Source organism: Solanum stenotomum, chromosome 9, assembly GCF_019186545.1.
Source record: "Solanum stenotomum isolate F172 chromosome 9, ASM1918654v1, whole genome shotgun sequence".
Taxonomy (NCBI): Eukaryota; Viridiplantae; Streptophyta; class Magnoliopsida; order Solanales; family Solanaceae; genus Solanum; species Solanum stenotomum.
The window spans coordinates 51,257,376-51,329,464 of NC_064290.1; the positions used below are offsets into that span (position 1 = coordinate 51,257,376).

At 32.0% G+C, this 72,089-nt stretch overlaps 7 protein-coding genes across 9 annotated transcripts in view; 2 read left to right on the forward strand and 5 right to left on the reverse strand.

Annotated features, from left to right (window-relative positions):
* The window catches only part of LOC125875919 (translocase of chloroplast 90, chloroplastic), a 7,854-nt gene extending 5,396 nt beyond the window's left edge, over positions 1-2,458 (reverse strand). Inside the window, exons 1-3 of one of the 2 annotated variants that reach the window (XM_049556984.1) lie at positions 2,327-2,458; positions 1,685-1,722; positions 537-668 (exon numbers count right to left, since the gene is read on the reverse strand). In XM_049556984.1, coding sequence (XP_049412941.1) covers positions 537-663 — 127 coding nt within the window. In that variant the 5' untranslated portion in view covers positions 664-668; positions 1,685-1,722; positions 2,327-2,458. Of the gene's footprint in view, positions 1-536; positions 669-1,684; positions 1,731-2,326 lie in introns of both variants that reach the window. The other variant, XM_049556985.1, reaches the window with a different exon arrangement.
* Positions 2,459-3,285: 827 nt separating this feature from the next.
* On the reverse strand, positions 3,286-8,005 carry LOC125875922 (ubiquitin C-terminal hydrolase 22-like). The gene is made up of 3 exons (XM_049556988.1): positions 6,825-8,005; positions 6,166-6,290; positions 3,286-4,456 (listed from the first exon to the last, which is right to left on the reverse strand). The coding sequence occupies exons 1-3, from the start codon at positions 7,757-7,759 to the stop codon at positions 3,684-3,686; spliced, it is 1,833 nt and encodes a 610-aa protein (XP_049412945.1). The 5' UTR covers positions 7,760-8,005; the 3' UTR covers positions 3,286-3,683.
* A 4,649-nt stretch (positions 8,006-12,654) lies between these two features.
* LOC125875931 (actin-related protein 2/3 complex subunit 3) lies at positions 12,655-17,856 on the reverse strand. Its single transcript, XM_049556999.1, has 5 exons — positions 17,711-17,856; positions 16,781-16,860; positions 15,294-15,402; positions 14,949-15,218; positions 12,655-13,105 (listed from the first exon to the last, which is right to left on the reverse strand). Exons 2-5 carry the CDS (start codon positions 16,781-16,783, stop codon positions 12,963-12,965), a joined length of 525 nt encoding a protein of 174 aa, XP_049412956.1. The 5' UTR covers positions 16,784-16,860; positions 17,711-17,856; the 3' UTR covers positions 12,655-12,962.
* Positions 17,857-21,441: 3,585 nt separating this feature from the next.
* LOC125875926 (monogalactosyldiacylglycerol synthase 2, chloroplastic-like) lies at positions 21,442-25,904 on the reverse strand. The gene is made up of 9 exons (XM_049556993.1): positions 24,953-25,904; positions 24,559-24,866; positions 23,447-23,619; positions 22,902-23,063; positions 22,681-22,822; positions 22,328-22,552; positions 22,113-22,175; positions 21,953-22,027; positions 21,442-21,866 (listed from the first exon to the last, which is right to left on the reverse strand). The coding sequence occupies exons 2-9, from the start codon at positions 24,823-24,825 to the stop codon at positions 21,606-21,608; spliced, it is 1,368 nt and encodes a 455-aa protein (XP_049412950.1). The 5' UTR covers positions 24,826-24,866; positions 24,953-25,904; the 3' UTR covers positions 21,442-21,605.
* A 5,390-nt stretch (positions 25,905-31,294) lies between these two features.
* Positions 31,295-35,219, reverse strand: LOC125875930 (uncharacterized). The gene is made up of 4 exons (XM_049556998.1): positions 34,896-35,219; positions 32,748-32,791; positions 32,060-32,360; positions 31,295-31,734 (listed from the first exon to the last, which is right to left on the reverse strand). The coding sequence occupies exons 1-4, from the start codon at positions 34,945-34,947 to the stop codon at positions 31,421-31,423; spliced, it is 711 nt and encodes a 236-aa protein (XP_049412955.1). The 5' UTR covers positions 34,948-35,219; the 3' UTR covers positions 31,295-31,420.
* Positions 35,220-54,141: 18,922 nt separating this feature from the next.
* Positions 54,142-59,003, forward strand: LOC125875921 (pyrophosphate-energized vacuolar membrane proton pump). Of its 2 annotated transcripts, XR_007447468.1 has the most exons (9): positions 54,142-54,495; positions 55,833-56,407; positions 56,519-56,898; positions 57,177-57,263; positions 57,358-57,688; positions 57,795-58,205; positions 58,296-58,355; positions 58,436-58,701; positions 58,732-59,003. XR_007447468.1 is itself a non-coding variant. In XM_049556987.1 (8 exons), exons 1-8 carry the CDS (start codon positions 54,249-54,251, stop codon positions 58,640-58,642), a joined length of 2,298 nt encoding a protein of 765 aa, XP_049412944.1. In that variant the 5' UTR covers positions 54,142-54,248; the 3' UTR covers positions 58,643-59,003. The 2 variants fall into 2 exon arrangements, 1 of the variants encoding a protein (XP_049412944.1); XM_049556987.1 differs by having other exon boundaries at positions 58,436-59,003.
* Positions 59,004-67,042: 8,039 nt separating this feature from the next.
* LOC125875929 (arogenate dehydrogenase 2, chloroplastic-like) lies at positions 67,043-68,711 on the forward strand. The gene has a single exon (XM_049556997.1). It carries the CDS (start codon positions 67,158-67,160, stop codon positions 68,289-68,291), a length of 1,134 nt encoding a protein of 377 aa, XP_049412954.1. The 5' UTR covers positions 67,043-67,157; the 3' UTR covers positions 68,292-68,711.
* Positions 68,712-72,089: the final 3,378 nt, after the last annotated feature.

The following is a 72,089-nucleotide window of genomic DNA, read 5'->3' on the forward strand; positions in this document are numbered from 1 at the left end:
CACGCCCAAGGGTACTGAACACTATAAATATACCTCATATTTTTCAAATCAACATGCTATTACTTTTTGAAAACCCAACATGAATAGATAAACAAAAAGAGCTACCCACACTCTGAACTTGTCAGAGTACCTAAAGCTGATATATTGGTCAAAAACTTGATTCAACCACCAAAAAATTTGTTTCACCTGTTAATAGAAACTATAAAAGAAAACCAAATATCAGGTCAGCTCTCACTTGATAGCACAAAAACACTACTTCTTGTGTAAAACTTCAGAAGATCTCTGTTTAAGAACATAAAGCAACTTCAGCTGGAAAGTCTACATCAAGCTCCATCAAACAAATTAGACATGCTTTAACTACTGTGTATACCCAAGAATGCAAAGCAAAAACCAACAACAAAAAATTAACAACAGAAATGTTGAAGCTATAAGACAATCAAAAACACCATTGCCAGGCAAACATGCAGCCATTATTCCAATGAAATAAAAAGAAATTACAGGTGAATTATTAATCATAGTGCATGAAGGACAATTACCTGGGCGGTCAAACCCTTGATCAGGATGTTCCTCTGATAAAAAGTTATCTGATGCTAAAAGTGGTCTTGACGAGGCAACTGACTTGGTTATCAACTGTGACAGGACCCAGTCCTTGAAGCTCATCATGTTTCCTGCACACAAAAGGACAAGGACTATCACAATTAATTCAGCTTGCTCCTTGTAGTATAAGACTTTAGGTGGCAACACCAACTGAAGATGTTCATACAATTGCATCATAGAAAGAATGCAATAGCATGCACCAATAAATAGACTACAGAGAAATTCTTATATTAAAATCATGATTGTGATTGGACCTATCTGGTAAAGAGAATAATCTAAACAACAACATACCCAGTGTAGGAGGGTGTAGATATACCTGACCTTACCACTAAGACAATGTTCAATTGGAATGTGAATATGTGATTTAGTTAGTCCTAATTACTTTTCGGGGTGAAGTGGAGCTCTCAAACTGCTTGAATAAGAACACTACCTCAAGATGATTCCAGGATATTTCAACCAAATTACTGGACCAAATATGGAACAAAAAATATGGTGATTCACCATCTATTGATCCTATTGATCAGTTTACTTCACACTATCAGTATCGTAGTTTCACTCTAATGTTTCACAGTTGCAGAAATGCCAAGTAAGGCTATGTACAGTACGCTCAATGTGCTCCATCCCTCCCCTGGACCCCGCACATAGAGGGAGTTTAATGCACCAAGCTTCCTTTTTAATATTTCAAACTTGTCATTTATTTGATGAGTGATATTTCCTACATAAACCATATCTACGTGGAAATTTGCGAAACATCAACCAAGAAAAAAATAAGAATACCTAGTTTTAACTTAAGATGCAAAAAATAAAATAAAATAATCTACAGTCCTTATTTATGCCTTTTCCTTAATCAAGCAAGATATGCAACACCACCAAGTGAACTATGCTTTCTAGATCAAGGCAGCTTTCTGAAATAAACTTACAAATCAACAAATACAACAACAATAACTATATCTCAATCCTAAACTAGTTGAGCCTAGCTTTATGAATCTTTAAATCTTTAAAAATTCATAAAAATCATCAATTTCCTTCTGCATGTCAACATCCAGGAAAACAGGAAAGAGTTAAGAACACGTGGTCAAATACATACCTGGTTAACACTTACTTCCCATCAGCATTGAAGAAGAGCTTCAAAACTACAAAAATGAGCCAAAAATTAGCAAAGTATACATGAAACCCAAATCACAGACCAAGAATCTTCCTTTTTATGGTTTATCTGCTGAATTAAGCAAAACCAATTTCAAAAAATCAAAGATAAAACAAATCCCAGATGCTAAAACTGGCAAAATCTCCAATTCCAATTCAAAATAACAAAACCCAGATGCTAAAAACTGGCAAAAACTCAAATTGCAATTCAAAATAACCAAACCCAGATGCTAAAAACTGGAAAGAACTCAACTTTCAATCCAAACTAACAGAACCCAGATGCTGAAAACTAGCAAAAACTCAAACTCAACTTTCAATTCAAAATAACAAAACCCGGATGCTAAAAACATGCAAAAACTCAAATTTCAATTCAAAAAACAAAACCCAGATGCTAAAAACTGGCAAAAACTCAAATTTCAATTCAAAAAGCAAAACCCAGATGCTAAAAACTAGCAAACACTGACAAAACCCAGATGCTAATAACTGGCAAGAACTCAAATTCCAATTCAAAATGCTACAAAATTAAAAACAAATTGAGTATATTCATGACAAAACAGAGAATATAGAAAAAGGGAGTTTTTTATACCAAACTTATGATAGAGTTCAAGAATTGGGTTCTCGTGGATCGAAATTGATTGTGAAGAGACCAAGTTTTTTTTGGTTTATGAGATAAGACACATGATTTTGTTGTAGTGATTCTCCGCCCTAAAATATAATAATTCCCACATAAGGTTTTTGTCTTTTGTTTTTCATTTTTTTTCCCTTTTTTCCACCTTGAAGAAAAAATAAATAATAAAAAAGGAAAAAGTTTAAATTTGTTTTTGAACTATGATAAATTATTCAAATTTATGTTTTGGTAACAGTGATATTGGAAGTAGATTTTAAAATTTTATCTTTAAAGGTTTGTTAGTCGAGGGTTGTTTTGCTTTTCGAGGATTTAGGTTTTGCTTATGTTTATCTTTGTACTAGTTGTATTATTGTAGCTTCTTGAATTTGATATATGTTATTGTATGTTGTTTACTGTGTTTCGATTATTGCATTATTTTGTTGTTTCTTGTTTTTTTTTTCTTGTAGGTTTTGGACGGGTTCCTTTGTTAGTTAATATGTTCTCTCGTTTTTTTTTCCTGGTAGGTTTTGGATAGGTTCCTTTGTTAGTTAATATGTTCTCTCGTTTTTTTTTTCTGATAGGTTTTGGATGGGTTCCTTTGTTAGTTAATATGTTCTCTACATTGTCTGCTTCTTCTTTGTAATTGGATTTGCAACTCTTGAATTGAGTATCTTTCGAAAACAGTGTTTTTATAGGTACTGTTAGGTTTGCTTACGCTCTATTCTTTCCAAACCCCACTTGTAGATTTCACTTTTAAATAAGAGTTCGAAGTGGTGCTATGAAGGTGAGATGTTGTATGTTGGATGGTGGTGATTGCTAGTTATGAAACTTGTTTTCTCTATTCCTATCGGGAAGATTATTTTTCTCATTTTTGAAAAACTTCTTTTAAAACCAAACATAAAAAAATTGAAAAGCGACCAAACACACACAAAGACATCTATCCAAAAACATTGAAACTTGAATATCCAAGAAAAAAGACATGAAAGAAGAAACATGTTCCTTCTCATTTGAAGTTGCTATTACTATTATTTATCTATGGTTAGCCACAAAAAAATAGAAAGGTTACACTAATTATCTCTTTTGCAAGGGATAATATTTTTTGTTGCCAAAATTTCCTGAATGTAGGAGAGTATGTGTGCCTTTTTAAAATTCAGGCTAAGATTACACTCCAAGTGAGAATTGAAAACTCAAAGCAGCAGCAGCAGCAGCAGCAGCAGCAGCCGCCCCACCACCACCACTACCACTGTGGAGCAAAAAATGTCTACATATCGCGAGCTTACGGGTGATTTCAATCTGGCGTTGCTGCATTGGTACTTCGCGAGTAGTGAGTTTCCTTCTAGCTAACCTGTTTTTCACTAGCCTTGTAGTAAAGCATTTTCTGCACATAGAACATCATGTATCCTTGTGCAGCTCTAACGATGTTCTCACTCACCTGAGTGATCCAAGCATCATCGCATTTGTACCATTGATTACTTAACCTCAGATATGTTACGTAATGACCAGCATCAAGTTTACCGGTATGGGTGATGACAGCAAACAACTCAAATTCCGAGGATGATTCACAGGATGTGTCTTGCTCGTCCCCTTCAAAGGAGAAGATTCTATTTCCAAATCGACTCCTCAAGATAGACGAAGAGAGGTAAGGCGACATGTCCAATGAAAAAGGAAACTGTAGGTAGTGATCAACCTTCCTTGACATTTTCTTAATCACAGAATGCTCAAACCTTTTGATATGGAAGCAAGAAACCAGAGGCAGTTTTCTTATGGACATCTGTTTAAGAGATTCCTGTCTCACTTGACAATGTTGGCAGAAGAACTTTTGATCAGAACCCAATTTCTCAGGTCTTGTAAAGTGATCTAAACATCCCATCAACGTAGAAAGTCGACCATTTTGGCTAGACTTTCCGGGTTCTGCTTCTTTTTTCTTGTGAGATTTATGAGACTTCTTTGATGTTACCTTTGCTGAAGTCCCCTGGCTCAGTTCCAAGTCCAAGGAGATGTCGATGCATGGATCATATGTAGTAGATGTGAAGCCACAAGCTGTACACATGACATCAGACCGCAAGATTCCAGAAAATACTCTGTGAGCAATGCAACAGTCTCCGCTGCCTGTGCCAAAGAGAGAGATTCGGTAAATAAGATGAAAGATCGCAGATGGACAAAAGGAAATGAGTGCTCCAAACAAGTTACGTACAGTAACACATACTTCAATATACACTGTTTTAAATGTTCAAAACACTTCATAAAAAGCAAAAAGGCCCTAGTCACGTCATAACGTTTTATGAACTATTGCTAACAAAACAACAAGGGTCCTATGAGGAAAAGCAATCAACACAAAGAGTAGCTTAAAATTAACATGGTCTTGCAAGGCACAATTTTTGTCTTGAAAGCTCTAATATTTAGAACTATAGGTTATAGCTCCTTGTACACATTATCTAAATGCTAAATAATGTGAAGTGTGGACAATCTATTACCTCAATTCTAGCCCGTAGCCTCGTACTAATCTTAATTCTCTAATTTAGAGGAACGAGTGTAGGTCTGGATGCTTTTTAATCATAGTGCAGGTGACTTAATTGAAATTAAAGTACAACATTACGATATCACAAATGAATTGCTGCTAAAGAGTTACCCTCTAATGATTGCTCTTCAAAAGAAATGCAAGGAACCAACAGATTAGACCCACAAGAACAATATGACATGGGGGCTAAAGACAATGACAAAGCTTTCTTGAAGGTTTACCCTAAAACATGGTAAAAGTGCAAGTTAATACGAGAATTATTTAGTAAAAGATAACTCCTATTCTGAAATAAAAAAGACTAACCAAACTGAGACTTACTCGGGAGAGTAGGAGGAAATCTTTTCGCTTTTGTGAAACATCTCTAAGCCTGATAGCAAATATCAACTGGTATATTGCCTATGGCAAAGAAAGGACCTAAACCACAACCTGCAGTCAAATGTTACTATCCTTTTTCAGTGACGAAGGAAGTATGGATCGCCGTGAGAGAAGAGATTCTAGAACAACAAAGATAAGCCTATCAAGTAGATCCTAAGTGCCTACCAAGATGCTTGAATACATTAATCTACTTCCGACAGAAATTGCCACTTCCACCCCCTCCTCCTACTCCCAAGAAAATTTCAACAATTTCACCTACTTAGGTACCTTGACTTTTGCTGTAACTAATCCATTTAGTTATTTGAGGTTTTTAGGTTTATGTTATTATACTTTATTACATTACATATTACAACAACATACCTAGTGCAATACCACAAGTGGTTAATTCAGGTCAATTTAAAACAATGATAATTTATAAAATATAGAAACTTCGCAGCTAACAAAGGTTATGAAATATAAGGCTTGAAAACCCAAAGCAACTTTTCACTATGTCATCAATTATCATGACCAAGATTGAAGACTTCTCATATTTAACTCTATTATTCAAGCATAATACAGTAAGAAATTTCTTAGTGAAAAACGAGAAAATTTGCAAACAGTGTTCTTACGGTGGCTACACCAAGGCCTGAAGGACCATACAAATAATTGATCAGGTACTTTATCTCTTTTATAAATATTAAAATATTAGGTATTAGGGGTTATGTTTCTCCAATAGATAATTTTTTTTAAAAGAACCTTTTACATTGCTTATCACAAATTTAAAATAGCCTGATAAGCATCATGTACAAGCAAGAACTCATGTCAAGGTCAAATATGCATACAACAGAATAGGCTACAAAAATGCAAGAGTCGAAAAATAGGGATTTTGGGTGATGGGGGAGAAAAGATTGAAACTAACAGACTCTACCGCAACAAATAAATTTACCTGGACTTGGGCCCTTCCCCTTATCATTCTGCATTGTTTCATGAATCCCATCAAGCACGGAAATGAAAAACTCATGAGCATCCTGCTGTTCATAACTTGCAAGATTTGATGCATGCTTCCACCAGCTGTTCGGGAGAAAATTTTACATCCATCAAAATCAGATTTAGTATAGGGCTGCAACTACATACTCAACAAAAAATCTACATCCAATTAAACAAAATACATCTACATTATATCACAACCAAGCTACACACCACTGGCTAAATCTCACTTTTACGAAGGGAAAAGGGTGAGACATACAACTCCAACAATATGAATTTGATCTTGTCCCAATATCATTAGTAATGAAGAGTACAACCAAGCTAAATTAATGAACCATTTGAAGTCAGAGGTGGACCCAAAACTTGGAGCCAATGAATTCACAGTAGGTGTAGTCTATTATATACAGTTAACAACATATTACGCTGACCTTACTCTTACCTAACAAAAAAAAATAGATTGTTCATGATAGGCCTTTTAGCTCAAAACAGATGAAAAAGACAGACAGCAGCAACAAGCAGGCTATCAAATATACATTATTCTATGCAACCATACCATAGTTTCTACAACAAAGCCAAACACAATATCAATAAACCAACAAAAGACAACTAAATGCAAACCTGTAGAGGAACTTTGCTGGACTAATAGGGGTCTGATTGCCAGAGAAAACCGCAGAAAACACTGCATCCAAATCACAAGCCAAACACAACACAGGGTTCTTGTTTGTATTATCACTACTTCTTGTTACGATAGTACTATTCTTTAGTTGGCAAAAATATCTATTATGTTTATCACTTAGAAAGTAATTCCTCAATGGTGGTGTATGAAGCAATGCTTGAAGTACTGAGTTCATAAAACAAGTGTTTCCAAGATTGTTAAGTCCCCTCAAACCCCATTGTACTTCTGGGGTTGTTGAATCATTGTTCATTTGACTTGGAAATGGATTCGAATTCCCAACAATCAAAACTTGTTCATTCACATCAGGGGTCCATGGCTTATACTCCACCCGCCGCCTCTTTCTGGTACTCTCCACCGGCAGCAATGGAGTTTCTTGCATTGATCCAATCACAGCAGCCTCCGTTTGCGCCAGTACCACCGCGGCATCGAAATCGCGGTCGTACACCTGGTCCCTACACCCACAGCAGAATAGCTCAGCACGGTCGATATCCACAGCAATGTAATGCAGTGAACGATCAGAATCATCCACATCCACAACCGCAGGATGCGACGCCACGTGCAAGTGACAGAACACTGCGGCGCACGTGACGCAAGTATAAAGACGGTGCGGCGCTTGTCGACACACGCCGCACCGAACCAACGCCTGGGGCGGATCCCTCCGAATAGAGGCCCGCCCCAATGGACGGACCTTCACACAGTCCGGGAAGTTACGAAACGGGTTTGACCCGACTCTGGATCGGAGCTCCGATAAATGCTCGCACGATGCCCCACCGCCAGTTGTAGCGGTGTAAACATCCGGTGACCCGTTTTCCGGCGCCTGATTATCGATCTGAGGATTTTCGGATTCGGGTTGGATCAAATGATTGTTCTTAGACATTGCAGCTGGAAATGAAGGGCAAAATGGGAAAAAACAGAGCAATCAAAGATTGAAGCTTGTAATCTATGTTAATAGAAAACTTCATGGATCAAAGTAAACAACCCAACTGAAAAAAAGAAATCTATGGAGTTATCATTTTAGTATAAAGTTCAGATCTGCAACAATTTTCAGCCATTGATAGAAACAAAAATGGAGGAGAAGGTTGGGGTGGAGTGGGGGAGGGGGGTTGTGGGGTGGGGTAGGGAGTTGGAAGTGTTGATTTTCTTGGTGCTATTTGTGAAGAGTTTTGATCCAAAAAGTAAGGAAAATGTTTGGGGCAAACAAACATTTTATTTCAAGAATTGGATCTAGACAATTTCACTTTTTTTTTTATTGGCAAATGATTAAGTCAAGGGTCTATCAGAAATAATTTAAGGTAGATGTAAAATTTCGTAGAATTTAATAACCGACAAATTTTATAGATTAACAATAAAATTCGTCGCAAATCTTATTTAGCAATGAATTTGTGTTAGCTACTAACAGATATCGATGGATTAGTAACGGAGTTCGTAGAACTCACTTCATAGAATTATGTTAGGTATGTTGTTAAGGAGTGTGTGGTGGAGTTTAGAAGAATCAATGATAGCATAATGACGATTGTGCTAGTTGTTGACGTGCTTAGTTTGAACGTTTCAAGTGGGTCTGGACGAGGAGGCCAAAAAGCTCTTTTGGAGGATTTGGATGAGGCAATGAGGGATATATTGAACACCGAGAAGATTTTCATTGGTGGGGATTTTAATGGTCATATCGGTGTAACTTCTAGTGGCTTTGATAATATTCAAGAAGCCTTTGATTATGGAGAGAGGAATAGAGGTGGAGTGTCGCTTCCGAATTTTGCTGAAGTCTTTGAGTTGGTAATTGCTAACTTGTGCTTTCCAAAGAAGGAGAACTATTTGGTTATCTTTCGTAACACGATAGCTAAGACACAAATAAATTACTTACTGCTTAGGAAGGGGATAAAGGCCTTGGTAAGGATTGCAAGGTTAATCCGAATGAGAATCTTACTATCCAACATAAGCTTTTGGTGATGGACTTAGAGATTAAGAGAGATAAGAGGAAGTAGACTATTTATGATCGACCGATGATTAGATGGGGTGGTTTGACCCTTGCCCTTTCTCGGGAAATGGGAGAGAAGTTGATTAGGATGAAGGGATGAAGTAATAGCGAGGAAGTGAACAACATGCGAGATAAGACTACCAATTACATTAGGGAAACAACTGTAGAGGTTTTAAGAGAATCGAGAGGGAACTTTGGTGGTCATCAAGCAGTTTGGTGGTGGAACGGTGAAGTTCAAGACAAATTAGAAGAAAAAAATGTGGGTTATACTAAGTGGGTGGAGTGCGTGGACTGAACGCTTAAGGAAGCCTATAAGACAGCGAAGACGAAAGCAATATTGGCGGTTACAGTTCCTAAGATGATAGTTTTTGAACGCTTGTATGTCGAGCTAGGACATAAAAGTGGGGATAAGAAATTGTATAGGCTCGTGAAAGCAAGAGAGAAAGGCTCGCGACTTGGATCAAGTGAAGTGCATCAAGGATGAAGAAGACAATGTGTTGGTGGAAGAGACATCCATTAAGCAAAGGTGGCAAACATACTTCCACAAACTCTTAAATGAATAAGAGGATAAAGACATTGTGTTGGGTGAATTGGTATATTCTGAAGACTGCGGGACTTTAGGCGATGTAGATGTTTTAGGGTTGAGGAGGTTACACTTGTTATTAGTAGGATGAGCAGGGGAAGAGCGACTGGACCCGATGAGATTTCGATTGATTTTTAGAAGAGCACGATCAAGGCGCGTATGGAGTGGTTTACTAGGTTGTTCAATGTTATTTTCAATACGGTCAAAATGTCAACTAATGGAGGTGGAGTACTACGGTTTCATTGTGAAAAAATAAGGGTGATATCCAAAACTGTAACAATTATAGGGTATCAAGTTGCTCAGACATATTGTGAAGGTTTGGGAGATACTGGTGGAGAAAAGGGTGAGGAGAAGGATATCAATTTCAAGAACTAATTTGAATTCATGTCAGGTCGATCGACTACTAAAGTCATGTATCATATGCAGAGACTGGTGGAAAATTATAGGAAAATGAAAAGGGACCCACATATAGTGTTTATTGATCTTGAAAAAAAACTTATAACAAATTCCTGAGAAATTTCCTCTAAAGATGTTTGGAGGATAAAAGTGTCCCAGTAGTTTATATTAGGGAGATAAAAAATATGTATGATGGAGCCAAGACTCAAGTTAGAACGGTGGAAATAGACTCGGAGACCTTTCTAGTTAAGATTGGGTTACACCAGGGATCAGTTCTTTACCCTATTCTATTTGTCTTGGTGATGGATGAGCTGACTCCCTCTATTTAAGAAGATGTTCCATGGTGTATGTTATTCGTGGAGGACATAGTACTATTGATAAGGCACGAGACAAAGTTAATGATAAGTTGGAGGTATAGAGACAACTCTAGAAGTCAAAGGGTTTAGGTTGAACAAGAGCAAAACATAATATTTAGAGTGCAAATTCAGTGTTGTGTTGGACGAAGTGGACATGGAAGTCGCACATACTATTTCGGAAAGAGAAAGTTTAAAATATCTTGAGTTTGTCATCCAGGGCAGCGGGGACATGGATGATAATGCCACACATCGAATTGGGGCGGCTTGTCTCTAGAGTCTTATGTGATAAAAAGATACCACATGAACTTAAAGGTAAGTTATACAGAGTTGTGGTTAGACCGTCCTTATTGTATGAGGTGGAGTGCTGACTAAGTAAGAACTCACATGTTTAGAATATGCATGTTGCAGAGATAATGATGTTGACATGGATGTGTAGGCATATTAGGAGTGGCAAGATCAAGAATGAGATTATTCGGGAGAAGGTGATAGTGGCCTCTGTGACGGATAAGATGAAAAAAGTGAGATTGAGATGTTTGAGCATGTGCAGAGGATGGGCATCGATTCCCAGTAAAGAGGTGCGAGAGAATAGTGGTAAGGGGTACGCAACAAGGTAGGGGTAGACAGAAAAAATACATGGATATGTGATTAGACAGAACATGACACAACTTCCTATTACTAGGAACATGACCTTAGATAGGAAAAAGTGGAGGTCGCATATCAGGGTAGAAGGTTAATAGGGGTAGAGTGTTATCTTACCTTATGTAGGTCTAGTGTTTGTTGTAGGACTAGTCATAAGTTCTTGTCATATATTGTCTATTGTATTTCAGTTTTCACACTATTTTGACGTTTTTATTGTACTGCTCTTGTAGACTTTGCATTGCTATACTTATTAACCGCTATGTTTTCTCCCACTATTTTCGTCTTCTGTTACTTGGGTTTGATGTACTTGAGTCGGAGGACCTTCGGAAATAGCTTTTCTACCTCCGCTAGATAGTGGTAAGGTCTATGTACACTTTACCCTCCCAAGACATCACTTTGTGGGATTTCAATGAATATGTTATTGTTATTGTTGTTATTGTTGTATATTGGCATATGACCGACTCACTAAAATTATAACAGGACAACTTTAAGAGGCTGTCTATTTTTGTTAGAGAGAGAAAAAAAATTATATTCTAAGTTTTACGCTACTCATAACAAATAATGATTTTTTGTGTGTGTATCTAAGTGAAAAATCGTACAAGCAATTTCAGGAGGTTGTTTATGTATTTGGCTAGAAATGAAAGAAAGAAAATTACATGAGTGGGTCAACAAGAACATTTTGAATCTATCTAGGATTGATTGAGGTATTTAAATAAAAATGTGTGGTTACTTTAAAGGCTCTTCTAATTTATGTTATTGAATTTGTTAGTGTAGATTAGGATGAAGATTTTAGAGATTGCTATAATTTGTAGGCAAAATTATTTTATGGTATTATTAAAAAATGGGTATAAAAGTCTATAATCTATGGACACAAGTACAACACAAATAATTTGAATTAGGGGCTTTGATTAAATCATAGCAAATTTCATAGATAATCAAAATTTATCATGGAGTGGTAAATATTCTTTCATTTGTAATTAGAAATGTTGGTTTCGAGCTTTCGATATAAAGACAGTTTTGTAAAAAGCGTTTTACTCCCCAAAGTGAGGTTTCTCAAGGCGAATTCAAATTAATCATAGTTGAGCTCCAAAATTAATATCAAACACCGAATAAAATAAAAAATAAAAAATAAAAAATTGGGGACCAAAGAAGGACCTACCAATTCCAAAGAAATGAATGAAGTAGAGATGGTCCTATCAATTGAATCCTTATCACAAGGTTCCACTATAATGATGAAAAGGTCTTCAACAACTTGTACAATGTTCACAAAAGCTATTCCTCTAACTTTACTATTTCTGTACTTTTTATGATTTTCTATTGGTTCTTGCATTTCATGGCTATGTAATAACAATAACAATATATTCAGTGTAGTTGTGCTGCTTCAAAGATAGAGAAATTATTTCCGATAGATTCTTAGCTCAACCTAAATAGCTCTTAACTATATAAAAAAAGTAACTACTTTTAAGACACTTTAAAAGAAATAATGTCAATTTTATTCTCATGGTCTTTCATTTAATATTATTATTGAAATGAAAAGAGTAGACCTAACTGCCAAAGTTTTAAATATAATGTGAAAAGTCATTACAAAATATCATTTTCAGATCTTTGAAAGAAACTGCATCATCATAAAACACCATATCCAATTTTTTTAAATGACTTGAATAGTAAAAGAACTCACATTTTACACAGAGTTACTCGATATTTGTGCGGTGGAAAGTACCAAACACCTCGTGAAATTAAGGGAGATGCACACAAAATGGCCCGAACATCATGGTTAAAAAACAACTAGAAACTGCAAATTGGGTCATTTGGGCACACACTTCTTTCACACATTTACACTAATAATATATGTAGCTTGAGCAATTACAGGTACAACAACAAAAACTACTATGCCTCGATCCCAAGCAAGTATGGGTCGGCTGTACGAATTCCCACTACTTGTACTTGAGCAATTACAAGTAGAGTGAGTAATTTACAAAGTGCAGAAAGTAGGTAATCTAGTGTGTTCACAGTTCGATAATTCGTTTATAACACATGTAATGAGGCAAAAGCAACTTGGACCTGCCAAACAACTCAATAGCAGCAAATGCATCCTCTGCAGAAGTTGAAACTCTAGTCATTACAAGATCAGTATTCAAGGAAGAACCATGTTCATAAACTTTCTCTTGGAAAATGCTGACCACCATTTGTTAGGTGTTCCGTTAGGCCGATAAGCAACACTTAATAATCTCCCGCTAGTTTCCTCCCTTATTTGCTTCAGATAATTCCTGAATAGTTCTGAGTTCAAATGTGACAGCCAGAACAAAAAGATTCATATCCATTAGTCTGAGAGCCACACATCTACGAAAGAGAAAACAGAAAAGAAGAAAAAGAACAAGATAACAAAAGGAGAGTAAAATTTGTCTAATATTTGAGGTATACAGTTTTCTGACGAGATAGAATAAATGCAAAATGGTATCTTGATGTCTATAAAAGCAAAAGAGAAACAAAAGTAAGAGACATTATGTCACAGTCCATATAAGAATAAGTATCCTTTTGGAAGTCAGTTACAAAATACTGCAAAGGTGTCACAAACAAAGAAGTGCCACACCATTTCAATATATTGTGCTAAAAATTATCAAAATATAATCAAGCTATATTTCAAAATGGACGTGAAAGCATAAAAGGGCAATATAGCATATCACTTCGGACAAAAATATTACAGTTATATTTACGTGAAAAGAGGAGAAAAGGAAAAAGAGATATCTGAGAAATAGACGAAGCTATTTCACTCTCTAAATCTGATCACTCTGTCAACTTCAGACACCCTAAGCTGGAATTCATTTTCTAGACAACACAACAACTCTTTCCTCCCGTCAGATTCCTCCAAAATAATGTTTGTTCATATTGTTTTGGGACAATTTGAGGCCATAGGAGGTGATTGAAAAGATTGAACACAGATGCATGGAACAACCCAGGGGATCACGAAACTATTAGCCGCAGTTTTCTGTCAGACTGCTAATGATTAGCTCATAAGATGACAACTACCATCTGTTTCCTCAGATTACAATGGCTAATGGCAAGTATATTTCAGTCAGGTGTTCCTTCTTTTTTGCAATAGAAGTCATTGAGGGGCTCAGAGTTGACACTAACAAACATACTTAGATTTTCCTAATTTCGCCAAAGTACTTTCAAAATGTCGCAGTTGACAAGCTTTGGACCAACACTACTACACAGTTTGTGTAATGATAATCCACTATTACTTTTATAACAGAATACAATTTTATCAGACAACACCCAAAGGACTCGGGATATATACAAAGTGTACAAAAAACCCATCATTTTTAATCTTTTAATCCAACTTCTACTGACCATCCTACCATGAAGAACAGAGACGTCCATACAAGGTCATAACTCTCAAATAGTGGTTGTACAAAGACTGACAAACCCTTAATCCATCAGAAAATGGAACCTTCTGTGAGATGAGGGATTTAAAATGGTAAATGGTTTAGGAGAAGATTGACAGTAGAGAAAAACACAAGTTATTGCTGAGTGTTTTTCGATCCGAGGCGGCACAATTTAGGAAAAAGAGTACAATCGAATAAAATAAATTGCAGTTTTGACAGGGTCTGGATATCCATTACTTGGCAAAAGTGATAAAGCACATCAAATTCAGTCAAAGATAATGGAGTTCACAAAAGTCTTCTGTTTTGCCCTTTTCTTTTTTTGGAAATTGGCATCAGGAAGTTTTCACACCATCAACCCACATTGACTCATCCCAAATCTTTAAGAAAGAGATTGTTGATCCCAATTTCTTTTACCCTATTAAGAAAGTTTTCAAGCTCATATAGTTTTTCTCCACTTAGAAGTTAGAACCAATTACAATGTTGTAACATGTCAAAGAGGTTTCAAGCCATACAAATGTAGTGTATATGAAAATACCAGAAGAATTAAATTGGCACAATTAAACTAGGATATCATCATTTGAATAATTATGAGCTGGGAACTTGTTTGTTTTCATTTTAGAATCTCAAAGAAAAAAAATGCAAGCAAACTAGCAAACTCAAAATCAACCAAAATCATTTATTGGTGGTTTATACACATAGAAAAAGAAGGTTGCTTGGTTCAAATAACAAGTTACCTGCTTCTTTTTGAGATTGGGCTGGAGAAAATAAGCCTGGGAATGGGAAACCTGCCTCTCCAGGTACAGGAACATTTTCCAGACCTAGGTTGATGATTGCCTTGGTTCCTTCAGCTAAAGTTCGGCAGCCTTCAAGCCTCTTTAAAGCGATATTGATATACAATGTCAAATAGATAAGTAGCTTGTCAGATGAGCTTTTAATATCAAAGTTTTTGAAGAAGACATTTGCTCGGAAGAATGTGATTGCTTCATCGACAATATCAGTTGTATCTGCTCAAAAAATAAGATTAGCATCACCATAGTAATGTGGAGACATCTTAAGAAGGAAAAGATTTGCAAGACAACCTTGTTCTGAAACTGGGGCAGGTCCCCTTATATGGCTTTTCAGAGGTAATAAAGGGCATCCACAAGCTTTACTAATTCCTTCCTCATCAACAAAACTGGAATGATAAACCTGCAATTGAATCAAAATCAGGTTTCAGCACTCAATGGGGCAAATTATTTTTGGGTTTAGACACCCTGTAAAACAAAAAGAATAATGTGAATAAAATAGAAAGGAGAAATTCATTAGAGTTGAATACAGAAAATTCATTGTCAAGACAAATAGAGTCCTCATACAACCCCAGATAGCACGATGCACATTACGGAAGATCACGAACTATCATAAGGACCATCTACACGTTCCAAGACCAAGAGCATCCATAGATTAGACATCAAGGAGGTACACGATCTCTAAGAGATAGTCAAAAGATGCTTGGAGAGCACATCGAAGATTCGAGCAAAGCATATCATGTTTGAGAGTTCAAGGAGTGCTTGGGAGAGGCTGAAAAAAAAAGTTGCTGGAAAGTAAAGTCCAGCACAGGGCGAAGGCATTGGGTGTCGACCGGAGGAGCTAAGGCTGGACGCTTTGCACCGAACACAAACACAAAAAGTTAAGTGGGCTGGAAATTACGACTCAGTGCGAGTGTGCTGAACTTGAGGAATTGAGTCAAGCACGACACACTGGTCTGACAAATTGGGAGGCTTTTCAGTTTTGTGCAATTTTGTCTTTTCACAAACATAGGTATTATCTACATATAAGGTTGGACTCGTTTTTTAGAGAGGTTTTAACATATTTTGAGATTGATATCTTTCCGAGGTTCAAACAGTCTTTGTTTGGACTGAATTTCACAATTACTTTCAAGCTTGAAGCTCGGTGGTAATTCTTTTTAATTTTAAATCCTTATATTTTTGGTTCTTTCTTGCCTGTTCTTCAATGACAGTTGGAATTTCTGTCGTGTTATTTCCATTGATCAGATATTGTACTGCTTGCATGTATCCAAATCATATCTAAGTCCCCTGTCTCTAAATCAGTTACTGTGTTGTTTATCACCATTACACTTTAGACTTTTGAAGTGAGTACAAATCATAGAAAAGGCCGCAATCCAGTTACTGTGTTGTTTATCACCATTACACTTTAGACTTTTGAAGTGAGTACAAATCAAAGAAAAGATCGCAATCCATCCCATATTGTCAATAACAGATCCTCATTGCCAAGATGTGTTGGAAACAAAATATACCATTTGTCCTTTATTTATTTCTCTTTGAAGAAACCAAAGTATAACTCAAAAATAATGGAATGAAGATATGAAATGTAAGCCATGTAGCTCATTTAGTGCACCAAACCACGAAAAGGGCCAAGTTCAATCACCAAAGGAAAAGAAACAGCATGGTTTTCATCATGGTGGAAGTTATCACACTATCAACTCAGAGAGATAATTGTCACCAAAGTAATGAAAATATGTAAGCAAAAAATGCTATGAAAATATGTAAGCAAAAAATGCTTTCTTTACCATTTTCCTTGCTGAAAAATTTGTTTCTTAGCACCAGAAGGTAATGTACAATTCCCAACCAAAGAGGTTAAAACACCAATCTGCAGATGCACTCATCAAGTATCAGATAACTAAGAGTAATTGAAATACAACTAACATGACTCCAATATAAGAGGATGTGCATCAAAATTTACGATTACTTCGCCTACATCAGATAACTAGCTATGCATCTAATTAATATTCAGATAATCTTCCATCTAGTCCAACATCTTCCGTCCACTCTCCCCTTGTTCCTTTTTTATTTTTTCAAGTTTCCAAATCGTATGTGCCCTTTCATTCCCAACCATTCTATTCGTATCTTTTTCATTTCCGCTACTAGAGAATTATCCATTAAACACGGGCAGAGCTACAGCTTCGGCCAGAACCAGTAGGTTCGGCTCAAATCTTGTATTTGTGTTTAAAAATCCACTTAATATGCATAAATAAGTTATCAATAACCTAGTAAAAAACGTTTTCTAGAATCCATAATCTCAAATTCCTAGCTCAGCCTCGATTAAACATGGTTTAGCAAATCATGTAAGTTGCTTAACTTACATTTCCCATAACATCAATCATAATGCCAGTTCTTTCCCTGTTTTGTTACACATCAAAAAGTTCCCTCCATCGCCATAAAAACACTAATGTAGCATCTCATTTCCAATTTTGAGTTTTTTCCAGTCCAAAATTCATAAGCAAGAGCTCCGAACTAGCAAATTTCCCCTAATTCCCAAGCGAATTAAATTAACTGAATTATGATATTAATTCAACAGTTTAAAGCATTTTGGATAAAGCAAGTATAATCACAGCAATAACAATTACGGCAACAATTTCAACAACAAAAACGCAATTAGTTAAATTATGATCATAAGAGTAGATATGAAAAAATATGCAACAGATCGTAATTTTACTTACTGGATTTGCGAGAAGAGATAGGTAATTTAACCGGCGAGAGATTTTGAGATCGACGGGGATGGGTGATAGTTTCCGGCGAAGATCAAAGAAGAAGTGAAGAAGGAATTGGGTATTAACGGTGACGGTAGTTGAAGATGGGCTTAACGATCAACTATTATTGGGCTTTCTGAAATAATTTGGACTCAGTGTTTATGGGCCTCTTCTTAACCAATTTGAAGTTTAGTAAAATAATACGATAGTTGAAGTACAAGAAATAACAAGCGTTAAAAGAAATTAAACAACAAGAAACTATATGAGCAATACTAGGAATAATAGTGTGGACGGATAGCAAGACAACACACACTATTGCCTAACTTCATTTGCCTGATATGTGCCCTTCATAGCCTTATATCTAAGGTCATGTCCTTGGTAAGTTGAAAATGTGTCATATTCTGTCTAATTACCTCTCTTCAAATACTTCTTCGACCTACCTCTACCTTTTCTGAGACATTGTCAACCTCTCACACCTTCATATTGGGACATTCACGCAACTCCTATTTACATGCATAAACCATATTAGCCTTACTTTCCGCATCTTGTCCTTCATCAAAGTCACTCTCATGTACCTTGTTCCCAGGGGCGGACCTAGAGGCTGCCGAGGGGGTTCACCTAAACCCCCTTGGCAAAAAATTACGTTGTATATTTAAGGTATTTTGATGTCTATATATTGATTTTGAACCTCCGAAATATAAGATTACAGGTTGGCTTAGTGCTTGAGGGGTTCAAAACTCACTTTGAGGTTCCAAGATCAAATCTTAGGCACTAATCTTTTTTTTTCAAACCCCTTTAATGAAAATCCTGGATCTGCCACTACTTGTCCCCGAATATCCTCATTTCTAATCCTATCTCTTTAGTATTCCCACACATTCATCACAACATTTCCGTAATTTTCATATTTTGAACGTGAGTTCTTAACTAACCAACACTCTATCTCATACAATATAGTAGATTTAACCACCACTTTTTGTCAAACTTGCCTAGCATTTCTTTCCTCATACTTTTTAGTTGATAATCTATTTTTAACATATACTTGTATGTTGTGAGATATGTTTATTATATGTTACAGATATATAGGTACCATTTGCTAAATGGTGTGAGTATATATGCATCACTTTTTTCGTTAAAAGATCTATCTATTCTAGATCACAAAATTGGGGATATATTTGTCCCCTTTTCCAAAAGTAAATATGATTTTTAAGGTGTCTAGAATTAATAATAGACTAATTGAAATACCCTACTTTATAATTCACCAATAATGATGATAACCTAATTTCTAAAAGGGGAATAATTCCAGGAATAATGCTACTCTATGAAAACTTTTGATAATGACATTATTTTGAAAAAAAATATTTCACTACCTTTTTCTTTTTTAATCTGTGGTCCTCATTGTCTCAACTCTTAAGAATAATCCATCAGAAAATTATTTGTCTTCAATCAGTTCAACTTGCAATGAATTTGGGGCTTAGCTTTTTTTTTTTTCTTTCTAATTACTTGGTTGATTTTTAATTGAAATATTGATATATTCCAACAAATTTAACGTTTTTCTTTTTCTAGCAAAATTCAATATTTCAAAGTGGGGAAAAGACCTATGCTAGTCTTTGCGCCGAAGTTATATGAATGAAATTCAAACTAGTAAGTCAAATATACGAGGTTTTTGGAAAAAGTTTTTAGTTAAGTTCAAATTAAAATTGTATTCGTTAATGTAATGGTATAAATCTACCTTGACTATGACATTAACTAATTAAACATTGTAATTTTTACAAATTAGTGTGAGCTAGCTGTGTATTAAAAAAAACTTTAGGTCAAAATCAACATAATTAGCTAAGAAATCTAATATAATTTTTTTATTTATTGATAGTGAAATCCATTTTTTGAAAATATCTCAGGTATTAGATTCAAATCACCAGTGGTCCACAAAGCCAACAATTTTTTTTATCCTATTTATAGTCTTTATGGTTTGTTAATCACCCAACAATAAAAATAACCACTAATTTTCTTTTATTTTCTACTCCAGATTAGATTTTTATTTTAATTTCGATTAATTTGAATTCACTTTAAATAAAATTTATTGAAGGAGAAAATGGTTTTTCTACTAAAATCTTTCTCATTTTAAAGTTCAAACTTAAATCTTAATTTCGTCATTAATTTTGCATAAATATATTAAAAGAATTGAAAATGACTCATTAGTTAAACAAAGTCCAACTTACTTATTTGATAACATAAGCTACCTTGGTCCCTCCACGTGGCACCACCACATGTGCCAGACAAGGACATAATACTTGACACAACTAGACACATGTAAAGATTTTCTCACATTACTAAATTATAATTATTATATTATTTAATTGTCATTTAAATTGGAGTAGTTTTCAATTTGAATTTTATCTAAGTCAAAGAAACTAATTAATTAATATGCAACTTGTTTTCTATAATGATGTAATAGATCTTCCTTTGTAGAGTATCTTACAAAAAAATGAATTAAATAATAAACATGTATAAAATTAGTAGAGTCCCACCAACAAAACTTAATCCCCACAGCACCCCAAAAAACAAAACTTCAAAGTTTTTGCAATGTCACTAAGGAAACTTCAAAAAATTGTATTTGAGTGAGCAAGGAAAATTCCTTTCCAAGTACCAAAAGGAAATTTCAAAAGTTGTTGTTCAGACATATTCGATATTTATATTGAAGACTCGATTAATTTAGACTTGATCTGTGTAAAGCTTGGGATGCGTGAGCAAGGAAATATTATTTTCAAGTGTCAAAGGAAACTCCTCCATTCATATTCAGACCTCCACTTGTGTTGAATTGTGTGATTGAGCTTTTTAAATGAGATGGACACACAATTCAATATAATATTATTAAACTTCTCTTTGGATCAAATGTCTCAAATTCGAGTCTGCAAATGAAAAAAATTGTGATATTGAGCATTTCTCCGTTTAGTGGACCCCACACAAGGCAAATCTTGATAAATCAAGCTAGTAGATTGCAAGTAGTGAATGTCCAACCAAAAAACAAAAAGAGAAAGTCACAAAAACTTAACAGTGACACTGACAACAACCTCTTCATAGAGATCCTTTTAAGACAAGCAACCTCTATTGTGACAATGACACTGACAACAGTGGCAAGAAACTAGGAAAGCCACGCATACAACATATCTAGTGTAATCCAATGAGTGGCGTATGGTGTGTACAGAGCCTTACCTCTACCTTGTGAAGGTAGACATGTTATTTTCGATTGAACCCTCCGCTCAAATAAAGCATATCAAAATCAATAAAAAGTCTTTCTTTTCCATGCCCGAGATGGTCTTATGGGTAGCAGCCTCCCACAGAGAGATTACCTTGTGGTCAACTTATATTCTACTTGTTGGAAGGTCTGTCTGGATCTCTTCCCCAATCAACCCACTCAATATCTGAGAGAGGGTAGGTTTTTGACGGCAGTAGAGACGGCGGATAACGCAGCGGATGATACGGACTTGGAAATAAGCAGATCATAGATAAGTTTTTTTAGTGAAGAAGCCATGTAGAAAAAATTATAGTAGCCACAATCAATAATACGATATCCAAAGCAAATGAAACATAATGTAATAATAGAATCAAGTCATATTAAAAGAATATATACAAAAAAAATAACATGAGAATAGAGTCAAAAACCATAATCATACTACTCTATTTCCACACTAAACTCCAAGGAAAATGCACCTTCACTTTTTCTTATATTTTTAACAAAGGATCACAACTTGACTAGCTAAAAGAATAGCACCAAAGCCTTTGTGGCCAAAGAATGAGACTGATCAATTGAACCTATTCTTGTCTACATAATATGCAACTAGCAACAAACCAACTTCAATCTATTATGCTAAATTAGGCTTGAAAATGAAGATGTCAATATGTAAGGAATGTTGGCAAGAGGACCTCTCTGGCATGCAAGTTCATGTATGTCCTTCACAATATCAAAGACAGCATTAGGTTGTGCAAGTTTCAGCGCGTTCTCTGACTTCCTTTTAAGTTCGTCGCTTTTGGTGGTAAACCATTCTGCAACAATCCGAGCTGTTTCCTTGGGGCGTCGTGTGAAAACGCCAGCTCCATTGTCAACTACAAACGGAACATTTCCCTTCTCCTGAAGATACACAAAAACGGATGAATCAATAACAAGCTCAAATAAGCCACCAAGACTCAACTAGTCAACTTCTATAATTCACTAACTTGTCCGGGGATGTAGTCGTTCAGAATAATGGGAAGCCCTCTGATTAATGCTTCTGCAATTGTACCAGGTCCAGCCTATAAGGTGCAGAAACAGAATTTTAGCAGTTGCATTAAACAGGCGAGATAGTTTGTTGTAAAATTAAGCGACAGATTGACATACCTTTGTGATAATACAATCACAAGCGCCCATCCACTTTTCCATCTGTTTCTGAAATCCCTTGATCTGAACATTAACGAATATAAGATACAGTCAGACCTCTCTATAATAGCCACCCTTTATAATAACATTTTACTACAACTGTCTAATTTTCTTTGGGAAACTTTCACATTATGTTTTGTAAGCCATCCATCCTTAAAGGTTGTCGTTCAATTTACCTGAACGGGGATGTTCCATTCGAGTGATCGTAATGTGGATGCTAAGGCTTCATTGCGTCCACAGATGACAATCATTTGACCGATAGGTTTGCCAAGTTCCTTATCGAAGAGTGCTTCTCCAAGAGCCTTTGCAGTTTTCTTCACAGGACCCATCCCTTCACCGCCACCCATCAGCAAAACCGCTGGCAATGTGGGATCCATCTCAAGTTCTACTCTAAGGTCATCCTACCGAAAGCATTGAGGGGAAAATAAAAAAGAAGATTACAAATTAAATTTTCTTCTCACAAATGAAAAGGGAAAAAATGTCTTGAAGTGGAAAGAAAGAGAAATGGAGCCTTTTTCCAGACATTCACCTTGGAAAGAACTGCCCGGCAAAACGAAGGCCGGATGGGCAACCCAAAAACACGTATTTGAGATCCTTCCAAGCGATCTAGTGATGCCCTCTTTGCTACCTCCTCAGAGGGGCAGTACAAACGATTGACTCCTGGATGAAACCTGAAATAGAATGTTTTCATACGTCAGATTGTTATACGATATGAATGCATTAAGACTCTAGAATTCGTTAGCTATTTACCATGTCCGGTGGCAAGTGTTGAGATCCGTAATGACGGTTACGAAAATAACTTTTTTCTGTAGGCCTTGCCATTTAAGAACCCATAGAGGAATGTGTTGCATGAGAGGATGAACACTAATGATTATGTCTGGCTTGTACTCCATCAAGCCAGCTTCTACCTCTCTATAAATTCAACAGTGCAAACAGATATTAGAAACCCCTACGGAAGTTGGACGCTAAAAAGTTCAACACATTACTTAAAGAACATTCATTTCCAATTTTCTTTTGAATGAAGTACCAAATGATCCATATCTTCGAAAAAGATCAATTTCCTACGCAACCATGACAGTAAATCGTTTTTAACATCCTAGTAACAATTTAACGAGGCACAAGTGGTCATTAACAAAGGGAAAATCATAGAAAGAGTACAGTACATACAGAATCAAGAAAAAAATAAAACTCATTGAGCATTCCCCTAGAAAGAGCATTGTACATATAACAACAAAAAATATCTCTAACTTAAGACAAGGCACAAAAAGTTAAAAGCAGAGAAGACGGCAACCTACTTAGCATAGAAGGCGGCAATAGCAGCAAGATAGACAGAGTGTATCCAACGAGGCGACGTGCCATGAAATGCAACACTCCAAAGGCCAACATGTTTAACCATGAACTTGTATTGTTGCTCCATGTTGTTCAATGGCCAGCCAGTGTATTCCTTCCAGACATCCTTCACAAAAATCTGCATGTATAGTCCACATTAGGCAAGATCTATTTGAAATCATGGTAGGTCCAATGCACCAAAGACTTTTGTATCTCCCTAGACTATGAGTCTATGAGAATCATATCAAAGTAATAATAAGACAAGAGTTTGGCAAGATGCTAAAGAAGCTAAATGACATTTTATTTTGCCATAGCTTCTTCTCTCCCGTTATTTCTTTTCTTCATCTGCTTTGAAATGCTTTTCCTTGAGCCGAGGGTCCATATGAAACAAGCTCAGTGTAAGGTCGGCCTACACTCTACCCCCTCCCCGGACTACACTTGTGACCACACTGAATATGTTGTTGTTGTTGTAAATCAATATGCCATAAAAGAATATAGTTTTGAGGTTACAAAAATAGGAGAGGAAGAGAGTCTAAAATATGGTTTTGCTTAAACCATAGCTTGTAACGTCATTATTAAACATCAAACACGCAATCTGAATATCTGAAACAAGGTTTACTCAATTTTAAAATAAAAAATTTGACCTCATTAGATGGACCCCATGGGACCACACGCCATTGACATGTACTTAACAACTAAGCAAGCAAATCACAGAAGCTCCAAAAATTCCAAGAGCCAAAAACCAATCTAGTTAAACAAAATCAGAAAAACATCAAAGATACAACAACAACTTCAAACTAGTAATCCCATAAGCAGGGTCCAGAGAGGGTCGAGTGTACGCACACCTTACCTCTACCTTGAAAGGTAGAGAGGTTGTCTCCGATAGACACTCGGCTAAAGGAAAAGCATATCAAAGCAGATATTAAGGAAAACATGACAAAGAATTCTGGAAAAAAAACAGATAATTGGAGTACAAGAGATAGTAGATAGTAACAGAAATAGAAGGACAAGAAACTAAATGAGAAATAAAAGATCGAAGATGTGTAATTAATTAAAAGGAACAAAAACTAAAACTTACTCTATATTCATCTCCAAATTCTAACTTGAAAGCATCTCGAATTGCCTCAGCTGAAGCCCTATGTCCACCACCAGTATCACTCATCAAAATAAGCACATTTTTAGTCCTTTCAGCACCAATCTGCACCATTTCCATGGTGTCATATTCCTCATCTTGAAAATCACACTTTAATCTCTTCTGGCTGCTACCACCAACAAACCCATAAACCCCAACTCTCTCCAACACTCTGTGTATAGATTTCCTAGGGGTAGTCACATTACTCACCATATTCTAACCTCTTTTTTTCACCAATCCTAACAATAAGTTACCTGAAAAATGTACACAAAGTGTCAAATACCAACCAGTAAAAGGACAGAGAGAAGGAAAAAAAAGTAACTTTCAACCACCCTTTTACCTGAAATTGGGTTTTCTGGCAAAGATCACAAGAACACAAAAAAGGCTTAAGAAAATCAAAGATATGGACACCCTTTTTCAAGAAGATGAATGGTAGATATCTAGAGAATAAATGGGTTGTTAACTTTCTATATCCGGTAAAACATCAAAAGAGTTGAGTAAAGTTAAAACAATAACAAGTTTTAGTAACAAATTTTAAGAAAAATCAAAACTTTGGACTTACAGAGCTAGACAACACAAGTAAGAAGAAAATAGGGTACTGGTTCAACAAATTTTAAGAAAAATTCAAGATTTGAACACCCTTTTTCAGAAAAATGGAGATTACAGAGCTAGACAACACAAGTATGAAGGAAATGAAGGGAAAGATCAAATTTTGGACACCCTTTTTCAGAAAAATGGAGATTACAGAGCTAGACAACACAAGTATGAAGGAAATGAAGAGAAAGATCAAATTTTGGACACCCTTTTTCAGAAAAATGGATATTACAGAGCTAGACAACACAAGTATGGAAGAAAGATCAAATTTTGGACACCATTTTAAGGCCCTTTTTCTTCTTCTTAAGAAAATGGACCTAGACAGTACAAGTAAGGATGAAAAAAGGGTACTAGTTCAACAAATTCAAAGAAAAATTCAAGATTTGGATACCCTTTTTCAGAAAACGGAACTTTATATAACAATTCAAGATTTGAACACCATTAAAGACCCTTTTTCTTCTTCTTCAGAAATTGGAGCTAAGACAGTACAATTATGGAGGAAATGGGGTGGTTTTTTTCAGTGCAATTATAATAAGAGGAGAAGGGAAGGTGCTGTTTAAGATACTGGAATGATGCCTTTTTTCAGTTCAAAATAAAAAAGAATGATGCTTTACAGGGAAAACACAATAATGGCGGAGTTTTTCATGGATTTATAGCCGTCGGATTCATTCTGCTTAGAGAAATTTGGAACGATTCGCATATTGGGGTAGGAAACTTCGAATGTTCTTGGAATCTTTTTTAAGTAGTATTAGTTTAATAGTGGTAATTAGTGGCATATATCGAATTTTTAGTAAGCGGTGTAAATATTTAAAAATTAATAAATAATAAATAATTAATATAATAATATTATATAAATAAAAATTATTTAAAACGTACGAATAAAATCTAAGTCAAGTAAACTACTAAACTTTCCTCGACAAGTTGTCATATTTGAAATGTATTGATAGCCTCATTGGACAATGGAGATGGTACTAAATATTTTAGTGCAATTGATTTAATTAAGCCTAATTTGATTATAAATAGGAAGTTGGAGGTTCGAATCCCTATAAAAATCAACGAAGCTTGAATCGGGCCGCGCCTGGTAGGAAACTTCGAATATTCGAATGGACAGATTCGAATCTTTTTTAAGAATTAGTATTAGTTTAATAGTGGTAATTTAGTGGCAGTGGCATATGCAGGATTTTTAGTAAGCGGTGTCAATATTTAAAAATTAATAAACGATAAAAATTAATATAATAACATTATATAAATAAAAACTATTTAAAATGTACTAATAAAACGTAAGTCAAGTAAATTACTAAACTTTTCTCGACGAGTTTTCATATTTGAAACTTGTTGATAATAGCCTCATTGGAGAATGGAGATAGTACTAAATATTCTAGTGCAATTACTTTAATTTAGCTAATTTGATTATAAATAGGAAGTTGGAGGTTCGAATCCCTATAAAATTAAATTTTTCTCTGAAAAAATGTTTCAAAAATAAAAGCCAAATTCAACATCATTGGGGCTCGAATCAGGCAACGCTTGGTAAGAAACTTCGAATATTCGAATGGACAGATTCTAATCTTTTTTAAGAATTAATATTAGTTTAATAGTGGTAATTAGTTTTAACAATTAGTATTAGTTTAATAGTGATAATTAGTGGTAGTGGTGTACGCAGGATTTTTAATAAGCGGTGTTAATAATTAAAAATTAATAAACAATAAATAATTAATATAATAACATTATATAAATAAAAACTATTTAAAACGTAAGTCAAGTAAACTACTAAACTTTCCTCAACGGCGAATGACCATTACATTCGCTCTACAAACCAACGAGCCAAGAAGCTCAGTTGTTCAAGAAGTGTCATTAACATTATCTATAGGAATATTTCTATTTTTCAGATTTTTTAATATATATATAATACTACAAATTTTCAACGAAGCAGTGTCGATCGACACACCATGACATAGGGTGGGTCCTCCCCTGATTAGTGGTATTTTTTTAGTGAGCTAATGTTACAAGTTATTTAATCTAAACATGTTATAATAGCTTAAGGTTGGAGATTAATTTACAATAAATCGGAGATTTGGAACGATAGATTGGAGATTTGGAGATAAGTTCTAGAGTTTAAAGGTTTCATGTAGAGTAGGATTAAAATAGAGTATATGCAGTGCAAGTTAAATGTTGCATTATAGGAGGCGGATGGAGAGGTGAATAACAATGAAGAGTTGGTTTTCTATGTGATGTAAGAAGGTGTCATCGAGACTTAAAAGTTAAGTTTTATAGACAAGATTGGAGTAGCTTATTTGATGGACAAGATATGAAAAACGAGGCTGAGATGATTCAGAGATGGTCTAATGAAAAGGTGTGAGAGACTCACTTGATAGTTTGAGGAGAGGTAGAGTTAGACAAATGAAGAATTGGAAAGAAGTTATTAGACATGACACATCTTTAACTCACAGAAAATCAACATGATCCTAAATAGGAGAACATGAAGGTCGATGATTAGGATACGAAGAGTTAATAAGTAGTCGAGTGTTTTGTCTCTTCCAAGTGTTACATGACTAGATGGGAGTTCTAGTCTGGAACGTTGTTTTTGTTCCTTTACCAGTATTATCGTTATTATTATGTTAACATTATCTTATTCTTTGATTTTATCATAATTTCTTTTATTTTGTTATTTTACTATTTTATTGTCAGTACTTTCTTTTCTTCAATATCCTTATCATAACTTCTTATTTTTGCATTATGAAATTTTCTTGAGTCGAGGGCCTATCACAAAAAAAGTGTAAAATTTACCCTTCTCAGACCATACTAACACTACTAGGCATATTATTATTGTTGTTATTATTATTGTTATAAAAACTATTGTTGTTGTGGAACGTTTGGATGTGCAAATTCAACCTTTTTCAAAAGTATTATTTTGATGGTAATTTGTGTTATTAGTGAAATGATTACTTTATTTGATTGTATACAATTTTATATATATAAAAAAGAAACCTTAAATATGTTATAAACAACACTCTTGCTATAAAAGCATGCCATTAAAATAAATATAAATATAAAAATTTTAATTTTAATTATTTTTGGATGATAAAACAAAATATCATTTAAGGGCATGAATGTGTGTCATAAAAAAAAATTGTAACTAAAATGATGTTTCTCGATTTAATATTGTTTGACATTATTTCCTTATCAATTCGTCAAAACAAAATGATATATTTTTATATTTTCTTGTACTTATTGTAATGATATGACAATTCGAAGTCATACATTTCAAAGTTTTAAAATCATTACATATATAGAATACTTATTATCACGAGTTTAAAAAATTCACACTTTCTATGATTAATTTTATGACAAGTCAAATAATAACGACAATTTAGTAAAATTTGGAGATTTTTGTCTTTTTGGCCCTATTACTTTGATGGAAAACTTTCAAATTATTGTTAACTGTTTTTGAAGTTATACTTTTCATCATTTTTGGTCATTGTCCATTACAGTTGTGTTAAGCCTACGAGTGTTGGCATCACCTTGCTTTATAATTGTGGCCTTCCATTTATTAATTAACCTAAAAATAATTTTAATTTTTCTCATACATAGCTTTCATGGGTCATGATTAGCTTTTCATTAATTAGACAATTTTGGGAATATATTTTGGGATAATTTTAAAGATCTTTTTTAGGTATTGCTTCATAAAATTAATCTTTTTTGTGATTTATGATATAATTTTTTTGTTTTTTTATTTAAATTTTAATTTTTCTGTAATATTAGACTCTAGGAATAAATTTTGATATTAATCGTGTGTTAAATTTTTTAAATTCGAAGAACAAAAAAAATTGGCCAAAAAATTTTGAACATTCATGACTAAAATTTTAGTCAATTTTATATGCAGTTCAATCATACGTACATCATGATACATGAAAAATTCAAACACATATAAATGAAATTTATCATTTTTACATTTACTTCCGTCAAAAATGTACGAATTTTGATCTTTTCATATTTATAACATCAACCAAAAATGTCTGAAATTGATCTTAGTTGGTCATACCAAACTTTAAACAAAAATATTTGATGTTTGTGCTTTACAAGAGATACGATTCGAACAATGATATCTAAAATTAAACACAAATTTTTAACTTTAATCTCGTATGTCTGAAATTATTTCCATAAACTTGCAAAATTAATAATTTAAAAATAGGAGTATTCACACAAAAACTTGCAAAAGACACATATAAATTCTTTTTTAGAATTGATATTAATTATTTAAATCAATCTTAAGTAATTCAAATATTCACATTCTATTGACCTTAACATATTAGTACAATTTTTCAAAAAGAGTCCATTTTGTTTGAATATTTAACTATGGGTGGGGGTGGGGGGGGGGGGACATGAGACCCCTCATATTTAATTCTGACTAGTGATTGACTATTTGGGAAATAAAACTAAGCTAGTTGGTGGAAGTTAAGTAGGCCAGATATATTATATGACATTCACACAAGAAAGAAATTGGCAAATAGCCCTTTTTGTACCACTAATTATAAATATATTTAGCCATTTTTAAATAAGGAAATAAAATTTTAATAAAAATATGGATCCCTAATTAGAACAATTAAAAAGGTCAAGAAAACTTTACTTAAATTTGAGCATTTATCAATTTTAACTTCAAGAATTGTTCTTAAAGTTTAAAGTGATACACGTTTTGAACTTTATGAATCATTCATGAAGTTTAAAAAACTCCAAGAAATTTTCACACTTTCGAATTCCATGAATCGTTGCTGAAATTTAAATTGATAAAATTTTAAACTCCATTAAATGTTTGAAATTCTAGAAAAAATTTAAACATAAGTTGTTTTATGTTTTAGCTAAGAATTATCAAATTTCATTTTCACATTAAAACATGACTACTTTTCTATTACTTTGATGAAAAAATTCATGATAGTCTATTCAAAAATCGTGATCATCACACTTTATCAATACAAATCGTCTTGCCAAGTGATCGAGTATGAATTAAAGAGTCATTCAATAGCTAGTAAAAAAACATAACTTATACATGTATTAAAATCGAGATCATAATCAAGGTTTAATTTGTATTAATATTATATTAAGTAACCCCTATTTGTTGGGTTTCTATTTGCAATCCTTAAAACAATAATTGTTTAGATATTTTGTTACTTTTCACGTGTTGTTGCTAAAATATAAATTGTGGATTTGGCCATTCACTTGACTAAATTAATAATTAAGGTCACCTAATTTATCAACCAATCACATATAATGTGCCCCTAACTATATTAATTAATTTTTCCAAACTTATATTGTATAGGGATATAAATAAAATAATATTCCCAGTATGTATATATAAACTATATACATATTCTATAATTCTCCCTCCATTCAACTAATTTCCCAATTGATCCATTTTAATACACATTTGTATATGACATTTTTACAATTTCACTCCAAATTAACCATAAATTTTCATGTCCAAACACAATTTCAATTTTCAAATACTAATACTTTTTTAATAGGTTTGTCCTTGTAACCTTCACCACTTAAGTACCGAGCTTTTGTTCTCAGCAGAGTTTGTTACAATCAAACCAAAGCCTTTGGTGCTTATTAATAGATTTGTCCTTGTTAAACCACTTAAGTACCGAGCTTTTATTCTCAACAAAGTTTGAACACGTGAGTAGATCTTAACCACACATCATATATTGCGCTTTTACCACCGAACCAAAGCCTTGAGTGCTTAGAAACATAGTAATTACTAATTTACAAGCATGATCAAATATATACTCCTGAAACCCCTTGTCTCTATCTGGCTCCACCCCAATTTTAATGCAGAAAAGGAGAAATAGCCAAATAATAGATTTGTCCTTGTATGCTTCACCACTTAAATACCGGCCTTTTGTTCTCAGTAGAAATTCAAACACGTAACGTATGTCTTAACTACACATCACGTGTTGCGCTCTTACCACCAAACTGAACATAGTAATTTGCATGCATAATCAAATAGACCTAGTGGAGGCATGAACTAACCACAGTATCATACAACATTTTAAAAGTTACCATACATGATCCCCATTTATCATTTTTCAACTTCTTACTATACAATATTTGAAGATACAAAAATAAAACATTCAAAATCATGTACAAGATTGTATCTCCCTAGATGATTCTAATCTCCAAAAAGATGATCAGTATCCAGGTAAAGAAGCTGACCTACTACTCAATCCAGTTCTACTGATGCATCGACGTGAGAAACCAAGCCGAGACAAATTGGACAGGGCGGATCCTGTCTATCTTCACGGTTCGTTCTCTGTTCCAAACAATCAGCATGGTAAAGATGACCACAAGCTAAGACTGCCACTATAGACGTCTCGCCTATAGGCAAACTGTTTTCAAGGACAATGTAGGGTTCCTTCTTCAAAAACTTGTTGCATAATACACAAAAGAGTTTCCCTGCATCGGATGATATCACCCTCGTTGCCAATGAACTGGACGGAACACCTTCTGTTCTGTGAACTGTTTTTTGCCTATTATCTGACCAGAGAATGCAAAGAAAATGAAGTGAGACATGTTTCAAGCTCTAGTTTTTCAAGTAGATTCAACAGAAACACGAGAATCGTGCTTAGACAAATACTAAAAGGAAAAGAGAAATTCTCACTGTGATGTAACACTGAGCTACTATCAAAATTACTGTTTTGTCTTCTATCATGAGAACGACTTGGCTTCCGAGGCACAAAGGTCCATGTGAAACTACTTAGTTTTATATGAGATTTCAGTTATAAGAAGAAGGTTCATACCAAGCGCCAAGGGATTTTCAGGTGATTACGTATGAGGTTTAAGTAAAGGACATATGGTGCACCTGTGTCATGTCCAGAATCTGTAGAGCATTTGCTTGCCATCTTTAAAGACCACTTCTCATCACAAGAAGGCGTATAACCACCATGGGAAGCTGATGCCTCAGCATTACTAGCAGACCTTCGTCGAGAATAATGACGGCCATAGTGACGCGGATGCCTCAGAGACTTTAGAAGGTCAATATTTCGACGGTGAACAATAGATGATTGTTGGCCTTGTGTTACCTTCACAGGACCATCCATGATATCCCCCGCAATGGTTAAAAAAGACTTTATTCCACTGCTGTCGACTTGATGAGAGAACTTCTGCTCATAATGCAAAATGAGATCTCTTACAAAGAAGACAAGCACAAAACACTCAAATAGTGTAGTACTTCAAGCTCATTTACGCTTGAAGTATCTACAACATTATATCACCTTCCAATCTAGTGGTGCATGAAGATTTCACTTTAGAGTTATTCAAGATGGAACTTCAAAACCTCAAAAACAAGCAAACTTTCTAATCCTACGTCAAGAACCTCTATAATATACGGGTATCAGCTGTTAAAGAAAAATAGCATTTACCTTCTCTTCGTGGTTAATGCATTCCAAAGAATGAAACAAAGACAAAGCACAAGGAGGTATGTATTAATCAATAAAGGAAAACTGAGAAAGTTATTGAATTCCATTATGAGATTAAAAGGCAAAGAGAACCTGTTTCGACAATGCATCCATTCCGGGTGAGGGTGGCATCAGGTCTGCAATAAATTTGTAAATTGGAATCATGATTCATTTGTCTTTTCTCCAAGAAAATTAGCACAAAGAAAACTGAGTTCAGGATGGAAGGGGGTTGAGCCATACAAGATTCACTTAGTTGTTCTTAGCTTCTAGCGAAGAATAAAGGGAACAATACAACACAGAGACAACAAAAATCACCCTGATAATTTTTATGTCATGCTATTATCTTGCGAAAAGAAGCACCCCCATTGTAATGTCAATAAGCTACTATTAGTTAAAGCTGCTACAAATCGAAGAGCAAGTAAGAAGGCAACTTTAGACTTGAATGCATGTAATATGACAAGCTAAAGACCAAATCACCACAGAACAGAAGTTTTTCGGGGAAAGGTACAGAAGAAGCTATATACATGATGCCCGTAAAACATCAAAGTTGTGAAATTGGGAGCCATGGACAGTTAGAAATTGTGAAAAGATAAAAGAAGCGTGAAATCCTTTACTGAATTGAGTTGTGAATAATACATAGAGAGCTCCTTATATAGGAGTTCCTAAATAGATGATCTAATGTTTAAGGCATAGCAATTTCCAAATTTGAGATCCCGGGTTCAAAACCCTGCTACAACACTCAGTGTGAGCCCATCTACTTTAGCTTTGAAATGCAGATTTACTATGCCTGTGCTTGTAGGCTATAGCAAACTACTCGATATACGAGTCATGGTGTACACAAGTTGATCCGGACATGAGGATGATAAAGGCAGATGAAGTAAAGAGGCTTTCCTAATTGCTGGATTTCTAATTAGGACACAATTGTTAGAAAAACTAAATATAGAAATGAAAAAAAATACATATTATCATAAAGCAGTATAAAGTATCTCGATTTTCAACAGAAACAAAAGAGGATCTCAAACATGGCTACGTATAACCTTAAATAACGATTAAAGAAGAAAATAATTTTGTGATCTACATTAATTTGGCACCAAAAGGTCATGACCATACAACACAATGCAGGCAACCAATGAATCTTAGCAGTGAGTAACTCTGAAATAGCAATAACTTCCAAGGATCAGACGTTTTTTGGGCTTTAAAGAATGAATTTTGATATCTTTTTTCCTAAATAACTTTACATTTAAATCGTATCTCTCAACAATGTTTATCAACTTTCACACGCTCGGTCCAATATAATCATCAAGAGCCTGGAACACCACCGTTATTAAAAATCATCACAAACCAACTACTTGAACTTCCGAAACAGAACCTTCTACTAACATTCCATCCACCAAACTCGGGACACTGAAGTTTGATCAAATTTAAACCTTCAACAAAAAAGGTCATTCATAAGACTGAACCAAGATATTTTCCATAAGCAGGACTGAGCTAGAGACAAAGCTACGGGTTCGGGTCAAAACCTTTTATTTGTGTTAAGAAATTCACTCACAATATGTACAAATAAATTATCCACAACCCAGTAAGTTGCCTTTTTTAGAATTCAGAACCTATAAACTAAAACTTATAGCTCCGCCTCTGTCTAGTAGCAATACGGTTATAAAATTTGCAAAAATAAAAGAAAAGCAACAATCTTTTTTCTAACAAAAACAAAAAAAATCTCCATTTGCCACCAAATCATCTACCATCAAACTTTGGTGCACAACATTCCCCAAACACTTCTAGCACCCCCACCCCCCAAAAAAGAAGCAAAAAGCAACAAACCTATCTTTATTTCCACACCGGTGTTTGATTCTCCAAAATGCACTACTATTAAAGTATCCGACACACACCCGTCAACATTTTTAAAGAGTCAAATCAACAAAAAACTATCTTTATTGCCACACCATGTCCGATTCTCCAAAACGCACTACTTTTAAAGTATCTGACACACACCCGTTAACATTTTTAAAGAGTCAAAGCAACATACACAAAAACTACAACAAAATGATAACCACTAACATCCCATTTCTCAATTAATGAATTCTAACTATTTATGCATCCCCTCCTCTTATAAGATCAAAAAAATTATTTCTTGATAACAAACATGTAAAGGTCATAAACAATCAAATGCCAAAAAAAAAACCCAATTTTTTAAATAAAAAAAAAAAACATAAAATTAAAATCATGAACCCCATATAATACCTGCAGGAGGAGGAGTCTTGTTGAGGTCAGCTCTTCTCTTTCTCTTTCCCATAACCAACTTTATACAAAAAAAATAAATAAATCTGTCACAAAGAAAAAATGTACACAAAAAAAAAAAAAAAGATTAGCAATTTTTTATGGAAAAATAAAATCAATGGTGAAAAATAAAAAAAACCAACAAAATTTACGGGGTTTTGGGGTTGCGAATGTCCTTGAAGATTGGGATTAGTGGTACGATCAAGAAAATTTTCAGAGAAAATTAGAAAATGTGTCACCACTTTGTGTTTCTGCACTAACTTTTTTTTTTTTATGATGAAAAAAAAATTAAAAAAATTAAACGTGTCTAAAGAAACGGCTGTTAAGTTTTCCTTACTTTTATCTTTTTTTACTTTTAAAAAAAAAAATATCAAGATAATCCGTTGTTATTATAACCTCTGTCACAGCTTCTTGATAGGCTCGACTTAGAAAGTATTGAAAGGTGATGGATTTGTGGTCATCTGTGTGGATGACCACGCTCCAAACTAATTAAATCATTCCAGATGACTTTTTTTTTACCTCTCATTTTTATTTTTTTTGTAAAAAAAATAAAATAAAGAGCATTTTTACATTTTGGACTTTTTAAAAAAATATATATAGTGTTAAAGAATATGGCGAAGAAAAATGAGGCTAAGTTAATGTTTATGATGGTAAAGGCGATAGCTTTCAAATGTTTGTATGTTGAACTATGGAATAAAAGCATAGATCAAGTGAAGGGTAAATGTAGAAGGCAAGATGTTGGTAGAAGAGACTCACATTAGATAAAGATGGCAAGCATACTTTCATAAACTTTTGATGGGATAGAGACATTGTGTTAGGTGATTTGGAACAATTTGAGCGACATAGAAACTTTGGGGTAATGTAAATATTAGTATAATTTACATAAATTACATAATATTAAGAGCTAATTACATTACAAATTACAAAAATCCCTTCAAATTTATGAATATCAAATACATCACTGGACTTTCAGCAGACATCTGAATATATAGGAAAGGGATAAATTTGAGAGGGAAGGGATGTATCATAGAGGGGATATGGATGTATCATAGAGGGGATAGCACATCCGGATACATAGGAGAGGGATGTATCTGAGATGGAGGGATATATCATAGAGGGGATAGGGATGTATCAGAGAGGGGATAAGACATTCGGTTATACATATGAGAGGAATGTATCCGAGAAGGGATATGGATGTATCAGCTAGAGGGGAGTGATGTATTCGAGAGGGGATTTTTGAAATTCTTTTAAATGGTAGAGAATTTTAGAGATTATGATAAAATAAGATGTGTATTTAGGTAATTTTTCTTAAATATATTGGAAAAGTTTGTTTTGATGATTGGGCCAACGTCTCTTGTTTCGCCTCTAACAGATAATTGAATTGGGCCAACCCAGTGTCTTAATGCTTCGTTTTGGGCTTTATACAACGCCACACGAAGCCCATTTATTTTGGGAAAGTGGGCTTCCATTTATTTATGATTTTTTTGAGAAAATTTTATAAATAGCTATAGTTTAGAGCATAATTACAAAAAATGGTTATAGTTTTTTGCGTATTTACGAAACATAGTTATGATTATTTTATTAGATGGATATCAATTGTATCATTTTAAGAGTTGTATTCAATTGACAGGTATCAATTGTATCAACTGAAAGAACGTAAAAGAGTTGTATCAACACATATTGTATCAGCGTGTGTGTATTGTATATTCGCTACAAACTCCAAAATATAGCTACATTTCAATAATTTATGAAACTATAGCTAAGTAACTTAAATAAAGTCTGAATATTTGTCACTGCTTTGAAAAACTTGTTATGTATAACGACTCACCAAACCAATAATTAAACAAATATATTTCTTATATATTATTGTATAAGATGCATAAAATATACATCTTTTATTATAAAACAGTATATATTTTTATATGTTCAACTAGCGAATATAATTATTTTAATCGACTGCCAAATATGTAACTTGCTCTTTTTTTTCGTTCTCTTCAATAAATTCTAATGCCCAATATAGATTAGATCGATTGTGTGTACTTTGTTTTGATTTTGAATTGCATATCTGCAAAGCTTTTGTAATTCGGGATCTTTATTCAAATAATCGGATAAATTTATTTTATTTTTATTTTAGCTAAAATTTATTTATTTTTAATTAAAGATTTTAAATTCAAGTATAAATAAATTCCTACTAAGAAATATCTCCCCTTTATACAACCCGTATGCAACACTATAAATTAATCGGATTGGATCAAGATTAGATTTTGAATACCAAATAATTAAAATAAAATGTTGAGGAATTGTTATTGATAGGAGAATCTTATTTCAATAAAAACAAAAGTAATGTGAATAAAAACAGAATCAAAGTTGATTTTATTTTATAAACAAAATATATCAATAAATTTTTATGAAATAGTTTTATGAAATTCAACCAATCATCTTAATCATAAAATATTATAGAAAAATAAAAAAATCGAGTTATTAAATAATTTCCTAAATAATATGAAATGAGAAAACAAAAAAAAGATTAAAAATATTCTGACAAGTTGCATCATTGAATCTTCAATCTTGAATCTGGTTCCTTAATTATTGTAATTCTTTATTATTATTGTTATTTTATTTATTATTATTAATATTATTATTATTATTTTATTTTTATTTTGTTGGGGGTGGGGGGGGGGGGGTAGGGAGGTGGTGGCTGTGGGGAGCGTTATCACACATAGAATCAAAAGATTTTTCTAAGTTTAAACTCATAAAGAATACTAAAATTTGTATGATGGCAGCATCCATCTCCATAATAGTGCACATGATTCAATTATTGATATATAAAAAATATTTCCATAATTCTCACAAGATCGATCAATTGATCTATACAAACAATTCTTTAAATTTATCGGATGATCGATTATGATTAATACATAAATAAGATGACATGAACTGAGGATTTCTAATAGGAACATTTTATCATTATTTAAGTACTTAATTAAAATAAATCATAATTTTAAATGTCCAGATGAAATTTACTATCAAATATAAAAAGGCTATTGAAGCCAAGTAGATTTTATTTTAATTTGTATTAACTTGAACCAAATTCTGGCTTAATCTCATAATACATGTTTTTTAATTTGTGTTTTGGCATAAACACAAGACAACATGGAATGTGTTGGGTTGGACCGTTGTTTTTATTTTTATTTTATAATTATATGTGTTTTTAATTTAAAAAAAAAATAAGATTCTTTTATGGTCACTTTCATAATTTATAGTATTATTATTCCTTTTCTTGGATTATCACTTTGTTGTCATTGCAATAGGACATTTTTCATTTTTTTCCTAAAAGTTGGGGAAACCAATTATGACCATCCCCCTATCAAATCAAGTGTATTTCATATGTGATAAGAATAATATTTTATTAAATTAAATAATTGCTCAAAATTTTACTCTCTTTGTTTCTCTTTTTCACATAGTGATTATATTTATTGATATGATATATTTTTTCTTGTCAAGATTATATTTTCTCCCTCTCTAATTTGGTAAGATAATAAAATCAACATGAATTGTGTTGGGATGTTTGAGATTTTTTTCTCTCTAACTAGAATTCTTCAGTTTGAGGGGGAAAAAAATCTTATTGGGAGCGTTACCCCCAGCAATAAACCTTGGAATGTGCTAAATCAAAATTCAATCAAACTTCAATGTAGATGTCGAATATTTGATTTTGAAACCAAAACAAAGAAAGGTAAGATAACGAGAAATTTGTGTCATATGTGGCATCCTATATGTCAATTTGTGTCCTACGTGATTATCTACTTGTATTATGCACATAAAACTCATGTGTCTACTTGTTCAACTTTATACAAATTTAAGTGTTTACTTGTGCACTCAGAATTGGAGGGCATAAATGTGAAAATAAATCGAGTTAAAAGACACATTATCCCTTCTATCTATCTGAATTATGCAACAAGAAAAGTAAGTAAAAAAAAATATAGCTTTTTAAAACTCCCCAACGACATAGGAACTTATAGGCGGGGCATTTTCGGGGGCTAGCCCGCTTCCCATTATGTATTATGCCTATTTTGTTTGCTATTAGTGTAGTTTAACTAATGATAGGATAATAAATTATAATATTAATTTATTTTTAATTAACGCTTATTGTCAAAAAAATTCTATAGTTACATCATTGATCACTTGGTTTATCTAATTGTATCTTCTAGATGATTTGAAAATTTTGGAATATGGTTTTAAAAGGTAGCCCATGGTAATAGAACATATATTACTATGATTCAAGGTATTTGTACATGAAATGAAATATCAAGAAAAAGATAGATTACAAGTCTATCCAAAATTAATACATACTATTATGTGAATCACAGCAACAACACTAATTTTATGTTTGAATATGAATTGTGGTAGAATAATTTGGAATCTCCTAAATCTCAATTAAGAGATTTCGGGTTTGATCTTTTGAGAAAAAAATAATATGTTGGAAGTATTATCTTCGAAATAAATTTTGCAATATATAACTTTAAATTTAACTAAATTCTAAAGTGAATATTGAATATTTATAAAAATATAAAAAAATAATTGCTGTATGAATCAATTCTTTCATCAATTGACATAAAATGTCCATCATTTCATAGCAAAAGGTAAATTTTTATTATTTTTTTTCAAATTGCGATGTCATCAGTTTTACTCAATTAATTTTATAAAAAATCTTAAAACCTCCCACCAACACATGATTCAAATAACTATGTGTGCAAAGACTTTAAGAAATCACGAAAAGATATTATCTAATACTATTTTTTTCTCTACTCAAATTTAAATTTAAAATCTTAAAATTTTTTATAGTGCATTGTGACGATTGAAAACTGCCGTAATATGCATAAAAAACTGTTGCAATAACTCCTGGGTTTTTTTTTATAGTGAACTTATTTTATTGATTACTACATCATACTTTTAATGGCGAAGCATAATTCTGAGCTTCTAGAATCCCTACATGATAAATGACATAATTGATGGATATAAATTAAGCTAACATAAATGGAAATGGTATCTAAGAATACATAACCACATAAATCTAGATTTTATGTGAACATATTGACAATGACTAGAAAATCCATAAACAAGGGGTAGAAAATTAATCTGTTGTGCTTGTTACTTCTAAAAAATAATAGTCTCAATGTATGTCTAATTAATTAGTTTTTAAAATGTTTCGTTTATATTAGATCTGTTGTTGTACTTGATTAATGTTTCAAAAGTATTTTGTTTTAGAAAAAAATAATTTATGCTATTAATAAAAAATAGGTCCCATCAATCATTCCAAGGATATAAGATTTGTCTACACTCAATTGGACATTGAAATTCATTTCACCATCACTAAATGTTGGACGGTATTTCTATTTCTATTTTTATTCTACTAGTATTTAATAAAAAAAATTATTTTATCATCCAAAGGTAATTTCATAAATAAAGATGGTTTGATGGTTATATTTATAAGCGCCTAAGCGGATTTTTTAAAACATCTGTCACATTTTTAAAATAAGTTAATGAGTAATACACTTATCTCATTCTGCATGAATTAAGTTATGTTTTGTTAAATTTTATAGGAATTAAGCAATAAAACTTGTTATGCTTTGTAGGCATCTTTTTAATACATTATAAAAAAAAAAATTAAAATTACGTCAAACATATTTTTTTTGACTTCAGAGATATTTTTAATCACTCTTTTTATTACTTAAAGTGTTGGAGAGTAAAATCTAAAAACTACAAATTTAAAAGGCAAAAACTAAACATCATCTCGAAATAATGCCCTTCGGGTGAATAAGCCTTAAATTAAAGGGAAAACTACATTTATTGGATACAAAAAAAAAATTAATTAATTATCTGCTCATAGCTCATCCTTAATTAACTCTTTTTATGTTCTTTTCGTCTAGACAAATTACTCTGCGTGCCCCCTTCATAGCCTAGTGTGACGTCCCGTCACTTTGCTAGTCAAATTTCACATTCGGATAGGGGCGGAAGACTTTAAGTTCGTGACACTAGGCCCAATGTGCCTTTAGTTTATTTGATACCATCACTATATATATATATATATATGATGTCATTCAATATTTATGATATCATCACAATATATAGACTGTGATGATATTATTCGATAATTTTTTTCCTAAATGTCTATTATAGTATCATTGAAAATTTTAGGATATCATGATAATATATGAACAAATTAAAATCACATACCAACCGCCAAGACATTCACCAAACCCTAATCTCCAATTTATTAAAAATAAAAATATAAAGATTCACCAAATGGGCAAATCTTAGTAAAAAAGAAAAAGAAAAAAAAAGTGTTGTCCCCTTGTCTACCAATCATACACCAACAGCAAAACTAAAGAGGTTAGTGAGATCTAGAGATAAGAGTAGATAAGAGTTATGGATCAATCAAAAGTTATAATGAACCGTTAAATATTCTTTCACTTTTAATTAAAAAATATCATTTTCAAATCATGCTGAATATATAACTGTCTTTGTTAGGAAGCTATTTACTCTAAACATATATTTTTTTTTATGTAAATTTAAATTTTATTATGAATATCAAACGTGAATTTTTTTTAAAAAATATTTAAACAAAAATATCCAGATCATGAACAGATGTGCATATGGGACCCTAGCAACTAGCTACTACTATGACTAGTGACCATCCAATTGATGACCACATGCCAAACCAACTAGTCTAATGTCCTTTCATTACAATATATGAATGTGACAACAAAACCATACTATGACATACAAAATTCTTATACAACAACAATGGTTGTACAAATTTAGAAAATTAAGTGATGAGGAAGAAACTTACATATATATAATTATGGTGTTCGGTTGATATTGGTGTGTATTTCGATTAATTTTTAAAGATATTTGTTATTTTTTATCTGTGTAAATATTGAGAAACTCTGTTCATTAAGGGTCGGATAGTTGGAGAAAGATCTTTTTTTTTTTGTCTTTCATAGATCTTGAACATGCGATTTTATGAATCTCAATCCATTGCATTGGTCATTAGGTCGCTAACGTCTTTGGGTGCATGAAAAAGATATTGTGGAGAAACAATCAACGGTGTGTGAAAATAATGTGAGATTAGGTTCAAATGTTAACAAGATTTTTGGCTTTGTTACTATGACTCGAGGGCGGAGTTAGATAAGGTTGAGGAGGTTCATCTGAATTCGATTAATGAAAATTACACTCTTTATATATGATTAAAATTATTTTTTATGTATATATAATAGATTTTGAATCACACTTGACTTCTTCGTATGTTTGCTTTTTCATATTCTAAACTCTCTTAGTAAAAATCTTAATTTCGCAATTACTATGATTGTGTTGATAAAAACACATGCATCTGATGAAATTATCAAGATACATGTATGTTGATACGATCTCCATTATTATAAAGAAAAAATAATATTTTTTAATAAGACTATTATCCAATTAGGAGGTTTGCACACCTCCAGTTGGATACATCAAATGTCAGCAGCCTCTCAAAATTAACAATTTATCTCTTTGACATCCTTTCCCCCCCTAAAAATTAGTCTTTTCTTATTTATTGAAAGTCTTCTATTTGTTTTGTTTGTAGTGAACCTAGTACTCCGTCTGTTTTAATTTATTTATCTTATTTTAATTTTATATAAAATTTAATAAAGTAGGAAAGTTTTTTGAATATTGTAATTTTAAACTAAAAATATATATTATTTACTAAAATGTCTCTTAGTATTGTAATCTTGAATATGTCACGTGAAAAATTATAATTAAAGAGTTGTCAAAATAGGAAAAAAACATTTTTTTCATCAAATTACTTACAAAAATATTATGACTAATAAAAAAAGTGAGAATCTTTAAAGCTATGAAACAAAAGAGTAAATAAAATTTTTTTTTGGGTATATATAATTATACTTATATAGAGTGCATATATAGTTGTGAATAAATGAAGAATATGCTTGATTCCTAAAATAGTTGTCACCTGCTGTCAGTACTTGTGCATTTAAACATATTTGTTTATTTTGCTCCAAGTACATAGGATACCAATTTACAGGCCACTAAAATTAAAAGAATTTACGTGTTAAAAATAAAATAATGGATGATCGCGGCTAGAAACAAAAGTTTTTTCTTTGTGAATCAATAGAATGGGAGAGCGCATGGAAAACAGATTCTCGTTGAAATGTTGAGAATAGTTACTAAACATTTTTTTCTTTTGTCACATTTTTAGGTGGAAAATTTCGGTGGAAAATTTCAGTATAGTGGATGGACTAATGGGTGTACTTATGGGATAATTGATATTTCTGATACTTAATTATAAGTTTCAAGTTTTGAGTCTTGAAAATAAAAAATTTCTTTGATAGAGGACATTTCAGGTCTCATATTTTGAATGCAAATAAAGTTTCATATTGATAATTGAAAAGAAAAAAAAAACTATATATAAATTGTAATCGTGTAAAGCTACCTTTAATATCATGAGGCCTTTTGGAAAATATACAGTAAAAATTGATCTAAAAAATAAGTATCACATCATGTTAAGAGTATTTTGAATTATTTTAGCCTAGCATCTAATATTAGAACCAATAATTCGATACGGAGAATATGGAGATGCGGATAGATCATGTGGGGCCTCGTTTAGTGCATTTGCTTGTTTGCTCGCGAATTTACTACATTTGTCCATAGCTTTAGAGACACATACATAATGTAGAGAGTCAATGAGATTTGACGATCATAAATATTCAAATAATAAGTGTGTCACACATTTGATCTTCAAATAAGTTCATAAGGTGATGAATCATGTGGAACTTAGCTTTTCTACACACTTGTCAAATTAAGTGTAAACTATAAAGAGAGAAAAAAGAATTAATGTGAAAACTAATGTTCATTTTTAATTTCTCTAGATGATGAATTAATGTAAAAACTGATGTTCATATATAGCCATATGGAAAAGTATTTTTTACAAAAAGAAAATGAAAGGCTTTTTTTTTCTTACTTAAAGTCAAATGTAAATGGAGTATAAATAAAGATAAATTAATTTACAAAAAATTAAGTATTTAATTGACTTGGTCTGTGGTGACACGTTTACCCAAAAGTCAAAGTGCTAATTACTTAATGTTGACACTAGTTAATTAGTCCTTCCATTTGGGGGATAGAAAATCGATTAATTTGTCAAGAAAATGACATAATAAACAAAATTGGTACGTAAATGGGAACACAAGAATAATATCCGTCAATTAAGTGGATTAAATTATCTTTTGTTCACAATTAAATTGGACGGTCTATGTGAATTATGCTTTTCTATAATGTTTAGTAGTGGGACTCATTTATTAATTACAAATTTATATAAAAAATTATCTACACGTCGTAATATTTACGTTGAATCTCTTGAAATGATATGAATCAATAGGAAAATATCAATTCATTAGGTCTTTCAAAGTATCAATACAATCAAAGAAAAGAAGTTAGTTCATCCGTTATATACACATCATGAATATCTCACTTTTCTTTGTAAACCAGAGATATTTAGTGATTAGTCCGTTTAAATCCGACTATTTTTGCACCTCATTTTAAGATTGGTCCTTTAAACAAAAGCTAAGTAAGTGCCCTTCAAGCCTTGCTAAACACATTAATCTTAATAAGCCGTAAAATCTCATATATATTTTAATATATTTTATGTAATTAACTTATTTACATGATAAATACTTATAAACACATATTATAAACTTTTTTGAAATATGAATTAAATGTATTTAATTTAAAAATATTTTATCGTGTATTCAAATATGGAACTGAAACATGTTCATTTGGCTGATGTAAGCTTCATCTTTGAGTAACAGTATTTCTCTTGAACCGCACAATATTTCATTAAATAGAGCACTACTAACAATATTCCCGTTAAATTCACTTATCTTATCTCAAAATAGATGACACAATTTTATGAAATTAAACAATTCTTTTAATAATAGTCATTTAGCCGTGAGAATTATTTATTTATTTTTATAATAATTTTTGTTTTATTTAAAAATCACTGCTTGACTACAAAAATTTGAAATTAAATTTGGAAATAAATTTGAAAGTTGAAAAAAGTACTTCAAATCTAATTTTGAGTTTTATCTTTATAAATTTTAAATAAAATGCTCTCTTCTTTGATTTCTTCTTTATAAAATGTATAATCAAACATAACTTGATTTATATAACTCTAAGAAACCATTCGATAAGATGTATAAAAATAATAATACATGAATTAGCTATGATATTATTTAATACTTTGCTTCATATGTACAATGTATTTATAACTAATATATTATATTAATCATACATTCTGTTTAGTATTACATGGTATATAACAAATATACAACAACTAATCATATCAACAATACGATATTATTAATACATAAATAAATATAATTAAAAATAAAACTATCAAAAATACATCAAATCAAACCATACATAATCATAGCGGTTGGTGCATATTATTCGCATATATAGTAGCACGTGCTGCATTTTCATTATTTTTTTCTTGTTTTTTTAAATATTTACATGTCAGAACTTTATTTTTTAGATTACTATCTTCGAGACAAGGTAAGAGTGACATTGGTAAATGACAAGATAAGGTGAATAATTTCTTTGATAGAGGACATTTCAGGTCTCATATTTTGAATGCAAATAAAGTCTCATATTGATAGTTGAAAAGAAAAAAAAACTATATATAAATTGTAATCGTGTAAAGCTACCTTTAATATCATGAGGCCTTTTGGAAAATATACAGTAAAACTTTGATCTAAAAAATAAGTATCACATTATGTTAAGAGTATTTTGAATTATTTTAGCCTAGCATCTGATATTAGAACCAATAATTCGATACGGAGAATATGGAGATGCGGATCGATTATGTGGGACCTCGTTTAGTGCATTTGCTTGTTTTCTCGCGAGTTTACTACATTTGTCCATAGCTTTAGAGACACATACATAATGTAGAGAGTCAATGAGATTTGACGATCATAAATATTTAAATAATAAGTGTGTCACACATTTGATCTTCAGATAAGTTTATAAGGTGATGAATCATGTGGAACTTAGCTTTCCTACACACTTGTCAAATTAAGTGTAAACTTTAAAGAGAGAAAAAAGAATTAATGTGAAAACTAATGTTCATTTTAATTTCTCTAGATGATGAATTAATGTAAAAACTGATGATGTTCATACATAGCCATATGGAAAAGTATTTGTTACAAAAAGAAAATGAAAGGCTTTTTTTTTTTTTTTACTTATAGTCAAATGTAAATGGAGTATAAAAAAAGATAAATTAATTTACAAAAAATTAAGTATTTAAACATGGGACAGGTCTTTGGTGACACGTTTACCCAAAAGTGAAAGTGCATAATTAATTAATGTTGACACTAAGGGTCTGTTTGGAAAGCCTCTTGGTAATTAGAATTGGTGTAATTACCAGCCTAGTAATTACACTGACATGTTTGGTTGTCACAATGTAATTACACATGTCCTATTTGGATGCCACAATGTAATTACACATGTTCTGTTTAGATGCACAATTGCAATCATAAAATTATAATAAATTTTAAAAATAAAAAATATTTATTTAAAATTTATACTAGACAAATAAGAAACTTTATAAATGACATTAAATTAAATATTTAAGATATATATTTTTTTTGAAAATATATTAATTAATAAACATATTTTCTGTAACTAATATTATGAAAAAATAATTGATTTATATTTTTTCAAATTAATATATTTCAATTGAATTGATCGTAACAACTGAAAGTATGAAGTTTCTACGAACATCGTGAAATGCATGTTTGATAAAAAGAATAATATATAAATAAAATGTCATAAATTATTAAATGTTTGACAAAAATATAATCTATCAAGTCTAAATAAAAATCACGTGCAATGTAAATTCAATATTACTAAAACAAATGAAACTGAAAATATAACATAGGTTATAAATTCAAAATAAAAAATTTAACATAATACTCTTATAACAAATTTCAACATAATAATAAATATGATTTATTTTTATTTTTTCTTAATAAAGAAAACGTAAGTCTATAACCTTACTTAACAATACATTTCATTTTTTAATTTAAAAATTAGAATACTAATAAAATTATGCTAATGAGAAAATAAGCATGACATAAAGAAATAGATAATACAAGAAAATTACATAGAATCACGTAAAGTAAGGTTGAGAACAAGAAGAAAATGAAATATAATATTATAAAATAAAAATGAAACTTTTGCAAATTTTTAGAATAATAAAAATAAAAAAAGAACTTAAAATAATAGAAGTAAAAAAAATTAAAACAAAAAAATAAAAATAGAAATAAAAAAAAAAATTAAAAAGTAATCAGGTGGTAATTACACCATGTAATTACCAGCAATTCATAGTCTCTGCCTGTGAATTGTAGAGTGTAATTACCCCCTGCCAATTACTCCAATTACCTGTTGACCAAATAATTACTTGTCCTTCCAAATAGGACAAGACAGTGTAATTACACCAATTACACCAAATTCAATTACCAGAGTGTCCTTCCAAACATGCCCTAATTAATTAGTCCTTTCATTTGGGGCATAGAAAATCGATTAATTTATCAAGAAAATGACATTATAAACAAAATTGGTACGTAAATGGGAACACAAGAATAATATCCGTCAATTTAGTGGATTAAATTATCTTTTGTTCACAATTAAATTGGACGGTCTATGTGAATTATGCTTTTCTACAATGTTTAGTAGTGGGACTCATTGATTAATTACAAATTTATATAAAAAATTATCTACACGTCGTAATATTTACGTTGAATCTCTTGAAATGATATGAATCAATAGGAAAATATCAATTCATTAGATTTTTCAAAGTATCAATACAATCAAAGAAAAGAAGTTAGTTCATCCGTCATATACACATCATGAATATCTCACTTTTCTTTGTAAACCAGAGATGCTTAGTGATTAGTCCGTTTAAATCCGACTATTTTTACACCTCATTTTAAGATCGGCCCTTTAAACAATAGCTAAGTAAGAGCCCTTCAAAGTCTTGCTATACACATTATTAATCTTAATAAGCCGGAAAATCTCATACATATTTTAATATATTTTATGTAATTAACTTATTTACATGATAAATACTTATAAACACACATCATAACTTTTTTTTGAAATATGAATTAAATGTATATAATATAAAAATATTTTATCGTGTATTCAGATACGGAACCCGAAACATGTTCATTTGGCTGATGTAAACTTTTTCTCTTGAACCGCACAATATTTCATTAAATATAGCACTACCAACCATATTCCCATTAAATTTACTTATCCTATCTCAAAATAGATGGCACAATTTTATGGAATCAAACAATTATTTTAATAAAAAAGTATAAATAGCCATTTTTTAGCCGTGAGAATTATTTATTTATTTTTATATTAATATTTAAAAATCACTGCTTGATTATAAAATTTCAAAATTTAATTTGGAGATGAATTTCAAAGTCCAAAAGTACTTCAAATCCAATTTTCGGTTTCATCTTTATAAATTTTAAATAAAATGATCTATTCTTTGATTTCTTCTTTATAAAATGTATAATCAAACATAACTTGATTTATTTAACTCTAGGAAACCATTTGGTAAGATGTATCAAAAAAATAATACATGAATTAGCTATGATATTATTTAATAGTTTGCTTGATATTTACAATGTATTTATAACTAATATATTGTATTAATTATACATTCTGTTGAGTATTACCTGGAATATAACAAATATACAACAACTCATCATATCAACAATACGATAATTATTAATAATTTTGATGCCATGTTTGCAGGACCCCATAATATAAAACGATCAAATAGTGTACTTGCAAATTGAATGGTGAATTGTTTATTTATTTATATATATAAGAATCATTCCCACTTAGAAAACACTTTTCTTTAATAATACACTAGTATTTTAGAAAGGCAATAGTCTGAGAGACCCCTCTAATTGACTTCGTTTGTCAGTTGAACCCTTTTACTCACCATTTTGTCAAATGAACACTTAAACTCGAGAAAATTCTACATTTTAAACCCTCTGACCTGATGTGGCATCAAAATGCCTTAGGTGGACAAAGTGCGTGATTGCACATTTATTAAGCGCGTGGACAGATAATTTTTAATTAAATTATAACTAAGATCAAAGAAAACTTAAAAAAAAGGAGAAAAAGATGAAAAAAATCAAAGGGAAAACATAAAAAACCTTGTGTCTTCCCCTCGTCTATGGCCTCAATCTCCGCCATTTCCACCATTATCTCTATCAATATTTTTTTTCTCAATTTCTCCTATTTTCCCATCTATTCTCAGTAATAAAAATAGAACACATGTCGCTAAAAAATTATAAGGACACTAACGACACCCAAAATCCCTCTTCATCGCCTATTTAACTATCTTTGTTAATTACATTTTCTTCATGAAATCAAAAATACACACGTAAAGATATATTTTTTAAGAGGAACACAGAGATAAGAATTTATTTAGATTCCTCCAATTTGGTCCACTAGCGTAATTACTTGATGTTTTTTCTGAATTTTTAGTTTATAAACTCTACTCCATTTTATTTGAAATTAAAGAAACGGGAGATAAGAATACATATTTTGCTTGATCGGGGAAGTTTATGGTTGTGGAGGAGGTGAGAGAGGTGGATGGGGGAGGAAGAAGAGAAGAAAATGGGATGGGAGAGACGAAGAACAGAGGGGCGGTGGAGTGGATAGGGTTTTTTTCGCTTCTATTTTATGTTATATATATATATATATATATACATAATTTCTTATGTGTCAATATAAAATGACATGGAATTTCAAGTGTAGGCAATTGTATCACACGCATACTGAACAGATGAGAAAAAGGTTTAAAAAGTAGAGTTCCGTTGAGTTTAAGTGTTCAATTGGCAAAGTGGTGAGTAGGAGGGTTCAACTGACAAACGGAGCCAACTACAGGGGTCTCTCAGGTCATTTCGCCTTTTAGAAATTCTGAATCCATCGATGCAACGTCTTGATTAATTGAACCCAACCAAAAAAATAAAAAAGACAATTATGAGGCAGAAATTTTAAAGGGATAAGCAACGTTAATTTAGAGAAAGATTTGATTTATTGATATGATGAGACTTTAATCTAACAAATATGTAATTTTATTAGTTTTTTTTCTCAATTTCACAATTCAATAATAATCACAAAACCAACCATGTTTATATTTTTATTTTTATGATGGTGAAATTTAAATTAATTTATGTATACATTGACTAATCTACTAGGTACCTCTTATAATCTAACCAATATGGATATCAAATAATTTTATTCACTAATTTTTTTATATTTGAAAGAAATTGTTTATTAACGTTATTATCTCTATGCCTCATGGCCACATTCTTTTTTGCTTTTTTAGTAAGTTAATATGAGATATGCATTACCCAATTGGGACTAATATCCTTTGATTATATCATAACTAAATCCATGACACGTATTGTCAAATTTAATCTGATAAATTTTGAATTTATTTCACACTCTTTTAGGTAACAAGTTCAAAAATATAAATTTTGTATGAACTTGTGTTGAATTCACCTAAGATGTTACTATGTATATTCATTCTTTATAAATCTTGACAACCTAGAAATATGTAACTCCTTTTCTTAAACTCATCCTTATTAATTTGCGCTCCGTCATGAACAATACTACATAATTCTACAAATTTCATATGTTTATGTTTATTTTCTAATCTCTTACGTAAAAGATTATATAGTTAAACTAATATTTATAATCGACTACAAAATCAAATCTCTCTATTAACGCGAACAAAATTTCATAATTCTTTTAGAGAGAAAAGAAGATAGAATTTTGCTTGATATGTCTCATTATCCCACATTTATCAAAAACTTTTCAATAATTTGTGCTTTTTCTAACTTATTATAAATATATATAAAGTTATATGAGAATAAGAACCAGATCCCAGAATTTATCTCTTTTTTTTTCTTTTCTTTTAATTCCCTCCAAAAATATTATAATTGAATTCATATCCTTAAAAAAGCAAAAAAGAGAATAATAAAAGGGAAAAAGAGAACAGGAAAAAGTAGTATAAAAAGGATTCAAATTCTGTTAGAAGGAAAAAAATGTTTCTTTTTCTCTCTATGGTAAGTAGGAAATACTCCAATTTGTCTATAATGCATTAATGCCACTTGTATAATCCACGTTTACTCGGACTTTTTAAAAATATTAAGGATGTGTATCAAATTCTTTGATATGATTTTTTCTCATCTATTCTAAAATTGATGGACATATTTTTATTTATTTATTGATGATTAGACGTGACAAGTATCTCAAGGAATTAGTTAAAGTGCAGGTAAACTCATCTGATGAAAAATATTTCATTGAGATGCACACAAATTAATTCAAATAAATTATATATTTAACTAATCAATTAATAATAATTATATTTATTAATCAAATATATATAAATTTTAATAATAATATATTTTGATGGACGATTATTTATATGGAGAGATATTTTCATAGAGTGGTTAAGACGTTTTATTTATCTATATATATTGAAGCTAATCTGTTTATCTTTCTCAGCTCTGACGTGGATGCCTCATCTATTACTTAGCGTCTTATTCACACTAACTAACAATTAATTTTCTTACCTTTTTTTTAGGTACCTTCCATCTTACTTAAAACAAAAAATAAAATAAAAATTAATTGTTTGAATTTAGAAAAATAAAAATAATTTTGTTACTATTTGAGAAGAGAAAATGGGAGAGGAATTATAGAATGAGAAATTGAATTATGATCGAGAAGGTGAAAGCTCGAGTAATTAACGAACTGAATTAGTAAGATTCTTCATTGATTGGATAATATAGATATTGGTTTTTTTTTTTTTTTTATATTATATTCTGAACAAGATGTATGTATATATAATTTTTCAATTTATAAAAGTTACTTTTAAAGAATTAGAATTAGCTATATTCGTTCATTTTTATTAGTTATGTTTGACTTTTTGAGAGCTAAATTAAATGGACTTTTCGAATATGTTTAGCCAATCCATTTTGTAATGATTTGTGTTTTATTAATTTATCTGAAAAAAATATTATTATCAATGTTAAACCAACTACATTATTCAGTTTAGAAAAGTAATGTCCACTACTATTTAAAAATATTTACTTTTTTAAAACTTGACTAATTTATCTTTTTATCGAATATCTACGAAGGGACCAAATTCAACTAAATATCTTAACCATCTAAAATAAACATTTTTTTAGTAAAAGAAACTTTTAACTTCTTAAATGCTTGGCCAAACAAGGTAATAGAATATTTAAGAAAAATTAAATTAAGAAAAAAATCCTTAATTATTTAAACAATAAGTGGAATTTATAAGATAAAATTAGGGGAATATCTTCTTTTCAACCTCTCCTTTTCTTTTTACCCTTTTTATGCAAAAGATTTAATTAAAAGTGACCTAATGAAAAGTCCTTAATATCAAAAAAATTAATTAAAATATAAATATAAAGTTATTGTAGAAAAAAAATTATACTCATAAAATTAATAAAACTAATCAATTGTTCACTCATTTACTATTCTTAGACTTCTTTTTTCATGTAAAAATAAAAAGATAATTGGATAAAACTTTTCACAATAAATTAATCCTCTATAGTTCAACTCTATCAAGTTAGATCCTTAACTTTCTCTAATCTAACTATATATTAACCAGATTCTCAACTATCAATTAAGTGGGTAAGACTATATATTAGTTATTAATATCTATCAAACAATTATTTTTTAAAAAAAATCAAGTTTGTAAAGCAAGAATTTGAAAATTTTGAAAACATTTTTCTTAAGAAAAGAACTTAAAAAGTGAGGGAAAACTAAGGGTGAACGTAGTTTGAGCAAACACAAAATTTGAACTATTTGGATATTTAGTTTGAATTTTGAATTTTATTTTTAAAATTTATCAATTTGATACTGAATATCTGAAACTTTGCCTTATATCCACCCATGCACAAATCATATGTCCAATGCTCACAAATTTAATTTTTCAATAGAATAGTTCCTACGACCATATTCATTAAGTTTAATATAAAATTACACTGAACAACAAAGTGACCTTAATCCTAATTATAACAAAAAGTTACTACCTTGTGAAGAACAAACTATTAGGTAATTGAGGTCGTTAATTGTTATAACCTATCTTAAAGGCTCAGAAGTCAAAATTACAAAATATCCAAACGGATCAATTCAATATCAAACCTAAAAAATTGAATCTAAATTTTATTAATTCAAAAACCTACCAAATTGAAATTTTCATATTCAATCTGAATCACCCATGCCCCCACCTTAAAATAAAAATAAAAACTTTCCCCACCTAATTTTCCTTAACAATAAATTAGAGTCGTAAATATAGAACCAAAAAAAAAAAAAATAAAAAAAAAATCCATAGTTTTGATTTTCAAAATCTAACAAAAATAAATATTATTAATTATTTTTATAAAAAAAAAAAGGAAAATTATTTTTATCTTTAATATCTGACTGGTGCAGTTTTTCACNTTAGACTTCTTTCTGATTCATTTTACTTTCAAATTTTGATGTCTAGGTAGATTATGTATGAGTTTGATCTTTGTATTTTTTCCTATTAGTTCTTGAGATTAAAATAAATATGAGAATTAATTTTTTTTCTTTAATTTTTTATAATAAATTGGAACTGGATTTGGTGTCTAAAGTCAAATTTGTATTCATTAATTAATTTAAGTAGTAATATTATTTACTTAAAATCTAATTTATTTTAAAATTTAACTGTGTAATTACTCTGTGGCATCCAAACAGGACATGAGTAATTACAGTGTAATTACACTGTGGCAACCAAACATGCCAATGTAATTACTAGACAGTGTAATTACTAGGCTGGTAATTACTACCCTAGTAATTACACCAATTCCAATTACCAGGTGGCTTTCCAAACAGACCCTTAACAATAAATTAGAGTAGTAAATATAGAACCAAAAAAAAAAAATCAAAATCTAACAAAAATAAATATTATTAATTATTTTTATAAAAAAAAAGGAAAATTATTTTTATCTTTAATATCTGACTGGTGCAGTTTTTCACTATAAATATAGAAAACATATCTATCTTCATCACTGTGAAACCTCACAAGTTTTTCATTTAACCTTCTCTCTATTTTTTCTTTATTTTTATTGGCCGGAGCTCCGGTAGTCTGCCGGTCGGAGTTTATTTTTGTCGGCGAAGATGGGAGTGACTATTTTAACAGATCTCGGAATGGAGATTTTGATTCCGATATGTGCCGTTATCGGCATCGCTTTCTCGCTCTTCCAGTGGTATCTCGTCTCCAAAGTTACGGTCGGTACTGATAAGCCTCATTCCTCCGGCGACGATAAGAATGGATATACTGAATCTCTCATTGAAGAAGAAGAAGGCATCAATGACCATAACGTTGTTCAAAAATGCGCTGAAATTCAAAACGCTATTTCTGAAGGTATCAAAGGCGACCTTTGCTCTTACTGTTATTCAATTCATTTATGTAGATTCTGTATATTTTGCCTTTGAGTCCATTACTCGCATGAGTAAATCTAAGCACTGTTTTTGTGCTATTGCAGGTTATTTTAAGTGAAATTTTTGTATAATTTTGTTGATTTCGTAATCTGGTTGTGTTTACTGTGTTAATTTCTAATGGAATATGCTGATTTATGTTGTAAATTAGTTGAGTTTTCTTTGCTGCTAGATTAAGATCTAGCTTCTATATTCATTCGTGTTGTTATCATTATTAAATTATGTAATTCTTTCTTACTTCTCTTACACGTTTTTTGTAGACTTAGACTTTAATTTTGGCCTTTAATTATTGGGAATAATCAATTGCAGATTAGTTTACTTTTTTCCAAGAAACCTTTCATACATAACAGTTACAGATCTAAGATGCCGTGTTAGGTTGGTAATTAGCTATCATCACTATCACATGTCGAGTTATGCTGTGTCGCATCCTTAAAAAATGCACTACTTTTGAAGGATCTGATATGCACTCATGGACATTGACATGCACTCGTGTGACATTTTCGAAGAGTTTGAGCAATATAGGTGTCAAGTCTGCTGATTTGAGATACTTATATAAAGCCTTTTTTGCTAATTAATGATTAAGATAAAAAAGAAGTAATTTTTTTTGATTATCTTATGGATTTAAGTATTAGATCTGAACATTAACTAATTACTTTATAGGAAAAAGGCAAAATATTGTGTTCAGTCTGATTACTACAGTGTTAATTTTTGTAATAAGGTTGAGCATCCTAGATGGCCATTCAGAATGTTGAATCAATTAAGAAAAGAAACTAGATGGGGTTTAATGTATCAAATCAGGGAGATCTGAACACTTTACACTCTGTCAACAAGACTGCATTTCTTTCGCCGACTCATTTCTGTGGATATCTAAACATTTTACACTCTGCCAATGAGTCTGCATTTCTTTCGCCGACTCATTTCTGTGGATAGCCCTTCATTAAGGTGGAAAGAGGAAAAGGAATGCAGTCTACTTTAACTGGATGACAAATAAAGAATTTGATAAAAATAATATATTGTGTACAAAAGTTGATCAATTACTTGTTTCAATTGCTAGTTTGATTAAGTTCTATTTGCTTTTACTTTTCTAATTTGTTTTCCTGACCATTTATTTGGACTATATTTGATGGGAAATGCAAAGCTAGCTACTTCTTGCTTAGTTATTTCTTCCAGGTCAGTTAGCATAGGCCAGGAATACTTACCTGACTATTAACTTTTGCAATGGATTCTCATGATCTTAACTTTTGAATATATTTTGTACCACAGGAGCAACCTCATTTCTCTTTACAATGTACCAGTATGTTGGTGTTTTCATGGTTGCTTTTGCAATTTTAATCTTCGTTTTCCTCGGCTCTGTTGAGGGATTCAGCACAAAGGACCAGCCTTGCACATATGACAGCACCAAAACTTGCAAGCCAGCTCTTGCAACTGCTGTCTTCAGCACCGTATCGTTTCTGCTTGGTGCTGTTACCTCTGTGGTGTCCGGGTTCCTTGGAATGAAAATCGCCACATATGCAAATGCCAGAACTACCTTGGAGGCTAGAAAAGGTGTCGGGAAGGCTTTTATTGTTGCATTCAGATCTGGTGCTGTGATGGGTTTCCTTCTTGCTGCAAACGGTCTTTTGGTTTTATTCATAACAATCCTTCTATTTAAGATGTACTACGGTGATGACTGGGAAGGTCTATTTGAGGCTATAACTGGTTATGGTCTTGGTGGATCTTCAATGGCCCTCTTTGGTAGAGTTGGTGGAGGGATTTACACCAAAGCAGCAGATGTTGGAGCTGATCTTGTGGGCAAGGTGGAGAGGAACATCCCTGAAGATGATCCTAGAAACCCAGCGGTATGGTTATTTATCTATTAGAATGTAGAGATCTACTTAAAACTTATTTCTAGTTAGCCTTGTTAAGAAACTTCTTTTCTAGTTGGTTCTCAAGTATAAATAGTCTGTCAGGTGATTGCTGACAATGTTGGAGACAATGTCGGAGATATTGCTGGTATGGGATCAGATCTGTTTGGATCTTATGCAGAGTCATCCTGTGCGGCTCTTGTTGTTGCTTCAATCTCCTCCTTCGGTGTCAATCATGAGCTTACTGCCATGCTATATCCCCTTCTCATCAGCTCTGTCGGCATCCTTGTCTGTTTGCTTACCACCTTATTTGCAACTGATTTCTTTGAAGTCAAGGCTGTTAAGGAAATTGAGCCAGCATTGAAGAAGCAACTCATTATCTCAACTGCTCTCATGACTATTGGGATTGCTTTTGTTAGTTGGATTGCCCTTCCATCGACCTTCACAATATTCAATTTCGGAGTTCAGAAAGAAGTAAAGAACTGGTAAGTCTTAATCTTGCTATTACTTTTATAACTTGGTCTTGTGGCACTTGTGCACTGTTTATATATTGGTTTGCATTATTTGGGATTTGGTTGTGAAAGACTGGAAGTTGTGTAAGCATGGAGTGAAGTTTAAGATACAAGAATCCGTTACAGAAGATTGGACAAATGCATTTTCCACTTGAATGGATGACAAAGCTGCAATTTTGACCTTCCTTTCCCTGTCTTTAAAAGATCTAATACTGAGACTAACAGGTTTCCGAATCTGATTTAAACTGCAGGCAATTGTTCTTGTGTGTTGGAGTTGGTTTGTGGGCTGGACTCATTATTGGGTTTGTCACTGAGTACTATACCAGCAATGCTTACAGGTGGTCACCTATTTTGTTGTAGTCATTTCCTTGGCTTCTTTGGCTCTTGTATATCAGAAATTTAAGTTTTGTTCTACTTTTTTCCTTTTCCCAGCCCCGTCCAAGATGTTGCTGATTCATGCCGTACTGGTGCTGCCACCAATGTCATCTTTGGCCTTGCCTTGGGTTACAAATCTGTCATCATTCCCATTTTTGCCATTGCAATCAGTATATTTGTTAGCTTCAGCTTTGCTGCAATGTACGGCATTGCAGTTGCTGCCCTTGGAATGCTGAGTACTATTGCCACTGGTTTGGCAATTGATGCATATGGTCCCATTAGTGATAATGCAGGAGGTATTGCTGAGATGGCTGGAATGAGCCACAGAATCAGAGAGAGAACTGATGCACTTGATGCTGCAGGAAACACCACTGCTGCTATTGGAAAGGTAATTAAATTCGCTTCTACCCTACACTAAGCAATGAGAGGTTTAGTTGGAAGTCACTATATTACCTTATGATGACAAACTTCTTTTGTACCTATAACAATGACAGGGATTTGCTATTGGTTCTGCTGCACTCGTGTCTCTTGCCCTCTTTGGTGCGTTTGTCAGCCGAGCAGCAATTTCCACTGTAGATGTCTTGACACCTAAAGTCTTCATTGGTTTGCTAGTCGGTGCAATGCTTCCTTACTGGTTCTCCGCCATGACAATGAAGAGTGTTGGAAGCGCTGCTCTTAAGATGGTTGAGGAAGTGCGCAGGCAATTCAACACCATCCCTGGTCTCATGGAAGGAACTGCCAAGCCTGACTATGCCACCTGTGTCAAGATCTCCACAGATGCATCAATCAAGGAGATGATTCCACCTGGTGCTCTTGTCATGCTCACTCCATTGATTGTTGGGATCTTGTTTGGCGTCGAAACACTTTCTGGTGTTCTTGCAGGATCTCTCGTCTCTGGTGTACAGGTAAGAAAACATATAGAAGATTGTGAATGTGTTTTTAAATAACTTCAAATGGTCTGAATCTCTAATCCTGGATGAACTTTGTTTCCGTAGATTGCCATTTCTGCATCCAACACCGGTGGTGCCTGGGACAACGCTAAGAAGTACATCGAGGTAAAGTATTTCTTTTGGACCTTTCACTTAGATTGCTGTACGTTTCAACTCTAATAATATGTGTTGGTTATGAATGATAGGCTGGAGCCTCAGAACATGCAAGGACTCTTGGCCCCAAGGGATCTGATGCACACAAAGCTGCTGTAATTGGTGACACTGTTGGTGACCCTCTCAAGGACACATCTGGACCATCATTGAACATTCTTATCAAGCTGATGGCTGTGGAGTCCCTTGTGTTTGCTCCCTTCTTTGCCACCCACGGTGGTCTTCTCTTCAAGTTGTTTTAAAAAGCAAATGCAACCAACTCCTATGTCACATGACTGTATCATGAATCTATTGTTCCTCTTTTCTCTTCCCCCATATTTCACATTCAAACTTCCTTTCAAGCATTTTTCGTGTTTTTAGTAGCTAGAATGTGGGGATTAGCATATGGTGTTAGGCTTTGGAGGGAGATTATTCACGAGAATGCGCGTTGTGATGATGGTAAGGGTGAAGTGATTTTGCAGAGTTCAGAAACATCAAATGTTCTTTCCTAGAGTAATTGTATCAGTTTTTTTTCTCTCTTAATACCTTCTTGTCTTTGCCATTTTTGGGTGTTCAATTTTTGAAGACTTACTAAGCTTTATGTGCATTTGCCTTTTCTTTCTCCATTATTATCTATACATACATACATACAAGTAACATAACGTAGACTGGGAGAGGCAACCATTCGCATAGGGTGGTCTTTAATTTAAATTTCTAGCAAAAGTTTATATTTTTTGTATTATTATATAACACAAGTTACGAGATATAACTTTGGTCCTATAAAATTTATGCCTCAGTTTTAGAATGTTAGTTAGCCTCATTACTTCCCGTTGGGTGAGAGGTGGACCTAATCCACGTACCCATTCATCAATCACGGTGTTCAAACCCCTATGGCTATTGCAAGGAATTAGGCACCTATCTTTTTATTGTTGCCAATGAATCTCTTCCATCTTCCATTCTACTCTATATTAGAACATTTCTGTGAATGGTAACCTAATCTAAGTGGTCTTATTCTTTGTCCCGTACTAAAAAATATTACTCCTCTTTTCATTCCAAATTCAAGAATACGATTAATTGGTATGTGCGCCTCTCTATCTTCCGAAATTAGGTCATACTTAAATATACTGTTATGTATAATCCATCCAATCTGGTTCATATTTAATACAAACATGTTCTCCATTGTTTTTAATTTATTTTAATCAATTGAGAAAAATCGTTTTAAATCTGAAAAAAAGGCTAAAGAAATAGAGATCAACTTATCAAATAATGGCAGTCCACTCTGTCCAGCCCAATTAGAAACAAATTACTATAATTTTGGGAATTTGAGTTATCAATGACTTTTTAATGGACTTGACTAGAAGGAACATGTGTAGTGTGGGGAGCAATTGTAGTTTTTTTAAAAAATTGGTTTCTCACTAACTGTTCAGTGTCCGTATTAGAGTTTAATTACTCCGGATCAGTGGCGGAGTCAAGATTTTTAATAAAGGGGTTCAAAATCTGAAAAAATAGACATACGAAGTAGTCGAAGGGGGTTCGACATTTACTATACATACCTAAAAAATTATTTTAACCATATATAAATCATATAATTTTCCGCCGAAGGGGACCCCCTAATTGTAAGGTGGCTCTGCCACTGCTGCGGACCCATATTTTACAAGGGTATCTGCATTAGAGCTTAATTACTCTAGATCATGTATTGCAGGATCTATTTTTATAAACGATGGTTTCAACATATTTTTTTAAAATATTCATGACTCAAACTCGAGAACTGTGATTAAAATGAAGAAGTTTCAACCATATAGTCAGATTAGTCTAAGTTGATCACAAATTTTTTTTCACCATTTCCAACCATTATTTTAAACAGGTTGGTAAATTTTTAGCTAGTTTTTCTGAGAGTTTAGTAAATGCAGTTTCTTAAAGATGAATAATTTTGGGTTATTCAGACAAAATGCCTCTATTTTGTGGTGGGTTTTACTGTATGAATAAGAAGGCCACCGTTTTGATAGGAAAAAAAAAGTTTTAATACATCGGCGACCTCTTAAATCGACTGGTGAATTTCATTTAGGCATTTGAGGCTTGATTTGTTTTAATTAAATACATGATAAAGTGTCTTTATTAAACATTTTCGGCTCAATTTTTGTAAGAACTTTTGTGTGTGTTATGTCGTGCCTATTAAACAGATAAGTTAATCACTTAAAATATATCACATCTTTTAATTATATATATTGACCTCAATAAATCGTAAAACCTCACATATATTTTATATGATTAACTTAACTACCTAATAGATACTAGAGAACACACGCAAAAGTGTTTTCTAAAATTTTAAGCCAAAAGTGTTTAATAAGAACACTTCATCATCTTTTTAATTGAAATAAATTATAATTTAAATATCTAAATAAAATTTACTGACAAATTTAAATGTTTTTTTTAAAGCTTCGAAGCCTCCCTGCCAATTTTTTATTTTTGACGGAACATATAGCCTACCCTATCTTAAGTATCCCTCTTAATTAAATTACACATAAATTTGAAGTCAAGTTATATACATTAATAATGCAGTTTTTTTAAAAAATATATCAGTAAATATTACAACTAACAATAACATACCTAATATTTTTATAATTGAGGTTGAAAAAAAAAGTATACAGATTTTATCTTTGTATTGTAAAAATAAAAAAAAATTATTTTTAAAAGATCCCTATCTCAAATAACACATAACACAACAATTTAAAAAGAAGAAAATAATAATAAATATGACATATCAACTTAGTCATAGCAAATAATAGAAAAAAACGTAACATGTCATTCAGAATAAACTAAATTATCTGCAAATATCATTTTGTGATAATAGAAAAGTTACTTTTAAAAAAATAAGTATATTAAATATCAATTTATATTTATTAAACAAATTTCTTGTAATTAACTAAGACTATGTGACTTGATCATGTACATTTTTTACACTGTTAATGCATATAACTTAAATTCATTCTAACCTTCTTTTTAGTTCTTATCAGTATATATTATGATAGCATAATTGAGATTTTCCTATCTTTTATTAAATATTTCGAATTTATATCTTGAAAATGGAAAAAAATTTCTTTTGAAAGCATTACTTTCAAAAATGAATCCTATAATCCATAGATTTGAATTAATTTGACTTCAATCCACATATCCAATACTGAATGAGAATATTTTTTTTTATTTTAAAAAAATAGTTTATCACCCAACTGATTATGATATCATGCCTACATTCATCTTATAAAGACCAAAAATTTCATAATGAAATTTAATATCCACCACCAACCAATATTGACTATTCAAACTACTTATCTCTTTCTTCAATTTTTAATTTTTCATTTCATTATATAAAGTCAAAACTTGATCAACCCACTAAAGATAGATTTACATGTAATTAATTAAATGCTAACACGTGCACTAAACAAGCTAAAAACTACTACAAGATTGTAATTAATAAAGTTTGAAAAATAATATTTCTCAAAAGTTTGGCAAAGGGTTCACTAAGGGTGTGAACGGAGGAAGGAAAGTTTCTTATATTTTTGTATGTTTGGTATATGTAAGAAAAAAATATTACATATAATAATTATACATATTCTAACAGATTTTTTTAAATAAATATAAAATTTTAATAAAAATTAATGAATTTTGCTGAATTAGTTAAGAGACTGAGATCAATATAGGATACCACCATAACCTTTTAATTATGTAGTAGAAACACATAGTTTATTTTCAAAATATATGTTATTTCATGCACCATTGAAATCGTGACACGTGTCAATTTGACGGTGGAGCCAAGCTTTGTACCAAGGAGTCAAAATATGAAGAAGTAAACATGCAAAAGAAAAATCGAAGGAGGTTCAACATATACTAAATATATATATAAAAATAATTATTATTATAACTATATATAAATAATAATGTAATTTTCCATCTAAGAAGATTCGGATAAAACTCCTTCGCTTCTACCTACCTCCACATCTACGTGTCATCAATTTTACCCCTAATTCATTAAATAACTCGTATGCAATTATATTTCATATAATATGTCGCTAATTTTTACTAATTAGCTACGAAATTTAATTTCTTATTTTCTTGTAGTAAAAGTCAACAAAGCGCGGTTCAATTTGTTAAATTCTAGTTCAAGAAGAATTTAGAGAGAAAAAAATGGTGAAAATTAAACAGACGCACAAACCATATTATATAAATGGTGTGTCTTAGCTACACTTTGAAAAGGTTGATTGTGTGGAGAGTTGATTGCCAAGGAATAATTTCCTTGTGATGTGTTATAATTTAAATAAAATAAATTGATCATATAGTATCTCATATGTTATATTTTTATTATTGATCTCTGAGTGAAACGATTGTACAACTAACATAACATTTAGGAAAAAGACTTAAATATGTCATCGAACTTTGAGAAAAGACTTATTTATGTTATCCGTTAAAAGTTTGGCTCGTCTATGCCATTTTCTTATGAGAAAAAGGCGCATCCATGCCATTATTGGTTAACGGTAAACAATTCGATTTTACAAAATCATTTTTTACACGTGGTCAATTATGATTCGGCCACATCATTAAATAAATTATATTTTTAAAGAAAAATGGCTCAAATATGTCATCGAACTTTTAGAAAAGGCTCATTTATGTCATCCGTTAAAAATTTGATTCATCTATACCATTTCAGTTAACAAATAATGAGATGAATGAACTTTTTCTCAAATGAAAATGACATAGATGAACCAAATTTTTAACGAATATTATAAATGGGCATTTTCTCAAAGTTCATTGACATATTCAAGCCTTTTCCTTAACATTTATAATGAATGAGTTTTTAGCATTTATACATACCTCCAACTTTTAATATGAATCTCTAAAATTTTATATAAAATAAACTTGGAGGAAGCAACTAGAGAGGGAGGGAGGGGGGGGGGGGGTCAATACTTACAATGAAATATAAACATTTTTACTTTTTAGTTAGGAAGATTTAGAAGCGACTTAGAAATGATTAACCAAAAATATAAAGAATTTGCAACCTGATTATCACATAATTAACCAAAAATATAAACAATGCGATTTTGCCAATTATTTTCTCAACAAACACAGACACACAAACATCTTTAAAAATGAATAGCTTATTTGGCCAATATTTCAAAAAATGCTTATTTCGAAGGGGAAAAAAATGTTTTTCGAAATACAAAATAGCTTCCACTACTATTCAAAAGCACTACCCCCCACCCCCCACCTCTAAATATTTGGTCAAGTATGTCATCTCACTAAAATAAGCATTTTATCTGTCCGAAATTTAGAATTCGAATTTCGACATTCAAATCAAATTTAATTTTAATCGTGAATTCAGACTTAGACTTTTAATATTTTTAAAATAAAATTTACATAATTGAAAACTACATAAAAAATACTGCAAGTTACAAGATTGACAACGTAAATATTTTTAAAAAATATAATTAAAAATATAATAAAAGAAAAATTTATTTAGAATATCGAAATTCAAAAGATAATATAAGATCTAGTCAAAATATTTTTCCTTAAATAACTTAATAAAAAAGTTTTGGAAGAGTAAAAATTACTCCTAAGGAATAATACTGCTTATACATTATAATTAATAATTAACAGCACGAGAAACTAGAGATAATATAATATTGCATATGTGCAACTTTTTTTCCCCCCAGGAATCTTGCTAATTTAATATAGGATACTTCCTAGATACCAAAGGTTCTAGGAAATGTATTTTACTATAATTTATAAATTGAATAAAATAAAATGAATCTTAAATATAACTTCTTGTCTTCTTACACCTCAATTATACTATATATATATATATATGAAATTTAAGAAAGAAAGATATTTAAAAGTTGATTGTGACCTTAAATATTTCTTCCGTTCATTTTGAATTTTTTAAATGTTTTTTAAGAAATAATGATGAGTATTTCATTACAATACCTATCATAATTAATATTTATGTTAAGTTTGTAAAATTATTTGGGGAATAAGTAATTAATGTTAAAGGTAAAATAATAAATAATAATTATCTTTTCTTATATGTTAATAAAAATGATGTCAAGTAAAATGAAAATATATTTTTTAATAATGGGCAAATAAAAGTGAATATAGTGAATATATTATATTTGTGTGATTATAAGAAATTGCCACTAAAGATATGTTTTGACCATTGAATTTTTTTTTTTTCAAAATTGATTTTTCATCTGCTGTTCGATATTTATATTTTGACCCAATCAATCTGGATTCTCACAGTGTATGACCCTTCTAAAAGGAAATCACTCCCTAATAAAAGAAATTGTATATGAAACTTGAATCCAAAATGTTTAAGTTAAAAATAAAGATCATAAAAAGATTATATTCATCCCATCACAAACCGTCTTCGTGACCATTAAAGAAAATTATTAATAAGATTCCAAAAAAATTCTTTTCATTTCATCACAAATTGTGTTCGTGACCATTGAAGAAAGTTGTTAACAGGATCCCGAAAAGATTCTATACATTTCATGACAAACAATCTTCGTGACCATTGAAGAAAGTTGTTGATATAGGATCCTTCCATTAAATTTTCTTGTTTTTTTTAAAAAAAAAAATTAATTTGGGAGTTGGTACAGTGCCATTTTTTAAACGTGCATTGCCTTGTCTTATTTTATTTTATTTTTGAAATTTATCCATCTAAATAATAATAAAAAAATATCTTTTATCTTTGGCAGAATGTATTTTAATATATTTTCTTTTACCATCCAAATTTCATCTCTCAATTTAACGTAAAATTCACTTAATGTGTCACATACACTTGATATTTGTCAAATGAATAAGGATGGAAAAATTAGACCTCCTTTTTTCAAATCAAAAGGAAACTGTTTTTTTCTAAAACATAATTGAACATAAAATCGAATCTCGATAGACATTATTAATTTCACAATTTTTGCTATCTTCGATCACATGATAACTCTATTCATCAAAATTTAAACCGTACTTTTTCCATTTCAAAATATTCTTATCTTAGTAAAAATTATGTTCATTAATAAATAAATAAATAAATATAATGTGTACTTTACTAAATTAATACTATTTGATAAGTGTCTCTTGAAAATTGAATAATCAAGTAAATAGATACTACATTTGAAAAATATATATTAATTTTTGTCTTAAGATGATACTTAATTTAGAACGGAGAATATATTATTTAAAATAACTTTTCAATTGTTAAGGAAAAACATTTATGAACAAACAGGTTCCAAAATAATATTTTAGTTGAACAAACAGATCATTAAATGACGTATAGAACTAATTGTACATGTGTTCTTTGATGTTTGTATTAAATTCTTTAAATATATACTTATTTTAGAGGATTTAACACATTGATATTTCTAAAGAATTCGAGTAATATAAATATCATCAAATCATTCTAGCATTAACAAAGCTTTCACCATTGTTATTTTGTTCATCATTCTGACGGTCATTTTCATCAGACAAAAATAAAGACAATCACCATTTTTTGTACAAAATAAAAAAAATGAAATTTAATTTAAAATTCAGTGAAGTAACACATGGTATTAATGTGGAGACTAGACTTGATACATACGTCATCCATAAGAAATGAAGTTTCAAATAATTTGAATCCGAAAAATCAATAGAGCAACCAGATGGATGAAGTGGAGGCGCACATCAGAGTCTGATGTGATAAAACAAGTTGTAATAAAAGTTCAAAGACAAGTTTTAAAGAGTGATAGATAGACAAACTATATTGTATGAAATAAAATGTTGGCCACTAAAAAACTTCACATTCAAAGATTGAAAGTAGCAAAAATGGAATGCTCAAATAAATGTGTAGGTATACTCGCAAAGATGAGATTAGAGATGAAGATATACATAAGGTAGTAGCAAAAGAATTTCACATTCAAAGGTTGAAAGTAACATACTTTCTATATGTTTAATTTAGATATCTTTTGACGAATTAACATAAAATATCTTATGTCGATAATTTTATATGTTTCAGTGATGTTTTGATTTTTTTTATTATTGCATTATCGATTCTAAATGATATGAAGTATTTTCTTATCAGGTTAACTGATAACCCGATATTAAATTAAATAATTATATTTTACACAATTTGGCATATAAAGTCTTTGACTTAAAATTAGTTTCGTACTTTATTTCAAGTTATCTCAAATTTTCGATTATTCTACGATGGTAACAATGTTTGCTTTTGAACAATATGCAATCTGTCAACTCATGTACATGATTTATTTGATTTGTCACTTTATTTCTAAGTGATTTTCAATGATTTATTTTTTGTGTCAAATCTTAACAATCAAATCGATAATGATTAGTAACCATAAATCAATATTTTAATCGTTCTACAATGATTTAACATGTCTAAATCAAATCGATAAACTTCAAAATTGAACCAAATCGATCGATACGTAACTTTGATTCTTGAACCACCTACCCCCAAACCCCAACCTCATTTTCAATTTTCTTTTTTCCAGGTTTTATGCCTTTCGAATTACAATCTCTCTTCTCTCTCTGTCCTTTGTTGAAAAAGTCCACCACTTATGCAATTGCTCTTCACCTTCCTCCATTTTTCTTCCTGTATATAATACCTCACCTTTCCCACTTATCCCATTGTCCAATTCCTCTCAAATCTTGAAAAAAAACTCCACTTTTTTTCACATTTCAAGAATCAAAGATCAAAAATCAAGAATCTTTCTGTATAGACAACATTGTATTGTATATACCATGTTGTCTGTCACCCCACTTCAATCCAAGCCAACCCCAACCTCCAATTCAAATCGTTTCTCTAATCTCACCAACCCCACTAGCAGCACCAACCGCCGCCGCCATTTCTCTGTGTCTTCTCCATCAGAAGTCAGCCACCACCGTGGCCGTCGTCGTCTGAGTATCAAAGCTATTGATGCTGCACAGCCTTATGATTATGAAGCATTGGTGTCATATCAATATGCTCAGTCAGGTAGGCTAAAAATTGCCATAGTGGGGTTTGGTAATTTTGGTCAGTTTCTTGCAAAATCCTTTGTTACTAAAGGTCATGTTGTAATGGCTCATTCAAGAACAGATTATTCCCAAATTGCTAATTCTTTAGGGGTTTCTTTTTTTCAAGATCCACATGATCTTTGTGAGCAACACCCTGATGTTATTGTACTTTGTACTTCAATAATTTCAACTGAAACTGTTCTTAGGTCATTACCAATTCAAAGGCTGAGGAGGAACACATTGTTTGTTGATGTTTTATCAGTAAAAGAATTTCCAAAAAATATTTTTCTTCAAGTTTTGCCTACCCATTTTGATATTCTTTGTACTCATCCCATGTTTGGACCTGAAAGTGGTAAGGATAGTTGGAAAGATTTGATCTTTATGTTTGATAAAGTTCGAATTGGTGAAGGGAGATCAAGAACAGCAAGGGTTGACAAGTTTCTTGATATATTTGAGAAAGAAGGGTGTAGGATGGTGCCAATGACATGTGCTGAGCATGATAAACATGCTGCAGGTTCACAGTTTATTACACATACAATGGGGAGGGTGTTGGAGAAGTTGGGTTTGGAGACAACTCCTATTAATACTAAAGGGTATGAGACTTTGTTGAATCTGGTGGATAATACTTCTAGTGATAGCTTTGACTTGTACTATGGGCTGTTTATGTACAATAAAAATGCTATGGAGGAGTTGGAAAGACTTGACTTGGCTTTTGAGGCTTTGAAGAAGGAGTTATTTGGGCATTTACATGATTTGTTGAGGAAGCAATTGTTTGGGAAGGCGGAGGAAGCAGGACAGAGGCGTGTCTTAACCAAGTTGCCGAGGAATGGCTATGCGCTGCCAGCCCCTTCATCGGATGCTGTTAAACCTGAGAACAACTGAGGGAATTCTGAATCTTGGTATGTCTGCATTTTTTGTTGGTGACCTCTTGCTTTGGGATTCAAAGGATGTATTATTAACACAATCTTTAATGTGACAATTCAATAATAGCAATGTAACTATGCTACAAGGACATACTCATTCTGTTGTTTATCCTGCTGTGTAATGAGAAGATTAAAGAGAAGCACTAGTTCAACCTTAGAGTTGGGGTTAGGTGTTGAGTTGTAAGATCATCAAAAGAACTATATTTTGACCTGTAACGTCATCCTTTTGATATTTTAGGAACATTTGTGGCAGGAGAGTGACTTTTGATGTGATTACATTTCAGATGTTGAAGAATGTAGTTTAGGATGGAAATTCAGTTAACAGTTCTATTTGTTGCTGGATAAGCTATTCTATATCTAATGTATTTATGTTTGAAGAGGAGAGTTATGTGTTAGAACATGAAATCTTATGCTTTAAGCATGAAGTGTTTCTGCTAGTCATATACATTTGATGTACGATACTCGATTACCATGATGTTCTCTTATATCGAATGAGTTTCCATATCGCATTGTTTTCTGCACATACTAGTCAACTTTATGTATACGCTAGTCTGGAGCACTATTTGGCAATTCGACATCCTTGTGAAGGCAAGAGAAAATGTTGGACTAAATAGTAACAACGATGAACCATTGTTATAGTGATTAGTGTCCAAGCTCATTGAGGGAAAAGAAAAAGGAGTTCTGATTTTGCATCGTCATCTCTTTGGTAGTAAAATGATTTAGTCTTTCAGGGAGCAAAGGGAAGAGAAGATGTATCAATATCTTCATAATTTGATGTGTACAAATGAGGTTCAGGCTCAAATTCCGGCGGATTAAGTTATTTCTTCCCGCCTACCTAATCCTTGGAATAGTCGAGCTGTGTGCAAGCTGTTTTAGACACCACTATCATTGAAAAAACTTGATGCATACAACTGCCGCAACTAATTTATACGTATCAAATACAATACACTTGCATTCCTTAAATATGATGTCCAAATTTGGAACTTACCACTTCTAAAATTAACACATAACACTCACACAATTTCAATCATTCCATTCATTCTCCATGTGACATCTTTCGCAACTAAAGTTTGTTGATTTGTTCCTAAACTATTTATATTCGAAGGTACACTTTGCAGCAAGCATCTCATATAGTTAACATATGCTTTCTTTCCTAATGAGAGCAGAGTGGAAAAGCTGATCTACTCTTGAACCCAGGGGTTTCTCTTCTCAGCTGAAAAAATGATGCAAAAATTAAAAAAATTCTAGATTTATATTGGCTGCAAACAATTGAGATAGCATGCTTCTGGTAGTTGCTGCATGATGGTTTGTTTCTTCATTTGTTGGTTTCTCAACAAAAAAGATCAGAAGGTGATAAAATGAAATAGTTGTCTATCTTTTTGTTGTAACATATATTGTTCATTTCCTTTTTAAGCTTCCAGATTACCTTTTATCTTCTTCAAATTGTTGGAGGCAATCTTACGATACTTGTCAATTATCTAGTAGATGATACTGAGATTTATTTCGTCATTTACAGTAATGTAGCCTCTACTAAGCGTTTTCTTTAGGCATATAGTTATAGTTCCTGAGTTGATATGTCAATATTTGTTTTGTCAGCTAAAGAGAACTTAATGTTGTTCATCTCATTTCATACAGGGTCTAAATCCCATTTTTCCAGAAAAAAAGGTGAGTAGCAATTAGAGATCCCATTAGATGTCATTACTTAATGGATACACTCATTTGACTTCACTAAATTTATTATGTATACATCAGCTAAAGTTATTATTATATAATAGTGAATATGTAAGAAAAATTGTTGCATCTATTGCATGTGACTTTGAACTGGCACATGTTCCAGATTGGAATCTTCACCAGAACAGTGTCACTGCAAAATGCATGTTCAGGTATGTTTTTTGGTTTTGTTTTCTTATTTCTTAAATCATACAGAAAAGAACAAGGAAAAAAATGGTATACCTTGTCTGGGGGAATATTTTGGTAGAGAATGTGGATAAATTAATGGAAGTAAAAGCATAACAAGACAGTATGAACAGTAACTACAACAAAATAATATGATAATCGAAGTATAAGAGACAACATATAGTAACTGAAATCAAAGGACAAGAAACTATAGGAGCAATACTACAACTACTACTTCTAGCTCCCTAAACTGGCTGTTGCCCAATGCATGCCCCTTGTTGAAAAGGTCACTGAGATACTGAGATGTTGGTCTGCAAAACTTCTTTCGTATGCAGGCAGACTTCAACTCATAAAGGCTGTAGTGTTTGGAGTTCAGACTTGTTGGGCCCAGGTTTTCGTACTAGTCAAGAGGATCATGAAGCTGATCAATGGTATATGTAGAACCTTCGTATGTAGTGATGTTGTGCTATCTAAAAGAGCCCGTGTGTTCCAGGAGAAAATCTGTCTCTCCAAAGCAGCAGGGGGACGAAAGGTCATGCATCTGATCTCCTGGAACAGAGCTGCAATCCTGAAACATTCATGGGCTATAGCAGAAACATTGTTCATTGTGTGGCTGGCAGTGCAAAGGAGGTTTGCTACTATTGTTAGGTTGCTGAACTTTGCTATACAGGTGCCCGCTTCTTGTGTGTTTCGTGACATGGCTGATGAGACACTGGACAATCTCTTTTTCTCCTGCTCTGTCACTGGATCATTGTGGCAAAGATTAGGCATGGGTAGGTGTTCATAGAGCTACTGATAGCTGGGCTGAGGTGGTGCAGTGGATGAGCTATTGGGCTAAGAAGAAGTTAGGAACTGGTGCTATTCTGAGCTGCATCTTTCCTATGCTTGTAGCCACTATCTGGAGTGACAGAAACAGAATCAGGTTTCAAGGAGAGAGTTACAATGCTGACAGGATTTGTTGGGAGATTGCTATCCATATTCACATTAGAGGGACTGAGCTCAAGCACTGGCAAGCTGTCCTTGGCCATCTCAGTACCATTCCCTGATTGCTGTGAAGAAATACTTAGTTGGAGTGCGGGAAGAAACTATTGGTTGTTCCTTATTACATTTGATGTTTCTTGTTTTGGTGCTAGTACTCTGTAGTTAGGCTTCATGTAATGTTGAATCTTGTTCTATGACTACTAGTATGGATGGATATCTAGAGAACGCACTATTACCTACTAGTACAACTGATATCTGTTGTAAATGGAAATAGTCCAACCATATCTGCTGATTTTAGTTACGCTTTACTTGACCAAGTGTCTATTGGAAACAACCTCTCTACCTTCACAAGGTAGGGGTAAGGTCTGCGTACACACTATCTTCCCCAGACCTCACTTGTGAGGATTACATTGGGTTTTTTGTTATTGTATAGTATGAGTCTGCAGATAAATAAGGATTAGTATTGTTATCAGAATTCTGTGTCCTCTTGTTTTATATTAATGAGCTCATCTCATGAAGTTGACAGTACATGCTGTTTCTTCACTTCCATTATTGCTAGTGACAACTCATTTATGAATTTCCATATCCAGGGACCAGGAAGAAGTTCACATGCTAGCCTGCCAAATATGGCAGTATGTGCGTCACAAGTGCTACAGCCAAAAGATACCTGCTTCTGGCAAAATGGTGTGAAATTTGAGGGAGGTATATAAGTTTTGAAATGACCATTTTGACCTTGATGGAGCGGAATGGATACTGAGAATTCATATAGTCAAATTCCAATTAGTTAACATTGAGGCGCGGTTGATTGATTGATACAGGAAGCTGTCCCAGCCTGAGGTTGTCTAAGTTCCCATGTTAGAAATGTTGCAATCTTGGTACA

Excerpts from the sequence above, each read along its gene's own strand:
- LOC125875922 (XM_049556988.1), bottom strand. The coding sequence starts at position 7,759 with ATGTCTAAGAACAATCATTTGATCCAACCCGAATCCGAAAATCCTCAG. Across the intron at positions 6,291-6,824 it reads CCAGCAAAGTTCCTCTACAG|CTGGTGGAAGCATGCATCAA; the intron begins GTTTGCATTTAG and ends TCTCCCGAACAG. Across the intron at positions 4,457-6,165 it reads GGGGAAGGGCCCAAGTCCAG|GCAGCGGAGACTGTTGCATT; the intron begins GTAAATTTATTT and ends TCTTTGGCACAG.
- LOC125875931 (XM_049556999.1), bottom strand. Across the intron at positions 15,219-15,293 it reads TGCCCCAGTTTCAGAACAAG|ATACAACTGATATTGTCGAT; the intron begins GTTGTCTTGCAA and ends TTTTTTGAGCAG. Across the intron at positions 13,106-14,948 it reads CCAATCTCAAAAAGAAGCAG|AACTATTCAGGAATTATCTG; the intron begins GTAACTTGTTAT and ends ATTTGAACTCAG.
- LOC125875926 (XM_049556993.1), bottom strand. The coding sequence starts at position 24,825 with ATGGTGAGTAATGTGACTACCCCTAGGAAATCTATACACAGAGTGTTG. Across the intron at positions 22,553-22,680 it reads GCCGGGCAGTTCTTTCCAAG|GATGACCTTAGAGTAGAACT; the intron begins GTGAATGTCTGG and ends TGCTTTCGGTAG. Across the intron at positions 21,867-21,952 it reads ACGACTACATCCCCGGACAA|GAGAAGGGAAATGTTCCGTT; the intron begins GTTAGTGAATTA and ends GTGTATCTTCAG.
- LOC125875930 (XM_049556998.1), bottom strand. The coding sequence starts at position 34,947 with ATGGGAAAGAGAAAGAGAAGAGCTGACCTCAACAAGACTCCTCCTCCT. Across the intron at positions 32,361-32,747 it reads TGGATGCATTGTCGAAACAG|AAGTTCTCTCATCAAGTCGA; the intron begins GTTCTCTTTGCC and ends CATTATGAGCAG. Across the intron at positions 31,735-32,059 it reads AGATTCTGGACATGACACAG|ATAATAGGCAAAAAACAGTT; the intron begins GTGCACCATATG and ends TTCTCTGGTCAG.
- LOC125875921 (XM_049556987.1), top strand. The coding sequence starts at position 54,249 with ATGGGAGTGACTATTTTAACAGATCTCGGAATGGAGATTTTGATTCCG. Across the intron at positions 57,264-57,357 it reads TATACCAGCAATGCTTACAG|CCCCGTCCAAGATGTTGCTG; the intron begins GTGGTCACCTAT and ends TCCTTTTCCCAG. Across the intron at positions 57,689-57,794 it reads CCACTGCTGCTATTGGAAAG|GGATTTGCTATTGGTTCTGC; the intron begins GTAATTAAATTC and ends TAACAATGACAG.
- LOC125875929 (XM_049556997.1), top strand. The coding sequence starts at position 67,158 with ATGTTGTCTGTCACCCCACTTCAATCCAAGCCAACCCCAACCTCCAAT.